This window comes from Myotis yumanensis, unplaced genomic scaffold (assembly GCF_028538775.1).
Source record: "Myotis yumanensis isolate MYYU_CA2020_CCGP unplaced genomic scaffold, mMyoYum1.0.hap1 SCAF_4, whole genome shotgun sequence".
Lineage (NCBI taxonomy): Eukaryota > Metazoa > Chordata > Mammalia > Chiroptera > Vespertilionidae > Myotis > Myotis yumanensis.
The window spans coordinates 49,866,994-49,928,574 of NW_027223755.1; the positions used below are offsets into that span (position 1 = coordinate 49,866,994).

General features: G+C 39.9%; 1 protein-coding gene and 1 pseudogene across 1 annotated transcript; both read right to left on the reverse strand.

Annotated features, from left to right (window-relative positions):
* Window positions 1–12,374: 12,374 nt before the first annotated feature.
* CETN3 (centrin 3) lies at window positions 12,375–40,301 on the reverse strand. The gene is made up of 5 exons (XM_070412316.1): window positions 40,168–40,301; window positions 38,150–38,282; window positions 27,185–27,299; window positions 23,471–23,662; window positions 12,375–12,788 (listed from the first exon to the last, which is right to left on the reverse strand). Exons 1-5 carry the CDS (start codon window positions 40,182–40,184, stop codon window positions 12,745–12,747), a joined length of 501 nt encoding a protein of 166 aa, XP_070268417.1. The 5' UTR covers window positions 40,185–40,301; the 3' UTR covers window positions 12,375–12,744.
* Window positions 40,302–53,473: 13,172 nt separating this feature from the next.
* On the reverse strand, window positions 53,474–53,578 carry LOC139009711 (U5 spliceosomal RNA; annotated as a pseudogene).
* Window positions 53,579–61,581: the final 8,003 nt, after the last annotated feature.

Sequence of the window (61,581 nt, forward strand, 5' to 3'; positions counted from 1 at the left end):
AACTTCATGTTCATAATACTAAAGCATGCTCCATTCTTATATTGTCACTTATCCTGGAGATGTGCCTGCAACCAAGGTACATGCCCTTGACCAGAATCGAACCTGGGACCCTTCAGTCCGCAGGCCAGCACTCTATCCACTGCGTCAAACCGGTTAGGGCTTGGAAGTCATTTTTTATTCACCATTTCAAACATATCTATTTATAGCCTTCAAGATTCCAGTGTGTTGTTAAGAAGTCATTCTGGCCCTAGCCAGTTTGGCTCGGTGGATAGAGCGTCGGCCTTCGGACTGAAGGGTCCCAGGTCCGATTCCAGTCAAGGGCACATGCACAGGTTGTGGGCTCAATCCCCAGTGGCAGGCGTGCAGAAAGCAGCCAATCAATGATTCTCTCTCATCATTGATGTTTCTCTCTCTCTCTCCCTCTTCCTTCCTCTCTGAAATCAATAAGAATATATTTTAAAAAATAAAAATTTAAAAAATGTAAAAAAAAAAGAAGTCATTCTGAGCCCTCGCCACTGTGGCTCAGGTGGTTGGAGCGTTGTGCATGCACTGGAAGGTCGCAGGTTCGATTCCCTGTCATCGCATATACCTAGGTTGTGGGTTCAATCCCCGGTTGGGGTGCCTATGGATGACAGCGAATAGATGTCTCTCTTGCCCCCTTCTCTCCCTCTCTAAAATCAATTTTTAAAATCCATTCAAAATAAAGTCATTCTGATTCTAATTCTTTGTTATGTGACCTATCTATTCTCTCTGGAAGCTTATAGAATCTTCTTCCCCCATCTCTTCCAGCCCCCAGTATTCTGAAATTTTGCTATGAGGTGCCCTATATTCATAATTGGGTCAAACACTCAACCTGGAAACTCATATCCTTAAGTTCTGAGAAATGTTATTGAATTATTTTGCTGATGATTGCTTTCCTATTATTCTTTCCTATGACACCCATTTTCTGTTCTCTTTCTGAACTTCTTTTATTCAGATGTCAGATATTTAGACTAACCTTCAAACCAACTTTTCTTTCCTCTTTTTGCTCTATTTTCTGAGATTTCCTCGACTTTCCCTTCCAACTTCTCTATTGAATTTTTCATTTGTTATTATTTTTAGTTTCCAGAAGCTCTTTTATGTTTTTTCAGTGTTTCTTCTATGATATTTTGCTTTTATATAATGAATGTAATATCTTCTATTTTTTTATCTGAGGTTATTAATCCTTTTCTTCCCACTTTTTTTTATTTACTTGTTTTCGATTTTGTTGTAGGAAGGGTTTCCTGACCAATACTTAGGGGCAAGTGGTTAACAATACCTTGAAGGGAGTGAGGGAGGCAGAACCTGGCTGACTGAAAAGCTAAACTACAATGTAGTTGTAACAGCCAATCCCACAGGAAGCTCTAGAGCTGAGATGGCTCTTTAGAATCGTTCTGTTCCCCTTAAGGTGAGTAAACCATTAGGCCTCCAACTCACACCCTACCTCTCAAGCAGACTGGATGTGATTCCTCCGGGAAGAGGATGTAACCTAAGGCAAAATAACACCTTTTGGTCACTCGCTGTGAGGCCTCAGTAGTCAATATTACCAGCAGCTAGAGGAAAGAATGTTCCAGTTCTTGAAGGGCAGATTTGAGCAGTGCAACACAGCATCCACTACAGTCTTTACCTTTCATGTTAAGAGCTTTCTTTAGTGATCTTTGGATTTTTCATATTTAAGAGTGAGGTACTTTGAAAAGTTGTTTTAAAGCTCTAAGTTTATGCTAGCACTTGTTAACTGTAAGCTTTATTGTAGGGTGTCCTGGCTAGTTATTTCATTTGGGTTCCCCAGATGTATTCTCTCTTTACTGCTAAGATTTCATAACGAAGTATCTCCAGCCTAGACTGGACTGTCAACTATCTGGGTGTCAAGTGGGAAAAGAGAGGTGAGGGAGAAGGTTTTGATATTCAGTATGCAAATTCTCAATCGCCCAATTTTCAGCAAGTTACTTGCCCCTTCCCCTCATCTTCCTGGTACATCTCAATCCAGAGACTGAGGGTGGGAGGTGGAGGGTTGCTTGTTTGTCCCTACTTCAGAGATTAAACCTGAACATTGAGAAAGGAAATTTGTCTGGCTGTACAATTGGGGATTTAACTGCTTCATATAGAAGCTTTCAACCAGTCCTCCTATTTTTAGCCCCACCTTCAATCTCATTTCCAGAGGTACCTGGAAAAACCAATTCTTGAATCTTTTGGATAGTCTACAATGTGAAAGCTTCTCAGCTTTTTCCACTGTCAGCAAAGAATTTAGCTTTTCTAGGTCTGCTAAGTCAGTACCATTCATTCATCTGCTTTCAAGCTTCCAAAAAACATTTGCTTTCTTCTCACCTTCTCTGTCCTGTGAGTGTATGCCTTTTTAAAAAATATCCTTTACTGTAATTTTAGGAAGCAAAGTATATGCAGGTAATCTTTTACTTTCTCTTTTTCTCACGTACATTTTTAAAATAGGTAGAATATTCTTATGGTTCTAAGAAAATAACTGTCTCTTACCCATTTCTCAGTTACCCAGTTGACTCTTTTACATACAATCCCAAACAGGTAATCACTTTTATTAGATCTTTGTATATATTTCAAGTTTTCAAGAATTTATTTATGTAAAAGGAAATATGAATATGTATCCTTATTCTTCCCTTTTTATATACTAGTAAAACATAGCTTCAGATATTCTGTGCCTTAACAGTTTTCATTTAATATTGCTAAAGCTCTTTGTATATCTGTATAGAACTGTCTCATTCTTTTTAACTACTGTATAGTATTCCATTTAATCAACCTAACAAGGGGCATTGCTATTTATCAATTGCCCTCTATGATGCGTGTACCAATTATTAATTCCAACAGTAGAAGAATATCTGCTTTATTTATCCCCCCACCTCCTAGAATTTAACAGTGTATTACAAAAATAATAAATAGGTGAAAGTGGTATCTCAGTGTACTTTAACTGTGCATTTCTCTTAGTACAAGTAAAACTTTTCATACATTTAATACACATTTTCATTTCATTTTGCTTGAGTTGCATTCCATTCTTCCTAATGCAAAGTTAAAACTTTTCTTTGGGGAGAAAAATTATGTGTGTGCATTGAAAAAATTCAAAGGCACCAATACAACATTGTTGAGCCAATGTATTAGGGAGTCTAAAAAATATCTCTTGTTACATCTAAAATACCATTTGTTGGTATTTCTTAGGGACAATAGAAGAACATACCTGGTTAGAAGGTATACTAATTCAAATTATGAGTTCACTATCTAGTTTGAGAAATTATATTTCTCTCCTCCCAAAGAATTATTGTAGTTTGAACAGTCAAATCAAGTACATTCTTCCTTGAAAAAAATGCATAGATGTAGGGAGCGGCTTATAGGGTTAAGCCTCGGGCTGACCTGTTGGCAAAGCCACAAACAAGTCCCAGCTTAGAGGGCACAGCCCTCTTAGCATAACTAGGCTTGACCTTATGACTCTCCCTAGATCTTTTTTTTTTTTTTTTTAATATATTTTATTGATTTTTTACAGAGAGGAAAGGAGATAGATAGAGAGAGTTAGAAACATCGATGAGAGAAACATCGATCCGCCGCCTCCTGCACATCTCCCACTGGAGATGTGCCCGCAGCCCAGGTACATGCCCTTGATCGGAATCGAACCCGGGACCCTTCAGTCCACAGGCTGACGCTCTATCCACTGAGCCAAACCGGTTTCGGCCTCTCCCTAGATCTTATCTGGGTAGCTAATGGAATGAGGGAGATGCAGCAAGTGCTGCCAAAACAAGTGAAACTCACAAGAACATTGTAACTATGCTGACCACTACCTTGTTTACCTCTGGCTATAAAATAAAGGCTCAGCTTGCTGTCTGGATCTCTCTCTGTGGCCTTAGCCAGGCACAGGAGATCCACCTAGACCCAGCTTATTCTCTTTTTTACATCCTTTGCCGTCCCTCCTCAGACTCGCCGAACCCTTGGCTGAGCTGACCCGGCACACATAGAGAAAGGTTTAAGAGAAGAATTGTCTGAGTAAAGGAGGTTAGAAGGCCTATGGATTGACTGTCATCTACTCTACATATAAATTTGTTCTTAATACATTCATAATTACAAGAATAAAACCTCTCCCCCTAAAAAGAACATCCTTCAAAAGATAAAGATTTAGTGAAGAGATTTAACAAACTGAATATGCATCATAGTGAAGCTTTAAAAAATTAGATTCATAGATTAAAAGAATCTAGCTAATGATTCCTCTCATTGGTCAGTATCTATTAATGCATCCAAGACAAATGGGTCCTTAGACATGAAAGCATAATTATTAGTCATTGAAAACTCACAAGAAAATGTCAAGTTGAAGTACGAAGAGATACACTTTCATTGTTAGGTTACATGAGCTGATAATCTAACAAATCCTATGTAATAATCCTATATAATAAAAGGGTAATATGTAAATCGACTGAATGGCAGAACAACCGGTCACTATGACATGCACTGACCACCAGGAGGCAGACACTCGACGCAGGAGCTGCCCCCTGGTGGTCAGTGCACTCCCACAGCGGTAGTGCTGCTCAACCACAAAGCCAGGCTGAGGGACCCCCCCCCCCACACACACACACACACACACACCGAGTGCACGAATGTCATGCACCAGGCCTCTAGTGATATATAATGGAAGAAGTAAGTGTGCCAACTTCTATGCATAAATAAAACACAAAGTTTTACCGTGAAATAAGAGCCAGGTGTTCCCATTTAATTCGTGGATGCCTACCCACAATTACCTTAAAAGTATGGAACTTAGATTTCATTCCATGCCCTTTTGAAAACTGAGGTCAAGCAGAGTCAGTTCCAGAGAAAAAAACTGAAATTTAGATGTCATTGTCTTTCCTTAGCTGTTCCCCACACCCTAGATATCCTGGGGATCCTAGAACATCCAAGATCATATTGTAAATCTATAAGTCACTGGAACACACAAGCAGTAACTACTCAGCAGTTGTTGTTTTTCCATCAGTGTCTCCCTGCAATTCATCATTTCCCTATAACTCCTGCCAGCTTCTCCCACACCACCTTTAAATCTCTGGCCTCCTTGAGGTTTAGGAACCCCTGAGTAGGTATTAATTACCTATTGGTTAGTGTATTCTTCAATAGTTATCAGAATTCTGAGCCATATTTTAAGGTACTGGGTCATACTTTATAGCAATCCTAATTTCCTTTAATTTCATGTTTCTAGACTTTCTTTAGAAAGTAGTATATGAGATATATTATCAGCAAAGAAGATGTGAATTTGCACTTCAAAAACCTCTATATCGATACTGTAAGTCATATTCTAAGTCAAATCCTTTTACCTCTCATCCCTCACTCATCTTTTACCTCAGTCTGGATTTCTGGAAGAAGATTCTTGATTATATAGGAAAAGGTGAACTAGTCTGTATAGTAACAACACTAAGGCATAACAGGGGTCTAACAGTTTCCCTTGATAGTTCTGAGAGTTAGAGCCAATGTGCTAGAGCAGTGGTTCTCAACCTTCCTAATGCAGCGACCCTTTAATACAGTTCTTCGTGTTGTGGTGACCCCCAACCATAAAATTATTTTCATTGCTACTTCATAACTGTAATTTTGCTACTGTTATGAATCGTAATGTAAATATCTGATATGCAGGATATATTTTCATTGTTACAAATTGAACATAATTAAAGCATAGTGATTAATCACAAAAACAATATGTAATTATATATGTAAACACATATATAATGATCTTAGGTGACCCCTGTGAAAGGGTCATTTGACCCCCAAAGGGGTCTCGACCCACAGGTTGAGAACCGCTGTGCTAGAGAATAAAGAGAGGCTACTGTAGGTTCTTACTCCCACTTCAACCAGAGGTGCTTCTCAGTTAACTCAGCACTTTTCTAATCGCAGGGAAACAAGGAGAAAAAGAAGACAGCAAAAGTGATAAAAAGGCAGAAATTTGTGATGAGAAGAGAAGTTTGTCCCAAGTCTCAGGTGTGTCTTAGCCACAGTTATTTAATAACTGAAGTTGCCTAATTTGTCTCTTCTTCCTTTCATTGGTTTGGGATCTATTGTTTCTAATTTAATAATCTTACTGTATTTGTGCTAGAGAAATTTGCTATAAATTCTTCTTTGGAAAAAAGACAAGATATAAATTATAAATGAAATAGAAACAAAAACTCTTTAAGAAAAAATATACCTTTTCTCTTTCAATATGAATTGCTCCCTTAGAAGTAAAGACCCTAATAGCTACTAAAGAATTAAGATTAGCTTTTTGAAAACAATTTTTAAAAAATATCTCTTGACCGTAAAAACTTATGTAAAACTGTTATAATCTTTAGGCTTATTTTGACCAAATGGAAATAATTAACAGCATTATTATTTCAACCAAATAAAAACAATATATGATATATTTTGGCCAGCTATTTCAGATGTAATTGAATATTTTTATCTTAATATAAAATGAACAAGGAAAATGTGGACCTTGCTTAAAGTATGCTTAAATCTACCTGCTTGACAGAGACTTATAATACATGAACTTTCAATACAAAATATCTATTTTCTAATGAAAATTGCTCCTTAGTAGGCCAGCCCCAAATCTTTAACCTGCTGTTAAATTTAAGAAGGTCCTCTATGGTAGAAAACATGCTTCAAAAATATTTTTATCACTTAGCATTTAACTGGTATGTGCTGAGTGTTTTTTATTCTAAAGAGCCATCAATCAGCAATAGATGTGCGTCATTAAGTCACCAGAATGTATGTTCTAGCAACAGTACACATTTCCTAGCTGTCAGGCTTACACAGACCTTTTGGAAGACCTTGAGGATAAACAGTCTATGGCAATGCCATAGAATGAAAATGATCACTTTTTTTCAGAAAACACAGTGGTGTGTTGGACAAATGTTACAAGCATATTAAAATTAGAAATGTTGGACTCCAGGGAGTCTATTAAGCATCCCTGATTTTTATTATGCAATAAAGAAAACCCATTTTAAAATATTTTAATTAAGTATAATGTGGGAGTAACCTGCTGATACTTGATTCTATAAAAGGTCAGTAATCTTCCTAAAATTATATAATAAAAAATATTTTAAATATTTTCAGAATAGCACAAGACACACAGATCTCCAGAGTTCTAAAGAAAAGGATAATCTGGATTTTTGTAGACAGGTATTGATAATTACACTTAATATTTGGAGAACACAGAGGTAACTCTAATGTAAATATATTCTCAGATAAACCAGATATTTGGTTTCAGCACTTTTAGATTTAACTTGGCAATCTTCCATAGGGTTTTTGGATGAAGTTTTCAATGAACACTTTAACTACACGATGACAGATGACTGGATTCAAAAATCGAGAAATGTAGACAAATTATCTATATCAATTGAATGAATGAGCCTAGCCCGTGGTCGGCAAACTGCGGCTCACGAGCCATATGAGGCTCTTTGGCCCCTTGAGTGTGGCTCTTCCTAAGCCTTAGGAGTACCCTAATTAAGTTAATAACAATGTACCTACCTATATAGTTTAAGTTTAAAAAGTTTGGCTCTCAAAAGAAATTTCAATCGTTGTACTGTTGATATTTGGCTCTGTTGTCTAATGAGTTTGCCGACCACTGGCTAGGGGCTGTTTAACCAAGACCCAACTAAGCTGTCATCCAGGCGACTATCGTATTTCATTCCAAGAATTCCTGCTTGCTACCCCTGAATAATTTGTTAATTCATCATTCTATTATTAAAATGATCCCTTCTCTGACAATGCACCTCCACTGAGATCTACCAAAAGCTTTGTTCAGACTTAGATCCAGGTCCATAAATCCTCCCCCTTTTCTCTTTGGCTTGATGTCTCAAAGACCCTTTCACATATCCTTTTACTAATCATATGCCTAAACCCAAGGTTCCTTCCATTTCCTACTAAGAATTTAAGAGTTCTTTCTTCATTCAAGCAATCCTCTAAAACAAAATCTTCTCCACAAAGGTTAATTGGGGGGATAAATGTTTTTTTAAATTTTACACTCAAAATGCAAACCTTTTATGAACCTTCACTACTCAATACATATTTCTTAGTATTTGCTTAATGTTGTCTTTGTAATTAATATATTTCTTTCCCTAACACCTAATTTTCCATTGTGTTGCCTTTGTGACTATAAAAATATAGACTATCTAGGATTATTAGCTTGCAGAGGCCTGGCACCAAACACTAACTCACATAAAATAACACAATACAATGAATGCCATGCTAGATTAAGCAAAAGTGTTTAATAAATGCTTGTGCTGCTGAGCTTCTCAATTCCAAATTCTACCTTTTAGTTTTGCAGTTTTAAAGGTCTGATACTTTACACTTTGAACTAGTCTACAAAAGCCATTGTAAGGAGACAGTAAAATCTAGTGGTTATGAATGGGCTCTGGAGTCAGAAAGCTTAGGGTCAAATTCCAATTCTTGTTACCTTGAACAAATTACTTAAGCTAAGCTCTGATTTTCTTGTGTGTAAAATAAAGACAATCTAACAGTATCTGACCAGGTTATTAAGATTAAAATATATAATGCACATAAATACTTATGTATGCCTGGAATAAGGTAGCACTTAATGTCACTAAATTTTTAAAAAGAGATTTCCTTTATGAAACTTAGCTGAAGAATGCATACAATATTCATGCAAAAATATTTTATTTCTATACTTTCATATAAGCACAAAGGAAACAGGTAAAAATAATCTCTAAAATAACAATGGTTACTATTCCCGGAGATCAGGTAACCATATCTCCTAGTTTTCCCAAGGTAATTCTGAATTACACCTGTTGTCCCAAAATAAGTAAGTCTCCTACAAGCCTCTTCACTCAAACAACCTGGAGTTCAAATGATAAATGTATGGTCAATTGTGCTGGTTATTAAGCTTTTTTTTTTTCTTTTTTCTTTTTTTTTGGCTCCAAACCACTATTTTATACTCAACTGTTTAATACTGGAATTGAAACTATGTAAACTACATTTCTTCTTTGCCAGCTGCATTTTTGTAAGGCTCCACTAATAGGACTAGAAGAGTGAAACAGAAAGGCAGGAGGCAGAAAGAATCTTTGCTTTTGTTCCTGGTTCCAGTCTCCAGCTTTTTCTCAGCATTTCCCAAACCAGCCTCCTCATCCCTCAATACTAGCACCACCTACCAGTGTCCGAGACTACTTGCTCTACAAGAATCTTCCAGTTTCTCTGTTCCCTCAGCTCTAAGGGTGGTAGTCATTTCCTGCAGTTAACTATCTCAGTATTCCCTTCCTGATTATTTGGTTCCCCGGTACCAATTTAAACTATTTCTTATATTACACTCTGTTAAAATATATAGTTATGTTATTCTTTTCTTTTGATTTGAAGCCTAACTGGCACTAATACTATTCAGAAAGGAATGGAAATGGAATTGAGGGCTATAAAAAATTGCCTTTACTTTATACAATGTCTTTATGTATTATTTGTGCAATTTAAATTTAATTACATATTTTTAAGGATTTTTGAAATTATTGTGTTTTCTTCACATTGGTATTCAGAACATTGTAAATAATCTTTTTAAAAGACATATCACTAGCTCGGCTGGCTTAGCTCAGTGGTTGAGCGTCAGCCTATGAACCAGGAGGTCAGAGGTTCAAGCCCCGGTCAGGGCACATGCCCAGGTTGCAGCCAGATCCTTAGTAGGGGGTGTGTAGGAGGCAGCCGGTCAATGATTCTCTCTCATCATTGATATTTCTATCTCTTTCTCCCTCTCCCTCTCTGAAATCAACAAAAATATATTTATTTAAAAATAAAAAAAGACACATCACTGGTAAACCAGAATTTACTGTCAGAGTCTATCACCAGATAGATGGCTAATGGAGTAGAGGCCATTTTAGTCACTCAATTGGAGTCTTCTCATCATGGCATTTGCTAATTGAAGGCCATTAACACTAGCACATCAACAAAATATGAAGTCTCCCATTAGAAGTGCTGCATGAACATCCGCAATACAGGATTAAATAAGCCTAGAACAGAATTTATGATATATTAAGTATGAAACAAATATGTATTTGTATTTTCCCTCCATCACAACTACCTACCTCCAGAGGCTAATCTAAGAGCTGCTGATAGTACATAGCTTCTTTAGAAAGTAGACTTCGTTGGCTTAAAACAAAGGTTAAGAGAAAAATTTTAGCTAACAAATCCCAAACTATCAAAGCTTACCAGGACATCAAACAGCGATGTACTAGGCAAGTTTAATAAGAAATAGGTATTTTCTTACATCATGAAATGCCACTGCATGACAAATACACCTACAACACATTTTGTGATCAAGACATAGAAGGTATTTCATCAGTAGACTATTTAAAAAAATTTTAATTTCTAAGTCTATTTGTTGCCTTGGATATTGTACTAATATAAACATTGATTTCATATTCAAAATTAACTTTTAGTATGATGAACAATTAACTTGCAATTAACATTTAACTTCTAGATAACTATTGAAATGTCACCACTGTTATATTACTTCCTACTAATATTTTTTTGTTAAATTTCTCACTGATAACTCTTTGTGGAATACTCTACAGTGGTAGGCAAACTGCGGCTCGGCAATCCGTGGCTCGCGAGCCACATGCGGCTTTTTGGCCCCTTCAGTGTGGCTCTTCCACAAAATACCAACTTCTGCACATGGGCCACGAAGTTTCAATCACACTGTATGTGCGCGCCCACACGTGGTATTTTGTGGAAGAGCCACACTGAAAGGGCCAAAGAGCCGCATGTGGCTCGAGAGCCACAATTTACCGACCACGACTCTAGGAGGTTCACAACATTTAAAGAGCCTCATATTATTACTGTACCTTACATTTAAAACAAGAAATCTAAGGAAAGATCACTGGAATAAACAACTCAACTTTCTTCCTGGAGAGCCCATACCAAAAGGAACTGGATTATTAGTGAAAGACCAGTATAGATATAATTTCTCTATTACCTATTTCCCATAACTATTTGTTTCCCCTTAACATAAACTACTACAGGCAGAAGAACCCACCAACACCTGCAGTATCTGTCTCTTCTATTTCCTGGCAAATCACAGAATGTTCCTTTAGACAGGTAAAACAGTCTTAAATGATTTCTGTGGCTTATAATTTTCTATTTGCATCACTGTTATGTTTAATTGAATGATAATTATCTTAACAGATCAAAATTCCAAAATTTAAATCTTTCACTTTGTCAAGAAGTTAGATGATTCAAACTATATTCAATTAGTTTAAGAAGGAAATATCCATATTTGACATAACTTACATTAAGACACCAAAAACGTTATAGAATACCCTAGAATAAATAGATCTATATGCATAACACTTTCTTTCTTCAAACTGACAGACATGACTCTTAAAAAAGGAATTATGCTTACACAGGATGTCCCCCAAAATGTACTAACACATTAACAGCTGATAGCTCAATTGATGTTTGTTTCTTTTCAGATTTAACCCATTATAATTAACTAGAGGCCCAGTACACAAAATTCCTCCAGGGGGGAGGGGGGTGTCCCCTCAGCCCAGCCTGCACCCTCTCTAATTGGGACCCCTCAGGGGATGTCCAACTGCCAGTTTAGGCCTGATCCTGCCTAAACTGGCAGTCGGATATCCCTCTCACAATCCGGGACCGCTGGCTCCTAACTGCTCACCTGCCTGCCTGCCTGGTCGCCCCTAACCACCTCTGCCTGCTGGCCTGGTTGCCCCCAATTGCCCCCCTGCCAGCCTGGTCGCCCCTAACTGCCCCCGTGCCAGTATGGTTGCCCCCAACAGCCTTCTGCCGGCCTGGTCACCCCTCACTTCCCCCCCCTCTGACCTGGTCACCTCCAACTGCCCCCTCCCCGCAGGCCTGATCACCCCTCACTGCTCCCCCCCCACCACGACCAACCTAGTCACCTCCAACTGCCCCCCCTCACCGGCCTAGTCACCCCTCACTGCCCCCCCTGCCGGCCTGGTCGCCACACACAGCCTGCTGTTCAGTCCTTTGGCCGTCCCTCATTAACCCCCCTGCCAACCTGGTTGCCCCACGCAGCCTGCTGTTCAGTCATTTGGTCATCCCTCACTAACCCCCCTGCCGACCTGGTCACCCCACTCAGCCTGTTCGGTCGTCCGTTCGGTTGCGATGGCCCCTGGCTCTTTATATATATAGATAATTATTCAAAGTGTATATACATTTTGGGGGGACACCTGTACTGACTCATCATCTTGTATGGAAACATGAAATGCTAAACTTGTAGTGGAAAAAAGTGCTATTCTATTGTTATTTGTATTTCAATTATGTTTCTGAAACCAGTAGTGTAAAGAGGAAAGATTTAAGAAAGATACTATTGGGGGCTAATAAGTATTTGAAATAAAAATGAAACAGAAAATTTACAAAAGTTTAAAATACTAATAAAATAAACATTTTATTAATGAAAGTCTGAAAAACATGTACACCAAAACAAAAGGGACTAATGCCAATTTAAAAACCTTCAAATAATTTGTACCACGATTCAATTTTTTAAACTTTATATATATAAAAAACTATATTATAATTACAATGCTATGAACTATTAGAGTGCTAACAATACTTTTTCATACAAAGAAACTTAACAGTAGTAAAATATGAATACATAAGATGCTTATTTTTGGTCCCTTTTGGAAAAAAACAAAAACTAAGTTGGGGTGTGTGTTTTTACATGCCTCCAAGCACAAAAATAGAATATAAGATGATAACTGCAACATTCTTAGTGTTTTTCCTTGTAATTCTTTAAATGTCACCAGTCATAATAGCAATGAACTCCTCTTGATTTACTGTGATAAAAAAGAAAACGTAAGTCAGAAATACAATTTTATCAGAGAACAATATTATTATTTTGTATTAAGTATCTTTAAATTTTATATTATACAAATTATTAATAAACCAAGACAGTATTTGCTTTTATTTCTTTGCTAAGAAGTTGAACGTTCATTAAACCGAATTTCATGAGTGCACAAATATATAAAATGTGATAGAAAAGGTAATATTATATGTTACAAAAAAGTCCATCATCATAATATTTGTATACATGTGCAAAGTTTTTAAAGCTTGAAATTTTTAATTTTTAGATGGTTAAAGCCTATAATCTTTATTCTACTAGTTCATTTAGCAAACCCTTCCTTCATAAATAAGTTAAATATATCAAGCATATAAATTAGAATTCTAAAAGATGAAAATATATAAGCATTAGAAAAACAGTCAAATTGGTTTATTTGGTATTGTGTTTTGTTTTTTTGAATTTTGATATGTTTAAAAGCCTATTTTAAAGAAAAACTAATTGAAACCAGGTCTCCATACAACAAAAATATCCAGAGAAAATTATAATTTTAAAATATACAGATTTAATCTTAACTACAAAGGTAATACCATAAAATATAGTTGTGAATGCAGGAAATGATCACTGATAAAGATTAATTATTAGCTTATCAAAATTATAAATAAAATCCAGTAAGAACCTCCAGTTTATAAAGCATAATGCATAAGAAAACAACCTAGAAATAATAGGTGATGATACATAATATTAATGTGATCTTATTAAATATAAGTTTTAAAAAACAAATATACATACATACACATAAATATTAATAGAAATCTTCAGAAAAGAATGCTTTCACTTTGTAAAACAGGTAAGTTCACAGATCCCAAGACTTAACATATACCTTAACAAGGCACAAGTTAGGAATGATAATTTTGATAATGATAAGAACATAGCTCTGACACAGAACTGTTCTGCATCTGAAAATACTGTTCTACATAGATAATCTTTTAGGCTGTTCCTAAATCTTAAATACCATAGATGATAATATATGAAAATACACCATATAATTAAACATTTTAAAGTGACTAGTGAATGCCAACACCATACTAGAAGTTATGTACTTTATCAAAATAAACACCAGGGTTCCTATTATAGAATATCTTAAAATTTAATTAAGGAAAATATTAAGTGATATAAAATTGTTAATTTTCTTCTGATAACAATGATATCATAGTTAGGAAAGATAATATCATTAGTAGTAGAGGCATGCTAAAATATTAGAGGGGGTCAAGTTTATGATATATTTTCAAATGATTCAGAAAAACATATATGTATACACTATATAGTTAAAGCAAAACAATATATTGTTAATTACTGAATCTAGGTAGAAGGCATAAAGGTGTTCACTGTACTAGTCTAATAGTTTTTCCTCTGTGTAAGAAGAATTAGAAAATTAACCAATTAAAAAAGTTGAGTAGACAAGATATGTACATCAGAAATAAAAAATTAGCCCTAACCGGTTTGGCTCAGTGGATAGAGCATCAGCCTGCGGACTGAAAGGTCCCAGGTTCGATTCCGGTCAAGGGCATGTACCTTGGTTGCGGGCACATCCCCAGTAGGGGATGTGCAGGAGGCAGCTGATCGATGTTTCTCTCTCATCGATATTTCTAACTCTCTATCCCTCTCCCTTCCTCTCTGTAAAAAAATCAATAAATTTTTAAAAACCACACCAATAAAAAAAAAAAAAAAAGAAAGAAAGTTATACTGGTACCAGAAACCATATATAAAACCAATTTCAATCATCATGTTAGTCACATTTTATACCTGAAACAGAGAATAAATGCTGTATAATACAAAGCATGATTATTAAAATAAAACTACATTATTAGTGTTGAAAAAAATCTATTATTATGGGAAAAATCATTACTGATGAGAAAAATGTGGGTAAAAATAAATCTTGACTTGGGCTCCAAAATAAAAATATAAGATTTAGTTTGACAGGTGGAAAAAAAGCTAAGGTAGTAGCACACCATCAGAAACAGCTGAAGATAGAAAGTAGTGCAAAATTAGGCTATAAGGAATGAAGAATGAGCTCTCCAAAAGGTGAATAAGAACCATGAATCCATGTATTCAATATTACACATTTACAAGACACTATGACAGGTATAGAACAGAACAAAAAAAACCTCTATTACTCAAAATACTTTCATTACCTTACAAATTATAGTTCATTAACCTTTGCAGCTAAATTAACACATTTCAATATTTGATAAAAGCTGTGATCCCTTTCTCACCAGTTGATATCTATCTTATCCTCCTATATAATAAAAGGCTAATATTCAAATTGACCGAATGGCAGAACAATATTCAAATCGACCTAATGGCAGAACAACCAGTCTCTATGACATGCACTGACACCAGGGGGCAGACGCTCAATGCAGGAGCTGCCCCCCGGTGATGAGTGCATTTCCACAGGGGGAGCACCGCTCAGCCAGAAGCCCTGAGCTGGGCTCATGGCTGGCAAGAGCAGCAGCAGTGGTGGGAGCCTCTCCCGCTTCTGTGGCAGCGCTAAGGATGTTTGACTGGTGACTTAGGCCCACTCTCCGCGGGGAGGAGACCTAAGCCATCACTCAGACATCCCCCAAGGGCTCCTGGACTGCGAGAGGGTGCAGGCCAGGCTGAGAGAGCCCCCCCCCACCAAGTGCACAAATTTCATGCACCAGGTCTCTAGTGTGTGTGTGTGTGTGTGTGTGTGTGTGTGTGTAAATTTTAAACGATTTCATTGTTATGCACCTTCATTTTAGAATCCTGATTTAGTCAATCTGACTGAAGCATGTAAACCAAAACAGGAAATAAGAGGATGTTTTCTCGCCCTCGCCGGTTTGGCTCAGTGGATAGAGCATCAGCCTGTGGACTGAAGAGTCCCAGGTTCGATTCCAGTCAAGGGCACATGCCTGAGTTGCGGGCTAGGTCCCTGATAGGGGACATGCAGGAGGCAGCTGATCGATGACTCTCATCATTGATGTTTCTATCTCTCTCACTTCCTCTCCCTTCCTCTCTGAAAGCAATAAAAATTTTTTTTTTTTTTAAAGAGGATGTTTTCTCAGGAAAAACAACAAAATGAAAGCAGTCTTAGAATGATTTGATTATAAATCATTTTAACAGTATAACAGAGCCATGATTAAAATATTCAAAGAGTACTTATGTTTTGTTAAAGACCTAGACATTTTCTCTAAAATGTAAAATTTTAACACTCAAATATCAAATTAAACTTCATATCATTCTAAAACCACAAACACTTAATTTTTATACTATTTATATATAAACACCTTAAAGTATTAGAGCATTTCAAAAGTATTTTAAACTATTCCATAATTTCATACCTCAAAACAGAATACTTAAAAACAAAAAAGTGGAAAACTAAAGGGAAGTAGTTAAGAAATTAAACTACTTCCTTTATTACCAGTAAACCATTCAGACAACTAAGAGAATCGGTGATGCCTTTGTACATTTGGTTTTATGATCTACTCTATCAACAATATCTTATATCAGGTTACTATATCTAATAAATCTAGCATAATACCCACCTTAAAATAGGCATTTAATAAAACATTTACTGAATCAAACGATATGATACTTTATTTTCTTTTACACTGCCTTTTAAAGAAAATGTTCATAAATCAATCATTTCATAGGGTAAATCACATTACATGTTATTAAAATAAAGAAATTTGAGAAATTATGTAGATTAAGTACCTTAAGACCATCTGTCTTTGGAGGGAAAAGAACGTATTTTAGCATCTGAAGTGCCAATTGAATATTTTTACTAATCAATTTCTCCCTATAATATACATTTTGTAAAATTCTATGAACATAGATACCTAACTAATATTTAACTTCATAACAAAAGAGGCAATACAGTGTTGTAATAGAAAGTATGTTGTCATTATGGCAATCTGAGTTTGAGTTCTAGCTCTGCCATGTATTAGCTTTATGATAATGTTGAAAAAGTTATTATTAATCTCTCATAGCTTTAGTTTCCTTATCTATACCTGCATCTATCCTAAGCATAAACAGGTTTAACATTGCATTTACTTCACAAAACCTATTATGACAATTAAGTGACATAATTTACCATGTAACATACTATGCACAGAATCTAACATATATTAACTGGTTAATATATGTTAACACTCATCAGAATTATTTACAAAACTAGAGGCCCAGTGCATGGGATTCATGCACTGGTGGGGGACATGGCCTGCAGGGATCGGCCCACTGCAGGAGCAGGTGCTCATCCTGGTCAGCCAAGGGGCGCACTGTGGGAGCGCACTGGCCACCAGGGGGAAGCTCCTGCGTTGAGCGTCTGCCCCCTGGTGGTCAGTGCGTGTCATAGCAACTGGTCAACCGGTCATTCTGCCGTTTGGTTGCTCTACTTTCATTATATAGGATGGTCCACTTTGGCTTTTTAAATGTTGCTTCCATTATCCGAAAAAAATTTACTGTGTTTTACTTTATATACGTTGGGAGAGATGGTAGAGAAGGGATTCTTTCAATATCATTGCCACAGCTTTATTTATATTTCATACTAGAGGCCCACTGCACAAAGAGATTTGTGCAATAGGCCTTCCTTCCCCTGGCTGCCAGCACCGATTTTCCTCCGGCACCCAGGACCCAGGCCTTCGCTCCAGCCACAGCGGAGAAGGCAAGTCTCTTCAGTCCTCAGTCGTCTTCAGTCTTCAGTCGTCTTCAGTCTTCTCAGTCTTCACTCTGCACCTGCATATGCAAATTAACCACCATCTTTGTTGGGTTAATTTGCATACTCATCCTGAATGGATGGTGGGCATAGTGGAGTGACACCAATTTGCATGTTTCTCTTTTATTGGTGTAGATTATAGCTTCTTTTCCTTTAACTCCTCATTCCCCATATTTATGATTCTGATATACACAATAAAATATTTCATTTTTATAAAACATTTTCATTGCTCTTAAATACTGAAGTGTAAAAAATTGATAAAAGCAAAAGAATTACTAAGGTTCACAAAAAGAAGCAGCAAAGTATTATGAGCTTTACCAGTTTAACACATACATAGAAAGTAGGTTATATCTGCTTGGCTGATGTGGCTCATGGTTGAATGTCGACCTATAAACCAGGAGGTAACAGTCTGATTACCACTCAGGGCACATGGCCGGATTTCGGGCTTGATCCCCAGTAGGGGGCATGCAGGAGGCAGCCAATCAATGATTCTTTCTTATCATTAATGTTTCTATCTCTCCCTCTTCCTTCCTCTCTAAAATTCAATAAAATATATTGAAATTTAAAGATAAATAATAAATATCAGGCAAAAAAAAAGATTTTATCTAAACAAAATTGTTTACAAAGAATCCAAATTAAGTGATCAGATTAACAAGTTATTATAAAAATACTAGAGGCCTGGTGCACAAATTCGTGCACCAGTGGGGTCCCTCAGCCTGGCCTGCAAGATTGAACTAAAACCGGCTCTCTGACACCCCCGAGAAGTCCCGGATTGCAAGAGGGCACAGGCCAGGCCGAGGGACCTCACTGGTGCACAAGGTTGGCCAGCTGGTAAAGGACCGCAGGAGAGCTCCAGGGTGTGTCTGGTCCGTCTTGCTCAGTCCCGATTGGCTGGACCCCAGCAGCAAACTACCTACTGGTCAGAGCATCTGCCCCCTGGTGGACAGTGCACGTCATAGCAAGTGGTTGAGTAGCCTTAGCATATCATTAGCATATTATGCTTTGATTGGCTGAACGGCCGACTGAATGACCAAACACTCAGCACATTAGGCTTTTATTATATAGGACTAGAGGCCCGGTGCACAAAATTGTGTACTCAGGGGGGTCCCGCAGCCCGGCCTATGCCCTCTTGCAGTGTGGGACCCCTCGGAGGATGTCCACCTGCTGGCTTAGGCCCGCTCCCTGGGGGATCAGGCCCAAGCTGGCAGTCAGACATCCCTCTGGCAGCCCGAAAGCCCTCGGGGGATGTCCACTTACCAGCAGGGAGCAGACATAAGCTGCAGTGGGACATTCTTAGTGCTGCTGAGGAGGCAGGAGAGGCTCCCACCACCACCTCTGTGCTGGCGGCCATCAGCCTGGCTTGTGGCTGAGCAGAGCTCCCACTGTGGGAGCTCACTGACCATAAGGGGACAGCTCCTGCATTGAGCATCTGCCCCCTGGTGGTCAGTGTGTGTCATAGTGACCAGTCATTCCCAGTCGTTCTGCTGTTAGGGTCAATTTGCATATTACCCTTTTATTATATAGGATAGAGGCCTGGTGCACAGGTGGGGGCCAGCTGGTTTGCCCTGAAGGGTGTCCCGGATCAGGGTGGGGGTTCCGCTGGGGTGCCTGGCCAGCCTGGGTGAGGGGCTGATGGCTGTTTGCAGGCTGGTCAAGCACCCCCCCAGTGGGGACCCTCACCCCATGGAGGTTTGACCAGCCTGGGTGAGGGGCTGATGGCTGTTTTCAGGCTGGCCACATCCCCTTTAGGGTGGGGGGTCCCCATTGGGGTGCCTGGCCAGTCTGGGTGAGGGGCTGAGGGCCATTTTCAGGCTGGCCAACCCCCCTGGCGACCTAAGCTCCCAGCCTCTCCTTTTTTCTTTTTTTTTTATTCTGGGATTTATTTACCTTCTATAATTGAAACTTTGTAGCCTTGAGTGGAGCTCAGAACCGGCCGCGGCAGGCAGGAAGCTTGGCTTCCTCCATCACTGGAGCAACCAAGCCTCCTGCTTGCTCCAGCTCCGTGGCTGCCAGCCGCCATCTTGGTTGGGTTAATTTGCATATAGTCACTCTGATTGGCTGGTGGGCATGGCTTAAGGCATAGTGAAGGTACAGTCAGTTTGCATGTTTGTCTTTTATTAGTGTAGATAACTTCCAACTTATTCAAAAATGGGCAATTTTTCATATAGCTGCAGAGACCCATATAAATTAAGGCAGTGTCCCAAAGCCAGACTAAACAGCTTAGAGTTGTAGCTCTCATGGTTTCTGCATATGAACATGCCTTTCAACAATAATTTTCTGAACTTGCCACAATAACTACTACAGGGTGGGGCAAAAGTAGGTTTACAGTTTTATGTACACAAAACAGTTTATTCTTTTTTAAATTTTATTTCAGAGAGGGAGGGAGAGACAGAAACATCCTATATAATAAAAGCCTAATATGCAAATCGACCAATCAGGGGAATGACCAGTCGCTATGACGAGCACTGACCACCAGGGGCAGACGCTCAATGCAGGAGCTGCCCCCTGGTGGTCATTGCGCTCCCACAGAGGGGGAGCCACTCAGCCAGATACAGGCTCATGGCTGATGAGCATAGCAGCGGTGGTGAGAGCTTCTCCCACCTCTGTGGCAGTGCTAAGGAGCAGAGAGCTGTGCAGTAAGGGAGGAGAGGGCAGATGAGCAGTAAGGAGTGAGGGGGGTCCTGGACTGTGAGGGGGCGCAGGTCAGGCTAAGAGACCGCCTCTTCCCCCCCCACCCCACCCCCCGCCACTCCAGTGCATGAATTTCATGCATCGGACCTCTAGGCAATGATGAAAGAGAATCATTGATTAGCTGCCTCCTGAATGCCCCCAACTGGGGACTGAGCAGGCTGACGCTCTATCCACTGAGTCAAACCAGCTAGGACCAGAGTTTATTCTTGTATTATTATTTATTAATTGTTGTATTATTTTTCTTACAAACAACTGGAAACCAACTTTTTCAACCTGTATACTTAGTATGTGTTGTTTGAAAAATGTCAAATAGCTACTATGAATTCTGCAATAGTATTTACAAATGAAAAATAGCAGTATACGCATGCACATGCAATACAATTATTCGTATGATCTATAGACAATGATGTATATATGAATTCCCAGACCCATACAATACCTAGGAAGACCCCCCGACCCACTGAGACCCACACCCACATCCCACATTGGAAACTACTGGATTAGACTATTTTAATATGATAATACCACATTCTCCTCCAGAAACAAGACAAATCTTAATAAAAGACTATGCATCAGCTATATTTTATATGTAATTAAATACTTGGAAAAAACGTTATTTGCCTGTTAAATCATTTGAATAAATGACAGTAGGATATCCAAGCAACACATGTATAGTGACAAAGCGGAGTAAAACAAGCAGAGAGGACTGAAGAAATGTTTTCAGGATGCACTAAAATAAGTCTTCAAGCAAGGAAGTATAGATGTGAACTGGGCGATTCAAAAGCAGCAGCCAGAGCAATATCACAAGGGATGAAGAAATGGACACATTTTCTAAAGCAAAGTTTCACATCAAGTTTCAATTTAAGAGGCAGCTTCCTAATTGATATTTTCTCCTAATGTCAAATGCAGCTAATAACTGAAATCTGATTGCATGGGCCTAGTCCAGTAAAAAAGAAAATTATAACTGATCTTTTGATATATTATTAAAGATTTAAGAAATAGACATACCAAGAATCTCTATGTCACTGAAGATAGTACCTTTACAGAACAGAGTTCCTTTAAAGTTAATTTAGGGAGTAAATTTTAAGTCCAAATATTAGAGTGACAGCTTAAGAAATCATTTAAATTTCCTCGAGTTTTAATCATCTTTGCTTCAAAATATAAGTAACTATACCAATGTCCTTAAAAAATCTATTATTTAAAAATAGAAAAGTTTTATAATTTTCACATAAATATGAGAAAGTAAAATAATGTATACATTTAAAAAACAATCTATAAACCTGAACTGATAGCTAGTTGCTACTGTCTCACCTCCTTATTAAAGCATGCCAGTATTACCAAGGTAATATATATGTATGTATTTATGAATGTATATATAGTGGGTGCTATATCAACATGTATCTACTGTAACACACACTCCAGCTCAGGGCTTTAAGTCAACAAATATAAGAGCACTCATTATGTTCAAGAAAATGCAGGGGAACAAAGATGAGTAAAGACAAAAAAGAAAGGAAAACAAGCTTACACTTAATGCTAGGCACCATCAACTATCTTCACTTAATATTCACAACAACGCTTTAAGGTATTACCATTCTCATGTCTATAAATGGGAAAACTGAGATTCAGACAATGTTGAAAACCTGCACAAAATTACAAAACAACTAAATAAAGGGTATAGATTCAATTCAAATGCAGGTCTGCATGATTCAAAACCTCACTCTATATGATTCCATACTGTTCTTAAGGGGCTTAGAACATAAGTGGAGATATTACACATGTATATAACTAACAGAAAGCAGTGTATAAAGTGTCAAAATAGTTTGTTCCTCTAAATCAGGGGTCCTCAAACTTTTTAAACAGGGGGCCAGTTCACTGTCCCTCAGACCGTTGGAGGGCCGGACTATAGTTTAAAAAAAAAACTATGAACAAATTCCTATGCACACTGCACATATCTTATTTTGAAGTAAAAAAACAAAAGGGGAACAAATACAATATTTGTATTTGCATGTGGCCCGCGGGCCGTAGTTTGAGGACCCCTGATCTAAATGCTATGGGCCCCCAATGAAAGTATCCTAACTTTATACAGAGCCCACTGGGAGAGGATTTTGAGAAAAAGGATAGAATTTAAAATGTTCCTGAGAAAACAACTAACATTTTAACAGACAGAAATTAGCAATTAAAATATTCTAGGATTAGGAATGGAACAATTAAAGGCACCGCATAAATAGTATTTTCAAGACAGAATGTATTTTGTCAAAGTGTATGTATGGGAGGTGAGGGCTAATCATTTGTATGCCATAAGCGTCTATAGACACAAGCATCAGACCTTTTTTAATTAAATTCAAAATATCATGGCAGTTAACTGGTGAAAGTAGAAAAGTGGAAGACTACAGTGGGAAATAAAACTAGATACTTAAGGTAAGACAGATCATAGAAGCTTTGAACTTTACTCTGTAGGCACCAAGGAATCACTCTAAGTGTTTGAACAAGGAAATTACATTATCAAACCTGTACTTTAGAAAAACAATGGTATCAATAGATTGAATTAGGAAGAGGATAGAGATTTATAGGCATGTAGGGCAATTAGGAGGCTACAATAGTCAACAAAGTCAGTGAGGGCAGGGACTACCATCTGCCATTTTCATTGTGTAGCACCAATCAGCACATACAACCCTGTACCCAGCAGGCATCCAAGAAAATAACAAGGCTATGATAACATTCCTACAAAAAAATTAGGGCTGAAGTAGGACACCAGCAGTAAACAAAGATATAAAACAGAGCCAAAATATTTGAAGGATAGAATCAATAGAATAGTAAAGTTTAGAAGTGTATGGAGGTTGAGGAAGAAGGCATTAAAGGCTGAAATTTTACTAATTTTGTTCCTCTAAATGCTATAGGCCCCCAATGAAAGTATCATAACTTTATACAGAGCCCACTGGGAGAGGATTTTGAGAAAAAGGATAGAATTTAAAATGTTCCTGAGAAAACAACTAACATTTTGATATTTCATCCACAAAGAAAAGTAAATACCTTTTTTAAGTGTGGAACCTCATATTACAATCTATATAGTTGGTTTCAAAGGTCTGCTTCATTCTAAATTGAATTTGTAAAGTATTTATATAGACAAGCCCATTAGACGATGAACAAAAATTACAATAGTTTGCAAAGGGTCTTGAAAATCATTTGGTTTTAGAAAAACTTACTAAATGTATAGATCAGGACTACTTGGAATGTGTTTTACTCAAACTTACTTTCTCCATCACCATCTTTATCAAATTCTTCTATCATAGCCCGAAGTTCTTCATCACTCATGTTTTCACCCAATTCTCTGGCAACACGTCGCAAATTCCTCAAGCTTATTTTACCTGAATCATCATCATCAAATAGTTTAAATGCCTTCAATATTTCTTCATGTGGATCTCTTTCCAATATCCAGTCTGTCACTAAAGTTAAAAAAAAAGAAGATAAAAAATAAACCTTCATCATCACAAAGGTATTCATTTGTGATATCAACTAAGTACCAAATGAGAAATAAATCCGTCAACATTTAGCTTGAAAATAAAATGCCATATCAGTATATATTTATGTATGTATATATAGTGGATACTGTATCAACCAAAAAGCCAAAGAGATAAACCTGAAATTAGAAAAATCAAAACTGTATTTTTAAATGTAAGCTTTATAATATCAATAATTCATCCTATTATAAAAGTAAGCAAAATTATTTACATTGCACAGACGCAAAATAAAAGAATTATATTTATACCATATTTACCTAAGGTTTACTATTATCAAGAACTGTTGTATGCTCCACTGACATCGAGCACATTAGTCTAGCAGTTAGTAACCTAGCTGGAGCGATGTTATACCAACAAACAATTGAAACTAACTAAATAGCCTGGCCGGTGTGGCTCAATGATTGAGCTTAGATCCATGAACCAGGAAGTCACAGTTCGATTCCCAGTCAGGGCACATGCCCGGGTTGTGGACTCAATCCCCAGTAGGGGGCATGCAGGAGGCAGCCGATGGATGATTCTCATCATTGATGTTTCTCTCTCTCCCTCTCCCTTCCTCTCTCTGAAATCAATAAAAACATATTTTAAATAATCTAACTAGATAAAAGATGTTTGCTGGCAAACTTAATAACACGAATTGCACCTCAAATTTAACCCAAATTAAAAACAAAAAACTGACAAATAAAATGCACTACCATCATTGATATAGACACAATCTCAGACAGTAGATGAAAATCTCACTGATACCTTCATGATTACAAGAATCTCTTCGTTTTCCAAAATATGAGAAGTAGTTATTAAAAGAATTAAATCTGATTGCAATAACACAACCAGGAAAAAAATAAAAGGTCTGGAAAAGATATCTCATGCATTTTGTTTAGCAAAATAATAACTTCAGACAAGTAAGTAAAATTAAGGGAATAATTTCAGACCTTGATAGCTGAGAGTATCAATGTATTTTAATATACTAAATGTAATAATGTATAATAATATAGTTTACTCAACATTTTCAATATTACCAGTCTTATTAGCCACAATAAAAAAAAAGCTGTAGCATATACGTATAAATCTGAAAATATCTAAGTAAATATCTCTAAAGTAATTCTGCAAGCTAGTCTAGCACTACAACAAAAGGTATTTATGACTCTCACTGTGCCATTAAAAATAAATCAATCCTGCCCAGCTGGTGTGGCTCAGCAGTTGAGTGTTGACCCAGGAACCAAGAGCCAAGAGATCGCCGGTTCAATTCCCGGTCAGGGCACATGCTCAGGTTGTGGGCTCAATCCCCTGTGGGGTGTGTGCAGGAAACAGCCAATCAATGATGTGCCTCTCTCTCATCGATGTTTCTATCTCTCTATCCCTCTCCCTTCTTCTCTCTAAAAATCATTAAAAACATTTTAAAATAAATAAAACTTACTGAAGTTTATGAAAGCATTAAAAAGTTGCAAATGCTTATAGAGAGAAAGTATAGGAATGTTTAATGTACCCAAAAGGAAAAATACAATTTAAGTCCCAAATATTTTATTATTGTTTTGCAGCTATTTCATCGTATTAACATTCAAGATGTTAAATCTTCTACACATATATTCAAGTTTTCTTTTTCTCCTACCCATTAATTTTATCCACAGTCTTCCAAGTAACTAATTGAAGTATATTATTATAAGTATGCAAATCATCAAAGCTCATAAATATTCAGTCAAAAAGGAGTTGGCATATATACAGCCATAACACCAAAATAAAATACCACACTTAACTCTATGGCTCATACTCAACTTATTTTGAATTTAGTCCCAACAAAAAAGCAGGACAAGGGAAAAAAAAGTGTTAAGAAATTTTCTTCACCAATTAAATAATTTTACATGACAGGTGAACCAAAAAAGCAGCTTGCCGAAAGTATTAATGTACTTAAAGAAGCAACAGGGTGATCTGGGGAACAGATGGGGCTCCAAGATATATAAATTCTTATCCCACTGGTGCTTTAATTGTGTTAGTTACTTCAGACTTATGTGTATATATAATCTTTTATCAATACACTGCCTTAGAACGCAACTTTTCTTGGAAACTATAAATATCCATCATTCTGAATAGCTAAAACATTAAACTTTATGGTGACTCTCCTCCATGCCTTCATGTTCTATTCCTGTCCTACAAAGTAGAATTTAATTATAAGAAAGACATTGTCTTTGAATGAAAATAAGTCAACTGACATGCAGGCAGTTAATGAAAGCATTAAAAACTTGCAAATTAGAACAAAGAGAAAAAAGGCAGTTAATGAAAGGTCTGTCCAAATAACTCTTGTTTCAAATTATTTAATTATACTATTAGAAATGTACTTCCTCAAAATATTTAGACCTTACACTTTATAAAAATCACTTGTGAATACAGTAAATTAAAAGACACTAAAAGTTTATCAAAAATCATTAAAGGTAATACTAGAAATATAGCTTCAACTATATATCTCACTGACTTTTGGAAGGCTCTATCCAAAAATACCAGTTACTATTAACTCAACTTTTTGGAGTCCAAACTCCTCCCACTATCACCAAGGTAGCTGTCAATGCCCCACTCCAAAAAGGATGAGAGAATTATTAATAGTTTCCCATATTTGAAAAGACTGAACATTTTCAATCCCATAAACCCAATCAGTGATCAGATCCTATAGTTCTGAGGATGCTACCTTTTTTACTCTTAAATGTATCCCTTTTTATTCTTACCACCTTCAACATAAAACATATATCATTTTCTGCCTGCAATCTCTCTTCCCTCCAATCCATCTTTAATATGCTAGACAGAGTTATCTTTCTAAAACATATCTACTCTTCCTTAAAAATTGACAATGGGCCCTAACCGGTTTGGCTCAGTGGATAGAGCGTCAGCCTGCGGACTGAAAGGTCCCAGGTTCGATTCCGGTCAAGGGCATGTACCTTGGTTGCAGGCACATCCCCAGTAGGAGGTGTACAGGAAGCAGCTGATGGATGTTTCTAACTCTCTATCCCTCTCCCTTCCTCTCTGTGAAAAATCAATAAAATATTTTTTTTTTAAATAAGTTAATGTTTAAAAAAAAAAATCACATACTTAAACGGTTTTGGGAAATATTTTCCAAACAAAATGCTACCAAATTTTCTATTTTACTGTGAGAAAATTTTTGATCACCCTTTTAGTTTTGATCACATTACTTGGAAAGATATTTTTCCATAAAATAACTACATAAAATCTTGATTAGAATCTTTACAACAAAACAAAAGACAAAATGATAAATCCCACAGCAAAGCTATAAATCTTTTTTCTTTGAAAATCAACATAAAGAGTACCCCAAAAAACCCTGTAAGATTCACATATATAGCAATGTTTATTAACAAAATTCTATAGCCCTGAGAATTAAAAAAATACTGATATTAACCAGATAATTTCCTAACAACTACTAAATATAAAGACTATGAAAATACACACCAACTTCATTAAAATCTTCAAAGGTGATTTTCCCTGTGGCTTCTCTGTCATAATCTTTAAGAATCTTCAGTACATCAGCTTTTTTTACATCAAACCCCAAGGCTCTCATTGCCACCTTTTGGAATAAGAGGGAAAAGCAAATTATAAAGCATTCTTTAAAAAAAAGAAGTGATTTCTTAAATAAATTTTTACAACTTAAGGGATGATGACACATTAATAAAACATGTAATTCTTTTGCATGTTTTATGACTCTAAAATAGCAAAGAGATAGTTTTTCTTCACTATGAAATTAAATAGCAATTTGTTAACTTTATATATCATTTTTTATATAACAAACCAATCAATGAGTGTTTATGGAATATACTATACAATGTACTGACATAGTGCACAGATATAACAAGTTCTATGTTCTCAAAGGATTAACAACTAAAAAACAAAAAGGGGCATAGCATAAATATTAAAAAGATATATACTAAAAAAAAAAGTTATACACTATGAGATTAAAACACACTAAAATAAGAATTATCATCAGACCCTACATCATTAGTTACTAGATAGTGCATGACTCCAAATTTAGGGAAAGAAGATCTTATTACTATACTAGAGGCCCAGTGCACAAATTCATGCACCGGTGGGGTCCGGCCAGCCAAGCCCCAATCAGCGGATCAGGGCTGGGCCTGTCAGGAGGAGACAGCAGGAGGTTGGTCGGCCAGCCCGTCCTGATTGGGGCATAATCAGGACCGGGCCGGCTGTGGGGAAGGGAGCGAGTGATTGCCCTGTGGGCCCCGCCCCCAATTGGGATGGGGCAGGGCCAGCTGTGGGGAAGGGCTGTGGGCCAACCAGCCCCACACCCAAATGGGGTCAGAGGGCCGATCAGGGGTCAGCGGCCAGGGAAGGGGCCATGGGAGGTTGGCTGGCTGCCACCCTCAATGGGGTGGAAGAGGCCAATCAGGGGTGGGGCAGGCCAGGGGAGAGGCTGCAGACCGATTGGGGTGGTGGTGGTCTACTGGAGGCGGGGCCAGCCGGGGGAAGGGGTAGAAGAAGGTTGGCCAGCCAGCCCCACGCCCAATTGGGGTAGGAGGGGCAATCAGGAGCAGGGCCGGCTAGGGGTAGGGGCTGCGGGCCAATGGGGGAGGTGGGGGCCCATCGGGGGTGGAGCCAGCCAGGGGGAGGGGCTGCAGGAGGTTGGCTGGCTGGCTCTGGCCCCTATTGGGGTTGGGGGGGGCGATCAGGGGTGGGGCCAGCCGGGGGGAGGGGCCGCGGGGGGTTGGCCAGCCGGCCCCACCCCCGGATCAGGCCGGTTCACTGGCCACAGTGGGCATCACAGCGACCGGTCATTCTGGCATTACAGTCACTGGCTTTTTATACAGACTAGAGGCTCGGTGCACGGAGTCATGTAAAAGTGGGGTCTCTCAACCTGGCCTGCACCCTCTCACAATCTGGATCCCCCTCGGGGGATGTTGGAGAGCTGGTTTCAGCCCGATCAGCCAGGCGAGGGACCCCACAGGTGCACGAATCCGTGCACCAGGCCTCTAGTATGCATATAAGATCTTTGGTGGCCCTAGCTGATTTGGCTCAGTGGATAGAGCATCAGCCTGCGGACTGAAGGGTCCCAGGTTCGATTCTGGTCAAGGGCACATGCCTGGGTTGCAGGCTTGTTCCCCAATAGGAGGTGTACTGAAGGCAGCCAATCAATGATTCTCTCTCATCATTGATGTTTCTATCTCTCTCTCCTTCCTTCCTGTCTGAAATCAATAAAAATGTGTTAAAAAAAAAAAAAAAAGATATTTGGTTAATCTCTTCCTGCCCTCCCCTCTCCCCCCTTCTGAGATTCATCAGTGTGTTCCATGTTTCCATGCCTATGGTTTCCGCTCCTGTGTTGAGCGTCTGCCCCCTGGTGGTCAGTGCACATCATAGCTACCAGATGGTCAGCCGTTCAGCTGGTCGCTTAGGCATATATATATATATATATATATATGTATATATATATATATATACACACACACATATATATATACACACACACACACACACATATAAAGGAAGCAGAGACATGTTACCAGTTAAAACTTGGAGGGATTCAAGTTGTTCCTTGATATATGGATTAGTGAAACAGAAGGATATTTAGAAAAGGATTACTGGTATTAAGACACCAAAATAGAACTAGGAAGAAAATGGCGGAGGTATAGACGGACGTGTCCCGTGCCTTGTCCCGGAGCAGATAAGGGTGAGCAGCTGAAACGGGTAACATACAGCCCGAATAAGCAGAAGATATTCAGCTGGGAGACATTTTGCAGCTGGGAAAGACAGAGGACTCCCAGAGAAAGGGCACGGTTGGAGACTGCGGCTGAAATCTCTCCCGGAGCGCCAGAGACCACGCCATCTTGAGTGACTGTTACTGGAAGTGTATTCATCCAAAGACCCGGCATCCACGGCATCCAGAGATCGGCTACTAACTCGAAAACAACGGATCTCAAGCAGTGCAACTATGTGGACTTAGAGGAACCCTGCTTCTCCTCACGGAAAGGTCAGATTTCCCCTAAAGGTGCGGTTTGCAATTCAGGTTGGAGAGGAACGCGCACTGGGGAAATCTGCGCCCCACAAAGTCCGCGGCCGTTGGGGCCAGTGTGATCCGCGAGTGTGGAAGGGCTCCCGCAGGGCTGCTGGCAGAAGGGAACGCTAAAAATAAGCCCATAGCTGGACTGGATGCAAAAAAGCAGCCTCAGATTTTGCCAGTGTGCCAGCTGCTTAGTGCCAGAGGAGAGAGGACGCGCAGAAGAGACTGCGCACAGAGCTGGAAGGTGGAGGGTTGCGAATTCGCGCAACTTCTCAAGCTCTTGTTTTTTTTCTTCCCCTTAAATCTTTGCGTTTGATTATTAAACCCAGTGCATGGGATTGCCCACTTGGGGTCACTCGCAGAGACTGCAGGAGAAAATTGTTTTTGTGGAACCTGGGAAACAGAGCGGGGAGTAACGATTAAAGAACAGGCTCTAGCCGAAACCGGTTTGGCTCAGTGGATAGAGCGTCGGCCTGCGGACTGAGGGGTCCCGGGTTCGATTCCGGTCAAGGGCATGTCCCTGGGTTGCGGGCACATCCCCGGTGGGAGATGTGCAGGAGGCAGCTGATCGATGTTTCTCTCTCATTGATGTTTCTAACTCTCTCTCTCTCTCCCTTCCTCTCTGTAAAAAATCAATAAAATATATTTTTTAAATAAATAAATAAATAAATAAAGAACAGGCTCTAGGGCAGTCGACTCTCACAAACCAGTCTTAAGTGCGATAGGGAAAATAAACCCTAACTGCTGGACAGAGAGGACTTATAGCCTCGGAAGTCAATCCAGAAACAATGCCACCCAGGGGCTGACCCACGAACTGACTCTTCTGTAAACACAAATAAAGGCAGTCTGGGAAACAAATACGGGCTGCCTTAAAATCAGGACTGTGGTTTACAACACAGAGGAACAGTGTATCGCAGGGAAATTCAACACTCTACTGAACACCTGGCAGAACTAAGGCATGCCAAAAAGAAGAATAGAGGAACTGAAGCACCTTCACTACTGCACATTTTTATTTTTTTTTAATTCTTTTTTCACCTTTTAATTAAGAAACTATTTTTTTTATTTTTTTTTCATCACCTGATTTTACCTTTTTAATTACTACATTTTTATTTTTAACCAGTATTATTACTACTACCATTTTACCATTTTTTAAAGTGTCATTTTACTTTATTTTGGAATTAGTGTTCTACATTCTATTTTCATCGTTCCTTTAGCATCATTTTTCTCTACCTCAACTTGACCTTTATGCCAAAACTCTCTTCCTCACTTTTCCCCTTTTGTTGTCCTGTTTCTCTTACCCTATTCCTGCTTTAGATTTTCCCTATTCCCTCTTTTTACCCCCTGTCTAAATTTCACCCTACTTATATATCTAATTTCCAATCCCCTGCTCTAAATCCATATACATCTCTCTCTTATCGTTTTTCACTATCCAAATTTTTTTTTCTCTGTTGTTTTGCTATTGTTTGCTTGATTGTTGAGTATATTGGGTTTTTTTATGCTTGTTTGTGAGATTGTTTTGCTTTTGCTTTTGCTTTTTATTTTTTTGCTGGTTTTTTTTTCCTCTGGTTATTTTTGTGCTTCTGTTTTCCCTCGCCTCACTTGATATTAGTGGTTGTTTTTAGTTTGCATTCATCTCCAGGGATCTGTTGCTGGAATTGGTTGGGATTAGTGGCGGTTCTATTGGAGTTTTCTCTCCATATAAATAGTCTCTTCACCTCTTCTATTTCATTCTCTCTCTTTTCTCTCTTACTTTTTTTTTTCTCCCTTTTCCCAATTTTATTTTTGCACTCCTATTTTTTCTTTTTGTCTTTTATCTTTTTCTCTTCTTTCTTCTTTATCCCCTAATTCTCTTTGCTCGGGTGGTCACCTTTATTTGGGGTTATTAATATCGTGAATACATTTACGTTCAGTGCCTTGTACGTTGTGCCTTGTTGTGTTGTATTTTGTGCCTTTAAATCAACGCAGCGGAGAGAGAACTAAATAACCAAACACCTGGAGTAGAGAGATCATGCCAAGACAAAGAGACAGCTCACATATGAAAGAAAAACAGGCATCACCAGAAAAAAAAGTAAATGAAATGGAGGCAATGGAGGCAAGCAACCTGTCAGAGAAAGAATTCAGAGAAATGGCCATAAGGTGGATGAAAAGAATGGAAGACAAATTCAACAATATGCATAAGAACCAAGAGGAAATGAAGAAAAACCAAGAAGAAATGAAAAATGACATCACTGCTATAAAGAACGCAATAGAAAGCATCAACAGTAGACTAGAAGAAGCAGAGGACCGCATCAGTGAGCTAGAAGAGAAAGTAGGAAAAAATACCCAAGCAGAGCAGCTTCTAGAAAAAGAAATTAAAAAGCAGGAGGAGAGCCTAAGAGAACTCTGGGACAACACGAAACGAAACAACATCCGAATAATAGGGGTGCCAGAAGGAGAGGAAACTGAGCAAGGAATAGAAAACCTGTTTGAAAATATAATGACAGAAAACTTCCCTGATATAGGGAAGAAAAAACTCACACAAATCCAAGAAGCTGACAGAGTCCCAAACAAAATGAACCCCAAAAGACCGACGCCAAGGCACATTATAATTAAATTGGCAAACACCAACGACAAAGCAAAAATCTTAAAAGCAGCCAGAGAGAGACAGAAAGTTACCTACAAAGAATCCCTAATCAGACTAGTGACTGATTTCTCAACAGAAACACATCAGGCAAGAAGGGAATGGAATGAAATATACAAAGTCATGCAAAGGAAGGGTCTGAATCCAAGAATACTGTACCCAACAAGGCTATCAATCAAAATTGAGGGTGAAATCAGGAGCTTCACAGACAAAAAAGGCCTACAGGAGTTTATTACCACCAAACCAGCAATGCAAGAAATGCTAAAGGGTCTTCTGTAAAAAGAAAAAATAGGAAACAAAGAAGGAACACAGGGGTAAAGAATAAAAATGACGACTAACAAGTATCTATCAATAATAACTTTAAATGTAAATGGATTAAATGCCCCAATCAAAAGACATAGGGTAACTGAGTGGATAAGAAAACATGACCCATATATCTGCTGTCTACAGAAAACACACCTCAGAAAAAAAGACGCACGCAGACTGATGGTGAAGGGATGGAAAAAGGTTTTTCAGGCGAATGGAAGCGGAAAAAAAGCCGGGGTAGCAATACTTATATCTGACAAATTAGATCTCAAAGTGAAGGACATAAAAAGAGATAAGGAAGGCCACTTCATAATATTAAAGGGAGCAATCCAACAAGAAAAAATAACTCTGGTAAACATATACACACCCAATATAGGAGCACCCAAATACATAAGAAATCTTCTGGAGGAGATCAAGGGAGAGATTGACAGCAATACAATCATAGTAGGGGACTTTAACACCCCATTATCACCATTGGACAAATCCTCTAAACAAAAAATCATCAAAGAAACATCAATCCTAAATGACTCACTAGATCAGATGGAATTAATTGACCTCTTCAGAACATTTCACCCCAAATCCACAGAATATACATTCTTCTCAAGTGCTCATGGGTCATTTTCAAAGATAGACCATATATTGGGTCACAGGCAAGGTCTCTTCAAAATCAAGAAGATGGAAATCATATCAAGCATCTTCTCAGATCACAATGGCAAAAAACTGGAAATCAACTACAATAAAAACAATCCAAAAAAATCAAACACATGGAGACTAAATAGCACACTATTAAACAATGACTGGGTTTACCAGAGAGATCAAAGAAGAAATAAAAAACATCATGGCAACAAACGACAATGAAAACACAACAATCCAAAACCTATGGGACACAGCGAAAGCAGTCTTGAGAGGAAAGTTCATAGCTCTACAAGTCTACTGCAAGAAACAAGAAACAATGAGAATAAATTACCTAACCCTACAACTCAAAGAGTTAGAAAGAGAGCAACAAGAAAAGCCCAGTGTAAGCAGAAGGAAGGAAATAATAAAGATCAGAGCGGAGATAAACGACATAGAGACCCAAAAAATTACAAAAAAATCAATGAAACCAAGACCTGGTTCTCTGAAAGGATAAACAAGATTGATGAACCTCTAGCCAGGCTCACCAAAAAACAAAGAGAGAGGACCCAAATAAACAAAATCAGAAATGAAAGAGGAGAAATAACAACAGACCCCACAGAAATACAAAGGATTGTTAGAAAATACTATGGACAACTCTACTCCAACAAACTAGACAACCTGGAGGAAATGGACATATTCCTAGAAAAATACAACCTTCCAAAACTTAATCAGGAAGAATCTAAAAATCTCAATAGGCCAATAACTATGGAGGAAATTGAAGCAGTAATCAAAAAGCTTCCAGCAAACAAAAGCCCAGGGCCAGTCGGCTTCACAGGGGAGTTTTACCAAACATTCAAGGAAGAACTAAAACCTATCCTCCTCAGACTATTCCAACAAATTCAAGAGGAAGGAACACTTCCCAGCTCATTCTATGAAGCCAGCATCACCCTAATACCAAAACCAGATAAAGACAACACAATGAAAGAGAATTACAGGCCAATATCCCTCATGAACATAGATGCCAAAATCCTCAACAAAATCCTAGCAAATAGGATCCAGCAGTACATCAGAAAGATCATACACCATGACCAAGTAGGATTTATCCCAGGGATGCAAGGATGGTACAATATCCACAAATCAATAAACGTAATACATCACATAAACAAAGTGAGAGAAAAAAACCACATAGTCATATCAATTGATGCGGAAAAAGCATTTGACAAAATCCAACACCCTTTCTTGATAAAAACTCTCAGCAAGATAAGAAGTGAAACTGTCCTTCTTTGCAGATGACATGATACTGTACATAGAGAACCCTAAAGACTCCATCAAAAAATTATTAGACTTAATAAATGAATTCGGCAATGTAGCAGGATACAAAATTAATGCCAACAAATCCATGGCATTTCTTTACACCAATAGTGAACTTACAGAAAGTGAGACTAAAAAAGCAATCCTATTTACCATCGCACCAAAAAAATCAAGATACCTAGGAATAAACTTAACTAAGGAGGTAAAAAACTTATATGGGAAAAACTACAGGACACTGAAAAAAGAGACAGAGGAAGACATAAACAGGTGGAAGAACATACCGTGTTCATGGATTGGTAGAATCAACATCATCAAAATGTCCATACTACCCAAAGCAATCTATAGATTCAATGCAATCCCCATTAAATTACCAACGGCATATTTCACAGATCTAGAACGAACGTTCCAAAAATTCATCTGGAATAAAAAAAGACCTCGAATAGCTGCAGCAATCCTGAGAAAGAAGAACAAAGTAGGTGGGATGGATCTCAATACCAGATATCAAACTGTATTACAAAGCCACTGTTCTTAAAACAGCTTGGTACTGGCACAAGAACAGACATATAGATCAATGGAATAGAATAGAGAACCCAGAAATCAATCCAAACCACTATGCCCAATTAATATTTGACAAAGGAGGCAAGAGTATACAATGGAGTCAAGACGGTCTCTTCAATAAATGGTGTTGGGAAAATTGGATACATGCAAAAAGATGAAACTAGACCACCAACTCACACCATACACAAAAATAAACTCAAAATGGATAAAAGACTTAAACGTAAGACGGGAAACCATAAAAATACTAGAGGAAACCACAGGCAGCGAAATCACAAACATATGCCAAAGGAATTTCTTCTCTGATAATGCTCCTAGGGCAATGGAAACTAAAGAGAAAATAAACAAATGGGACTACATCAAAATAAAAAGCTTTTGCACAGCGAAGGAAACCATCAACAAAACAACAAGAAGACCCACTACATGGGAGAACATATTCTCCCATGATATCACCAATAAGGATTTAATCTCCAACATTTACAGGGAACTCATGAAACTTAACAATAGGAAGATAAACAATCCAATAAAAAAATGGGCAACAGACCTAGATAGACACTTTTCGAAAGAGGACATACAGAAGGCCGAAAGACATATGAAAACATGCTCAAAGTCACTAATTATACGAGAGATGCAAATCAAAACGACAATGCGGTATATCATCTCACACCTGTCAGAATGGCTATCATCAACAAATCAACAAACAACAAGTGTTGGAGAGGATGTGGAGAAAAAGGAACCCTTCTGCACTGCTGGTGGGAATGCAGACTGGTGCAGCCACTGTGGAGAACAGTATGGAGCTTCCTCAAAAAAAACTATAAATGGAACTCCCATTTGACCCAGTGATCCCACTTCTAGGAATATATCCCAAGAAACCAGAAACACCAATCAGAAAGGATATATGCACCCCTATGTTCATAGCAGCACAATTCACCATTGCTAAGATTTGGAAACAGCCTAAGTGCCCATCAGCAGATGAGTGGATTAAAAAAAACTGTGGTACATCTACACAATGGAATACTAAGCTGCGGTAAAAAAGAAGGAACTCTTGCCTTTTGCAACAGCATGGATGGAACTGGAGAGCATTATGCTAAGTGAAATAAGCCAGTCAGAGAAAGATAAATATCACATGATCTCACTCATTTGTGGATTATAGAGAACAACATAGAGTGATGAACAGGGACAGATCCAAAGACAGAGAAACAGCGATCAGACTATAAATCCCCAGAGGGAAAGTAGGGGAGGGAGGGGGTAAAGGGAAGAGATCAATCAAAGGACTTGTATGCACGCATATAAGCCAAACCAATGGACATGGACAACAGGGGGATGAGAGCGTGAGTGGGGGAGGTGGGGGGGGGGGGGAGGATGGGGGTTAATGGGGGGGATGAGGACACATTTGTAATACCTTAACTAATAAAGATTTTTTAAAAAAAAAGACACCAAAATAAAGAATAAGCTTAAGAACAGTGAACAGAGCAGCTTACCTTATCTGAATGGGAAGTGCTCAGGTAGAAAAAGGAGTTAGCAAATGAGAAACGTAGGTGGTAGTAAAAGTGTGGAGAACTGCCGAAACCGGTTTGGCTCAGTGGATAGAGCGTCGGCCTGCTGACTGAAAGGTCCCAGGTTCGATTCCGGTCAAGGGCATGTACCTGGGTTGCGGGCAAATCCCCAGTAGGAGATGTGCAGGAGACAGCTGATTGGTGTTTCTCTCTCATCGATGGTTCTGACTCTCTGTCTCTCTCCCTTCCTCTCTGTAAAAAATCAATAAAATATATTTTTTTTTAAAAAGTGTGGAGAACATTCAATAAAAATCAAAGGAATCTGAAGTTTATACAGTGTATAATAAGGAGCCACCAAAGGTTCATAAGCATTGAACAATATGGGGAAAGGATTTGAGAAAGATGAATGTACAGGGTAAACTAGAAATGAAGAAACCATTTAGAAAATTCCAGATATGAAATAAGATTCTCCAACCAAGATAATAACAATGGCAACAAATAAAGAGACATTATAAAGGAAAAACAGATAAAAGCTAGGTAACTAAAACAAACAACAGCAACAAAAGATAAATGTGGAAAAGAGAGCCAAAGAGCTGCAAAAAAGCCACCTTTCTCATTGTGTTGAGTGTCAGACCCATACTATCCTAACAGCAATCTCCCCTTGTGTCATTATAAATAACTAGAGGCATGATGCACAAAATTCGTGCATGAGGCGGGGAGTTCCCTCAGCCCAGCCTGCACCCTCTCCAATCGGGGACCCCTCGGGCGATATCCGACTGCTGGTTTAAGCCCTAAATCGGCAGTCGGACATCCCTCTCACAATCTGGGACCACTGGCTCCTAACTGCTCACCTGCCTGATCACCCCTAACTGCCTGCCACCCCTGCCGGCCTGGTTGTGTCCCGTCCCCCCCCCTCCCCGCCCCCCGCCAACCTGGTTACCCCCAACTGCCCCCCCACCCCTGCTGGCTTGGTTGCCCCATGCAGCCTGCTGTTTGGTCATTACTGTTACTGTTACAGCATCCCAGACAACTTGCACATTCCTTTATTATTAGTATAGATTCCAAGCCTTAAAGTTGACATTTTCCCCCATTAGTGTGTCAATATCACACATCAATTATGTTGTTTGCACCAGAGACTGTTTATGAACATACTCAAATTAAAAGACAAATAACATCCCCCCAAGTGAAAAAAGAATGAGTGGTCAAAAAATATAAATCCTGTAGTTAAAAAAATTTTAATTATGTAAATAAAAAATAAGCCGCTCCATAGGAATGTATTTTTACATTTAAAATACTATTCATTTTATGTGAAAAAGGAGTTTCTAAAAAGATGTTAGTACTATTCAATTTTATTGTAGCACTGAACTGAAGTGTTTAAAATAGTTTCATATTTCTAAAACTAGTTTAGTTAAAATACTTATTTAGAAATGTATTTTTAGCCAACTGTCAAAAATGCAAATCATTTTAACAGAAAAAATATACTATGTTTTAAAGTCTATCATTACCTTTAATTCATGATAATCTATTGCTTCATCTTTGTCCGTGTCAAATAGTTCAAAAGCATCTTTAATTTCTTGTTTCTGTTCTTCAGAGAGTTCTCTTCTTTTTTTCCTCTTTGTTTTGTCTACAAGTTCACTTCTATAAAATGAAAACAGTCTATTTAGTCCACTTAATTCCTATTCTCCTATGCCTCTACAGTCTAGATGATTAAAATAAGATTTCAAAAGTGCAACCATAAATCTTAGCCAGTGAATAACTTTCTAAATTTCTTAAAAGGGTATATTTTGAGAAAAAAAATTTCCTTATATGAGTAAAGGCCCTACTTATTGCAGAGCTGAAGCGGCTATAAATTTGCACTTCCCAAAACTGAGAAATGTTACAGGTTATTTAAAAAAAAAAAAAAAAAATGAGGACCTAGCTTTGTATTTATTCCCACTAATATTACTGTGGAAGAACTGTGAATAAAAAACATTGCTTCATATCAGAAACCCCAACAAAAAACAAAGCATCCATACTTATTATTCACATCAATCTACAAAACATTTTTTAAAAGAAAATTAAATTTGTAATTGACTCTCACTATGTATCTGATTTACTTTTGACAGTGTTTTATAAATAAGATATCAAAATTATTACCAAAAAGACATAATTTTTCAATTAACTTACAAAGTACGATGGCATTGTAGATTAGAAATGTTTTCAGATTACATATTTCCAACAGGGTGGCACTTCATAATTTCTTTGGTCGGTATTAACAAATCAGCCAAAATACTGAGTCCAAACAGATCACGATTATCAAACGCCTAAAAAGTATCTATTTGTGCCAATTCTATATAATGTGAAGTCAATGGTCTTATAAATCTCAACATTTAAATTTACATTTAATTTCTCACAAACTCTGGGGAAAAAACATGTTTAAGGAAATTTATTTTAAAGGCTAGAAATGTCTTCCTTAAGAGATGTTGACCCAAATGTTCCAAATGGGACTTCAACACTTGTATAAATGTTGGAACAGAAAATTGTATAAAACCTTAAAATGTAAAACCCAGCTGATTTTACTACAACAGGCTACCTATTTGCATTTGAAGTTTTGTCCTCTAAAAATCTACCCCCAAAAAAAGACGGGGGGACGTGGGGGGGGGGGGGGGGCAGGCGGTAAGAGACGCTAGAAGGTGACCGGGTGAAGCTGCCACCGTGCGTTCACCAGAGGCTGCGCCCAAGCCTGTCCACCCCGCGGTCAGTCCTTCCCTTCCCACGGCTCCAATGGCCCGGTCCAGAACCGACCCAACGGACCCCATCCAAGGCAGCACATTACCCGTGAGCAGAACACAGCACCTCTTCCAAAGTGGGGTGACTACATCGTTATTTTTAAAGTAACATATCTAGATGAGGCTGGGGGAGCGGGCAGCACCTCTCCCAAAGTGGGGTGACTACATCGTTATTTTTAAAGTAACATCCAGATGAGGCTGGGGGACAGGGCACCCGAGGATTAGAGGTGGAACTCAATGTGGGGTCAAGAAACTAAGAAATTTAGGTGATGCGGGTCTCCAGGCACACGGTCCGGCAGGACCCCGGGTGAGCGGCAAGGGGGAGTTTTGTGCTATTTCCAAAATTTACAGTAGCTACGTCATGAGCAGCGCGGCGGCGGTCGGGGCCGGAAACCGGGAAGGAGGAACTGAATCCAGGGATGCTCCACGGCCTGATTTCCCGCGGAAACAACGCGGGAGAAACCTCGCGCGACTTCACCGCCTCCGTGCAAAGAATACGGCCCACCCTTTCGGCGGCTCCAAGCCCCAGGCGTGGACAGGTGTGACTACCTCCGCAGAAATGCACGGGACGCGGCACCTGCGGCCCCCGGGAGCCCCCGGGGTGAGGGGTCCGGCCCGGAGGAGGGGCCGAGGTTCCTTTTCCTCGACCCAAAGGCATCCCTTCCTCGCCTCGGCCCCCGACGGCCTCCCCTCCACACCCGCCCTGGGGCCCGCTGCCGGGGTGTGGAGAGCATCGCCGCCGCCTCGTTACCGACCTCAGAGCTAAACTCATTTTCTCTCCGGACACAGACGTCCCTCTCAAGAACGACTTTAACCCCTACTCAAGGTAGCACGACTCCCACCAGTCGCTCAACAGACACCCACAATCTCAGCGGCCTCGGGAACCGCCCTCGAGACGGCCACTTCTGCGCTGAGATTGGTTGACATCGCGACTGCCCCGCCGCTGTGGCGGAAGCGTCTCCAGGCTTCTTCTCTCATTGGGCGTACTTCGCGTCAATCAAAGCAACCTCTCTGCCGGTACATTGGCCCGCAGTGTTTCCCCGAATCCTTTGCGGAGCAGGAATCTGCGTCCTCGCGTGGCGATGGCGCGGGGGGCGGACCTCGCCTCGCGGGAGGAAGCTCGGGCCTGTGGGCGAGTGTGGGGAGGCCGGGCCCAGGCTCAGGGCGAAGGGGAGGGAGGGAGGCCGACCTCCGGATGGCAGGGGAGGGCGACTGAGGAAACAGCCTGCGGAATTTACTTCCACCTGCCAGCCCGGCCCAGTGGCTCTGAGGCGGGTGCTGGGGGCTGTATGTATTTGGATAATCACTGGTTGCATTAGTAGCCCATTAGTGAAGCTGGACGCAGCCCGCCCTTCTCGCCTCTCCTCCTCGGAAGGGATTTGTTCGCTCTGGTCCTCTGTGTTCCAGTGCTGTCAGCTGCTTGTCCGCATGATGTACCGGGGGCCTCGCCCTCCATCCGTCTTCCAGGCCTCCACTACCCAGCCAAGTTTTGTGGAGCTCCCTTGGTACTTAATGTGTCTACTTGTTTATCTCGCCTACTAGACAATAAGGCTGGAGCCCTAACCCAACAGGACTGGCATCCTTAAAAGCAGAGGTAAAGACTGACAGATTTTACCGTATGAAAATGAGACATTTCTGTATGGCAAAGACTATATTAAGCGAAGTAAACAAGCACACAAATTAAAAGCATGGGATTGGAGATAACTGTGTTAAATGATGAGAGGATCTTCTATTTGTGATGGATAACTATCTTCACATACTTACAAACAACACCACACAAATGACTTTCTGGTCCCAAGAGAGAAAATGTAACTTTACCAGTATAATCTGATGGTATAAATTAGCGTTGCTAGTTAGGGAATTGCCAGAGATTATCTGTCTGCTGATGTAATTCAGTATGAAGTACACAACCTACATCATTTAACCAAGAATGTGTAACTTGAACTTAATTAAACAATAGTACCTAATTTGCCTTTTATAGGAAATGTAGGAGATAAAGAAAACACTTAAAAAAAAAAAAAAAAAACCACCACAAGGAAACAATCACACAAATCCAGAAAGTAACCCATTCCAAAGGAGATAATTGTCCATTCTCTACAATAAGTCAGTGCATGAATAAAGAGACTAGACTAGATTAAAAAGGACTTAAAAGATGGTACAGCCAGATAGATGCCTATGACTTAGGAGATAAAGAAACCACTTAAAAACAAAACAAACAAAAACACCACAAGGCCCCCATGTCCATTCCTGGGCCCAGACCTCAAACCCAGAATCCAATCATCTATTGAGGTCCCAAACCTGCTTCCAAGGCCCAGAAATCCCTGTGCGGTCCAGACCGCCATCCCAGGACCCAGACCAACATCCAGGTCCCAGAATTTCATGACAAGGCCCAGATATCCATTCTGGAGCCCAAGCCTCAAACCCAGAATCCAGTCCTCTATCGGGGGCCTAGACCTCCATCCATGGTCCAGACCTCCATTCCATGACCAAGAGATGCAGCCTATGACCCAGATGTCCAGCCTGCGACCCAGACCTCCACCCAGGACCCAGATGTCCATGTCACGACCCAACACACCATCCGGGACTCAGCCTTCCATCCCTGGCCCAGACCTCCATCTCTGGCCCAGATCTCCATCCAGAGCTTAGACCTTCATGCCAGGGGCCAAAACTCGATCCAGGGACCCTAACCGAAAACCCAAAATCCAGTCCTGTATCGTACGCCCAGATCTACATCCAGGGCCCATACCTCCTTCATAGGCTCAGGCCTACATCTGGGTCTGAGACTTTCAGGCCAAGCCCAGAAGTCCATCCTGGAGTTCAGACCACCAACTCAGAATCCAGTCTTGTATCAGAGGCCCAGACCAACATTCGGGTCCCAGACATTCATGCCAAGGCCCATCTGTCCATTCTGAGGCCAAGAATTCAAACGGAGAATCCAGTCCTGTATTCGGGGCCCAGACCTCCATCCATGGCCCAGACCTCCATTCAATGACTCATAGGCCCAGCATACGAACCAGACCTCCACCTGGGGCCCAGATGTCCAACCCACAACCGAGCCCTCTCTCTGAGACATAACCTTCCATTCAAGGCACAGACATGCATGCCAGGACCCAGACCTCCATTAGGGGCCTAGGCCCTCATGCCAGGGCCCAGAACTCGATCCAGGGACCCTATCCTCGAACCCAGAATACAATCCTGTATCGGGTGCCCAGACTTCCATCCAGGGCTCTGACCTACATCCGGGTCCCACACATTCATGCCAAAACCCAGATGTCCATGCAGGGGGCCCAGGCCTCTAACCCACAAACCAGTCCTATATCAGCGGCCCAGACCTCCATCCGGAGTTCTGACCTACAACCGGGTCCCAGACATTCATGCCAAAACCCAGATGTCCATTCAGGGGGCCCAGGCCTCTAACCCACAAACCAGTCCTGTATCAGGGGCCCAGACCTCCATCCGGGGTTCTGACCTACATCCGGGTCCCAGACATTCATGCCAAGGCCCAGATGTCCATTCTGGATCCCAGATTTCAAACCCATAATCCAGTCCTATATCTGGTGCCTAAACTTCCATCCGGGACCCATTCCTCCATCAGTGTCTCAGGCCAACAACCAGGTTCCAGACCTTAAGGCTGGTCCAGAACTCCATACCGGGGTTCAGCCCTCAAACCCAAATGCAGTCCTGTATCAGGGGTCCCACACCTCCATCCGGGGCCCATTCCTCCATCAGGTGCTCTGACCTACATCCTGGTCCCAGACATTAATGCCAAAGGCCCAGATTTCCATTCCAGGGCCGAAATATCGAACACAGAATCCACTTCTGTATCATGGGCCAGCCCTCCATCCATAACCCAGACTTCCATTCCATGACCCAGAGGTCCAGCCTATGACCCTGATGTTCAGTCTATGACCCAGAAGTCCACCCAGGGTCCAGATGTCCACCCCACGACCCAACCCTCCCTCTAGGACACAACCTTCCATCGCCGGCCCAGGCTTCCATCCCAGGGCCCAGAACTCCATCCAGGACCTAGACCTTCAGCCAGTGCCCAGAACTCGATATGGGTACCCTGTCCTCGAACCCAGAATCCAGTCCTGTATCGGGTGCCCCTCAGGCCTACATCTGGGTCCCAGACATTCAGAACGGGCCAAGAAGTACATCCCGAGCCTCAGACATGGAACCCAGAATCCAGTCATGTATCAGGGGCCCGTACCTCCATCAGGTACAGGTCCCAGACTTTCAGCAAGTCACCAGAAGTCATTCCCGCAGCTCAGACCTCGAAGCCAGAATCCAGTCCTGTATCAGGTACCCAGACCTCTATCCCGGGTCCATACCTCCAACCGGGGCTCTGACCTACATCCGGGTCCCAGACCTTCAGGCTGGGCAAAGAAGTACATCCCAGGGCTGAGACCTTGGGCAAACAGAAGGCAGGAGAGTATTCAAACTGCAATCTAGTTCTGATACCTGGGAAGGGAGAGCAGGAAGGAAAGAGGACTGGGTAGGAAAAGCTCAGAGTGGAATGCAATTGTGAGAAAATCTTAGACCAAGGAGGATCCCCAGAATAAAAATTGCCCTGTAGAGGAGTCCTATCCTGGGCAGGAATAGCCAAGCTCTAGCATCTAAACTGTACTTGGTCATTGGCTGGGTGCAACCCAAGGTAAGTGTGACCTTAGCATGAGCGGGTTTGAAGGTGTGGCAGCTGGAAGGTGTTAGTTATGCTCCTCACAGTTGTTTCTCTTAAAGCAGCAGTTCTCAACCTGTGGGTCACAACCCCTTTGGCGGTCAAACGACCCTTTCACAGGGGTCGCCTAAGACCATCCTGCATGACAGATATTTACATTACGATTCATAACAGTAGCAACATTACAGTTATGAAGTAGCAACGAAAATAATTTTATGGTTGGGTCACAACATGAACTGTATTTAAAGGGCCAGAAGGTTGAGAACCACTGTGACTCAAAGGGTATCTGACCAGTATGCCCTCATCACTGTTGTGCAAGCCTTGCAAAGGTCTGAATGGAGAGCATATCAAAAAGAGAAAGTGGTGCCCTTGCCAGTGTGGCTCAGTTGGTAGGAGCATTGTCCTATACACCTAAAGCTTTCAGATTCCATCCCAGGACCCAGTTGGGGTGCATTTAGGAGGCAGCCCATCCATGTCTTCTTTCTCACATCAGTGATATTTTCATTCTCTCTCTCTCTCTCTCTCTCTCTCTCTCTCTCTCTCTCTCTCTCTCCTCCACTCTCTAACCATGTCCTCAGCTGAGGATTAAAAAAAAAAGGAGGAATTGGCAAAGGCCCTAAGATAGTAACAAAGTTGGTATATTTGAGGAAAGAAAAGAATCCAATCATTTGAAGCATATAAAGGATGGCAAAGTGGTACAAGAAGTCAGATTGATAAGCAGAGTCCTAATCATATAAAGCCTAATAGACCATGATGAAGGGATGAGTTTTATTTCAAGTGTAATGGAAATCCATCAGCAGGTTTTAAGCTGTGAATTATTATGATCTGATTTAGGTTTTAGAGCCAAACTTCCTGAAACAATCTATATTTACAGCATCCCTTTCCGAATATCTTATTTTCTCCCAACCCACAGCAAATCTGACTTACATCCTTACCCCTCTACTGGAAGTGCTTTTATTAAGTCACCAAAGACTTCTTAATTGCTAAGTTCAATTGTATCTTGGCAATTACCATCCTAGTTGTCTCCTGGGTCACATCTGCATGTTGACTATTCATTTCTTAAAACTGCTCATGGCTGCTTTTTACTACTCCTTCCTAGTTTCCTATGCTGGCTTTTCTTCATCCACTCCCTAAGTGTGTGTTTGTTTACTTATTTGTTTGTTTGTTTGTTTTTAATTATGTCCTTAATACTTTCATACTATCCCTAGGCCTTTTCATCTTCAAACGTCTAAATTTTTTTCCTCTACTTTCAGTGTTCAAACCTAGATTTCCATCTTAATAGAAACTAATATACCAAAATAAAATTATCTTCTTCTGAAAGACTCCTTATGCATAGAGATATCTTAGATAATGGCATCACCAGTTATATAACTTCTTGGAATAACATTTAACTCCTCACTACTGTCAAAGTATAGTTTTCAAATTTAAAGATGTGACTGTTATAAAAATATAGAATAGCCCTAACCAGTTTGGCTCAGTGGATAGAGCATAGGCCTGCGGACTCAAGGGTCCCAGGTTTGATTCCGGTCAAGGGCATGTACCTTGGTTGCGGGCACATCCCCAGTGGGGAGTGTGCAGGAGGCAGCTGATCAATGTTTCTCTCTCATCGATGTTTCTAACTCTCTATCCCTCTCCCTTCCTCTCGGTAAAAAATCAATAAAATATATTTTTTTTAAAAAATATATAGAATAAATGTGTTTCCAAGATCTATATAACTCTTTAGTGAGGAAACCAGCAAGATGATAAAGCTGGTTCACAGAAAAATTAGAGAAACTGAGAATCCATAGCCAGTCACAAAAGGCAAGCTAAAGTAAATTTTCTAAGTTACAATGTCCTATAGGTGAATGTCCTATAGGTCAAAATAAACTATAGCCTTTGGAGTTAAATTCTCCACCAGACATTGCATCTATACGGCCAAAATCTACAAGTTAATATTGTATACAGTCTTAGCCCTAATCAATAACAAATCAAACAAATGTAAGCCTGCTAGTGAATTAAATAAGCATTGGGTAGATCTATTAAGCCGTGTTCCATAATGACATACAGCTACCCTTTGGTGTTATTTCCAAGTTTGGCATATTTTTTCCTACACTTTTCCTTGATCCCACATCACCATCAAGTGGTGATAGAGCTATATTCTAAAGACAAATCTGCCTGACTCCAATGCCTATGTTTTTCCCCATGAAAAATGTGTTTGGCAAATTCAAGTAGTGCACAAAAGATGAGTAGGAATAAGTATTGAGAAAAGGCTTCTGGTTTTTAAAATTAGTAAATAACAATAATGAAAAGAATATGGCTTTGGAAAATCAATAGAGTAGACCTACTCATAAAGTCAATTAATTCACTAGTATAATTCAATAGGAAATAGAGAGTTTTTTCTATATTTACTGCTTCATAATAGCCTTCATTTCAAAATTTTTATGTCAAAGAGGCATATTTTGAGGTAGCATATTCTGCTACCATTCAGGTGGTAATATCTCTTTAGGGCCCTGAGATTCCACACCTCCTATGGAATACAGCTACAGAAGGATCAGAGTTGGTTCCAAAGCATGGGGTCCAGAACTAAGGGCAATATATAGCTAGTCACATTTAGGCCTAGCATTATCCACACTTCCAGGTTCCAGCAGTGAACACAGTAGACTCTAATGCTATTGACTAGAAAGAGCAAAGGACTGAAGACCAAAATATGCTGAAGAATATAATGAAAATGAAGTCGAAGCTATAAATCCATACTAAAAGGCTGCTTTCCACTTAAAAAGTAAGCCATCAAGCCTTCAGAGTTACTTTGATGGATTGAAAATTTCCCTGTGAAGCATTTCATGACACTGAAAAATTATTGATTAATCTCAGATCTCCTCCTCAAATCAGAATGTTTAGAAGCCAGCAGTGGTATGATAGCCAGCTTTTGTGAGTTTCGGCTAAAAAAGAAGAAATTTCTTTTTATAACCTTTTTGTTTGTCTTTATATTTTTTTAAACCAAAACAGTTTTATTAAGATATTCATGTTTGTAGATTCATAGCATGTCTTTAAACCCAAATGGAGTTCCTAGCAGAACAGTCAGAAACAAAGGATTTTGCTTTTTTTTTTTTAATGAATTCTCATCAGTAATGAGGCACTAAACATGCTACTGAATATATTATAGAGAAGATTAATAGGGTATTTTTAGCTACCACCTACATACTATAGGCAGACAACATCAAGAGCATGAGGGAAATAATGGTTCTTTTAGTTTAATAAATCATAATGTTCCTGAACAATTATTCTTTTTTCTTCCAAAATTGGGGCATCTAATTATATGAAGTGATTACTGTAGCAGCAGCTTTAATATGAAGAAAGAGAGAGAGAGAGAGAGAGAGAGAGAGAGAAAGAAGAAGAAGAAGAAGGAGGAGGAGAAGAAGAAGAAGAAGAAGAAGAAGAAGAAGAAGAAGAAGAAGAAGAAGAAGAAGGAGAAGAAGAAGAAGAAGAAGAAGAAGAAGAAGAAGAAGAAGGAGGAGGAGGAGGAGGAGGAGGAGGAGGAGGAGGAGGAGGAGGAGGAAGAAGAAGAAGAGGAGGAGGAGGAGAAAGGAGAGGGAAGGGAAATTAGGCTATTAAACAAAAATCATAATAATTTTTAAAGTATTTTGACTAAAGAGTAAAATGTGGGAATTGGTAACTAGAAGAAAAAGGAAACACTAAAAAATTATATTTTGGACTTATACCAGTTAATATCTGAATATTAAAGGAAAGGAAAACTTTATGAATATAAATTTTTAAAAAGCAAGGAACCAGGCCAGTGTGACTCAGTGGCTGAGCATCGACCCATCAACCAAGAGGTCACTGGTTCGATTCCAGTCAGGTGAAACTCCTTTATTCAAAAAACTAATTCAGGATTGAATAGAATCACAGAAATGTTAAAAGTAGAAATAAACTTATGTCTCATCTATACCTTAAACCCTTCTTTTAATAGATAGATGATAACCAAGATTTTGAGAAGTTAGATGATTTGCTTAATGTCACACAACTAATTGGTGAAGAAATTGAAGTTAGATCTTCTTTCTAATGTTATTCCTTTATATTTCTCTTCAATGTGGGTTATTTACATTATAGACAAAAAAGAGAAAATATGAACTGCTGTTGGGTTCTTGATGTATTATTTTTAATGACCAGGAACTAAACCATGAAAGTTCTAGGGAAATCTGACAAGCAGAGCAAAGAGTGAAGAGTAGTAGATGTAGCATACCACTTTCTGCCATTATCTCATTACATTTGATCACATTCAGAAGTGACCAGCTCAGCTTCTAAACCAGGGGTGGGCAAACTTTTTGACTTGAGGGCCACAATGGGTTCTTAAACTGGACCGGAGGGCCGGAACAAAAGCATGGATGGAGTGTTTGTGTGAACTAATATAAATTCAAAGTAAACATCATTACATAAAAGGGTACGATCTTTTTTTTTTTAGTTTTATTCATTTCAAACGGGCCGGATCCGGCCCACAGGCCGTAGTTTGCCCACGGCTGTAACTGCCATCTCAGTAGGGGAAGAAACTGTATGATGACATTTCAACCCTCTAAAGTGGATATAAATAAAGAGAGAAAACATGTCTGGCATGCAAGTCTCAGGCTCTGCCTTTGTTATAATAAGGAGCGAATCTGAAAATAGTAGTCAGTCTCGATGTTGCGTAAGAGAGACTGACAGACTGCCTCGGGCTTTTATTCCACAGTAATGCCTGGTTTTCGTCTTGGAATTTGAGACTGGCAATATAGCATTGTGTTAAGATCACAAGCTTTGGATTTGAATCCAGGCTCTAGCATTCGCCAGCTAAGTGATATGGACAATTTATTTAACCTCCACAAGCATCAGTTTGCACATATATAAAATGGTGACAGGAATAGTTCCTACCATCTTCATTGGGTTGTTGTGAGAATTGAGTACCTTAGTTTGGATTTCCCACTCTAAGACATAGATTTGGGTTCAAATAATTTATTTGGGGAAAGAGCCCAGGAAACGTGGTGAGGGTGTACTGAAGTGAGACAGGGAAGGGGATGCTGCTGGGGATCCTCCATGAAAGGCTAGGAAGCTAGGAAGGGTAGTTTTCCCCTATCTCCATTCCTCATTGGTTGGGGGTTGCTCCAGGGGGATTGACTCTCAGACACTCTGGCTTACCTTGGGCACAGGTCAAGCACACTCCAGGATCAGAGAAAGCCCTTACCCAGAAAGGTTCAGGCTTGAGATTGGAAGCTTTGGATTTTCCCAGGAATTTCCACCAAGGCTACAGGTGATCTCTGAAGGGAGCTGAGCAGTTAAGGGCAGGGCATTGACAGCATCTTCCATAGTTTATCATAGTAACATCTGGAACATAGTTAACACTAACAAACAATATAGCTAATTAAAGTGAAAAATATTAAGCACTGAGAAAGCAAAGGGAAAGTCTTCCCAATTAAAAAGAGGAAATGCTATTACCAAGGAAATTAGATTAAATGCACTCAAATCAGAAATCTGGAAGTCATCCTTCACATCTTCTTCCTCCTATCCCACCAATTTTATCACCCTTTTCCACGTCCCATCAACTTAATCACATTAACACTTCTCCCTTCTCTCTTCTCAACTCTTTAAAGCAGAAATTTCACTTTTTTTTTTTTTTTTTGCTTGAATTATTATAACCTCCTAACGGGTCTTCCTGCCATTCTCACTTTCTTGTCTCACCCTGACCGCCATTCATCCCATTCATTAAATACTGTCAGAATGCTTTTTCTAAAACCCAGCTCTGATAGAGAATCCTCTACTTCACAACTTCAGATACTTCAGTGATTCACCATTTATTTCTGGGTGAAATTAAAACTCTTTGGCTTAGGATACAAGGATTTAGTCCTGCTTATTTCTCCAGTTTTTCCTTGTGCCTCACTCTCAACTCCTAAATTTCAGTATAAGAAATCTTCTTTGGCACTTCATATAGGCCACGCTTTTTCATCATTCAATGCCATTTTCCATGTTTTCCCCCACATTTTTTTCATTTAGAAAACTACTGGGTTTTATTCAAGAATTCAATTTGGTATCATCTTTTATGAAAAATTATTCCTGATATTTAACCTTCCTTCCTGGTATGGATCAGTGATTAAACGGCATTTCTGTATATCTCTTAAAACTTAGCACTTTTATTATACAAGTCTGTTACTTTCAGTCTTACTAATTAGATGAGTATTCTTCATAATCAGATACTGAGTGTCTGCATTCTTAACAAGTACCCAAGGTGATTTTTATTCCTACTGAAAAACCATTTTATATTATAAGTGCTTCCTAAGGAGAAAACCTTTTTCTCTCTGTAATTCTAGTACCTAACATAGCACCTAGCATGTAGTTGATACTCAATAAGTAATTCTTGTCCACGGCGGCAGTCTCCGGTGTTTACCTATGCCGCCATCTTCGATTCTCTCACAATAAGTAATTCTTGAATTAATATAAACATCTGTTTGAGTTTTCAGTATTTTCACTCTTTCCTCTATCAGGTTGCCACTTGTATCAATAAAATTCATTAAAGAATTATTTTTAGCCCAGCCAATGTGGCTCAGTGATTGAGCATAGACCTTTGAGCCAGGAGATCATGGTTCGATTACCGGTCAGGGAACATGCCCAGGTTGCAGGCTTGTTCCCCAGGGGGGCAAGCTGATCAATGATTCTCTCTCATCATTGATGTTTCTCTCTCTCTCCCTCTCTGAAATCAATAAAAACATATATTTTTAAAAAGGATTTTCATCCAGTGATCCCACTTCTAGGAATATATCCTAAGAAGCCCAAAACACCAATCAGAAAGAATGTATGCACCCCTATGTTCATAGCAGCGCAATTTACAATAGCTAAGATCTGGAAACAGCACACGTGCCCATCAGTAGGTGAGTGGATATAAAAAGCTGTGGTACATTTATACCAGAAACTACTATGCAACAGTAAAAATAGTAGGATCTCTTACCCTTTGAGACAGCATGTCAAACTCACGGCCTGCAGGCCGCATACAGCCCACAATGAATATTTTTGCGGCCCAGCCTATATAATGGTATGTAAGAAACGTTTTAATAAAAATTTCATAAATTAATTTTACAATATCATGTTATACATAATTATTAATAACGAACTAAAACATTCATTAATGACTGATTACTGTAATTGTGTTGCATTCATTTCCCTTACGTGCCTTACGCACAGGCACACCATTTCTCTCCACTAATACTAGCAGCAAATATTTTAGCAGCCGATAGCCATGTCATTAGTCTTGTACTGACTTGTTTGGTCTGCACAACAGGAAATATTTCGCTTTCAGAGAACAAAAAAAAAATAGGTTTATTTGTGTTATGCTTATTAATTTGTATAGTTATTCAGTGCCTGGTAAGTTAATGTTTAAGAAAAATACTAATTTTTATTAAAATATTCTATTATTTTACATTAATTCATTACTCATTTATTTCAGCCCTTTGTATTCAGCATGTCTCTGTCGAAATAAACCTACATTTCTATGAAAATTGAAGCTTTTGTTTTTTTGCGACCCACATAAACTTAAACCTTGTTTATTTGCCCTGTGTTAGCCTTTGAGTTTGACATGCTTGAATGAAATAAGCCAGTCAGAGAAAGATAAGTATCGCATAATCTCACTCATATATGTGGAATCTAATGAACAAAATTAACTGATGAACCAAGTAGATCCAGAGACATAAAAGCATGGAACAGACTGTCAAATCTCAGAGGGAAGTCAGGGGAGGGTGGATGGGTGGGAAGAGATCAACCAAAGAACTTGTATGCCTATATGCATAACCCATGGACACAGACAATAGGAAGTCTGTGGTGAAGGCTTGCGGGGAGGTGGGAAAGCTAGACAGGGTCAATGGCGGGGGGGAGGGGGAACATATGTAAAACTTCCATCAGTAAATATTTAATTTCAAAAAATAAAGAATTATTCCCTGTACAAATGGTATTGTAAATTCAGAATCTCATTGGTGATTTGCCACTCTTCCAGCTACGTGGCTATTAATTTTGACCTGTTGTTCCACTTTTTCACCATTGATCACCATTAAACCTTTTCCATGAAGAGTATTTAGTCTCATTAGTTTTGTTAATAAAATCTAGAATGGTTCTCAAACACATAAATCAGAGAGGCCTGGAAAGATTATTAAAAATAGAGATGGCTGAGCCTCAATCTTATAGATTCTAATTCAGTATTTGAGAGAGGGCTCTGTACTCAGTCTTGAAGAAGTAATTATCCCTTATAATAAATAGATCTATGTATTATATAAATAGAGTAAAGATTGACATTTCTACACACTGGTAGACATTTATGTTTTACTTCCTCTAGACAAATACCTGTTTCAAGAGGTTATCAACACACTTTACAAATAGCTCTTGACGGTTAGCATTACTATTTTATTTTTCATTGAGTGACTTGCCTACTAACTTAAAGTACCTATAGAGAATCCATTGTCTAATTTTTTTCCTTTACTCTTAGTAGATGTAGAGGTAGATTGTATACTTATCAATCTACTAGGATTCTTTGCTTTTATTAAATGATTTCATTATAGCAAAATTGGGAATGTAGTGAAAGAATTTGGTTATGGCCATCCAACTTTGGCTTATGTGTACTCACATGGCTTCCCTCCTGTATGCAGCTTTCTTACTAGATGATAAGATAAAACCTTACACCATCTCCAAACTTTGAATTTGTGCTTATTTTCCACAACTATAGCAGGATCTGTGTTACCTAAAGCATGACAACAGTTGGGGATGTGGGGACAGATGTAGGTGAGGATGAGTATATACAGCAATACTTTTTTCTTCTTACCTCTAGAACACTATGCAGGGGTAGCATCGCAATTTGTGCCTCGAACCTTTTTCAGTGTAGAAGGTTTCATTGTTTTACACGGGGCTCATAAATTGAGCCTGTTGGTCCCTCCGTCTAGTTTCTGCATCTCACATCTAGACTTTTATGTCTACCTTACAAGATGGCATGAAAAGACATTTTTAAATCTTGTTTGGCCGAGGCTGGATGGATTCCACCATGGCACTTTCCTGACCAAGGATGAAAAAGAAACTCCAGTCTGTTAGATTCGTTATAAGCAGTATGGTCCCCAACGTGTAAAACTTGCTTTAAAAGCGAAATCAGAAACTAGGCAGGGGGGTGGCGGGTAGTTTCCTTTAGGTGATACTTGGGTTCATGATGATTTGAAAATCCAAGGGGAACCTGGAAAAATCCCTACAATGGCCAGATGGAGTAAGAATATTTGGGGGAACTATGGTTTCTCATATTGTTATTAGAAATGAAATAGTTCTGAAGTAAAACAGAGTGATTCTTTTTTACATAGGACTACGAAAATGTATACCAATGCAGAAAAAATGATAATGTTCGGGTTTTCTGTTTATCTGTAAATAAAATTAGGCTGTATCTATAAATGTAATTTTTTTTATTGTTCCTCTCCACGGAAATCTTTAGTAAAAGGTGAAAGATTTATACGATCTGAAAAGAAACCAGGGTATATTATAATTTTTATAAGTTTAAATGTCAAAGTTTTTTTTGTGTTGGAGAGTCTCATAAAACTTTGTTTATTTTATAATCAAAACTATATTTTACATACTTCCTTTTTAAACTTTAATATGAAGTATTAATTTGATTTTGTTATTTGGTTTAGGTAGTTTAACCTCTGACAATCTCTTCAGTGAAACATTGTCTTTTTAAAATATATTATTATTGATTTCAGAGAGGAAAGGAGAGGGAGAGAGAGAGAAACATCAATGATAAGAGAAAATCATTGATCGGCTGTCTCCTGCATGCCCCTTTCTGGGGATCGAGCCTGAAACCCTGGGCATGTGCCCTGACTGAGAATCGAACCTTGACCTCCCGGTTCATAGGTTGATGCTCAACCACTGAGTAACACCGACAGGGCAAACATTGTCTTTTATTAATATTTTCTTCAATTATAAAACTATCTTTGCCTGCTCTAAATTATATCCTACATATTTAATAGTTATGGAATATAACCTGAAAATACAGAGAAGAGTGGCAAAATCTGAAACCTTAATTGAATATTAATAATTGCTTTCTAAAACCAAATGTCTTTTTAGAACCACATAAAGAAAATATTAATGTGAAACTTCATGAGAAAAAAAAATTGTTTTACTGAATTTCTTCAATGAAACCACTAGATGGCAATATCTTTGTATATTTGTGAATACACTAGACAAATGGCTCTTGAAGAAAACACCATATCTTTTTTAACTTTCATCTCAGTTTCCAAATGGTTATTCCTCAATTCTAAAGAAATGAAACACAAGTTAAAGAGTGCTCTATTATTGTGTTTGGGTTGCAGTAAATTAAAGTCCTTCTTTGACAGCCAGAGAAGTCACAGGGTCACTGAGATGGAAAATGGCTTCACGTTGGAGCACACAGATGTCCAAGATTTAGGCCTGAAAATAGACTTTATAGAAAGATGTAATTGAAACAGTGCTCTTGAATCAGTCTTCATTTCTTTCCTCTGATTTTTTTCTTGCTCACCTAATTTTTTTAAATATATCTAAAATTTATTTTTCTCTTTTGTGGATTAAAAACAAAGCAAATAAATAACAACAACAACAACAAAAACAGCCAAGGAGTAATAGAAAGATTTTGAGGGCAGACTGAACCTTGTGGAGAAGATTCCTTTACAGTCAGAATATACCCAAAATATTCTCTCTATCTCACTAATTTTTCTGTAATTTGGGTTTACATATTTAGTAACCTGTCTGAGTTTTTTAATTGGAACTAAACACCAGACATTTAACTGCTAAAGTATGATGTTCTAAAAGAAAAAAAAATATTTTTTTACTCTCACATAGGTATAAAATGAACACATGCGAAAGATTTTCAACTCACCCTGCTAGTTTGATTCCCAGCCAGGGCACATGCCTGGGTTTTGGGCTTAATCCCCAGTAGGGGGTGTGCAGAAGGAAGTCAATCAATGATTCTCTCTCATCATTGATGTTTCTATCTCTTTCTCTCCCTCCCTTTTCCTCTCTCTGAAGTCAATTAAAAAGAAAACATTCTTTTAAAAGAAAGATTTTCAACTCATTAATAATTGAGGGAGTTAGTTCAAAGGAAAATTTCAGAAACATACACACATAACAAGGAATTCTGAAAAGAATGTGCTGATAGATACAAAAGTGATTAATTTAAGTACGAATTTAAATGTTTGTGGTCATCTTTTCTAGAAGGCAGAAATCAATTTTATATCTACGAGACAAAAATAATTTGCATTGTTATGTATAAGAATTATTTGCATTACTACTACTTTTGTATAAACTAATTTCTATGGTATTGAGATGTAAAAGAGCCTGCTCAATAGAGAGTTGATCATAGATACACAACCTGCCCTGGCCAGATGGCTCCGTGGATTAGAGTGTGGTCACAAACCAAACAAGGTTCAATACCTGGTCTAGGCCCATATGGGAGACAAATAAGTGATGTTTCTCTCTCACATTGATGTTTCTCTCTCTCTCTCTCTCTCTCTCTCTCTCTCTCTCTCTCCCACTCCCCCTTCCCTTCATCTCTCTCTAAAAATCAATGAAAACATATTCTCTGGTGAGGATTTTTTAAAAAAGAAAGATACACAACCTTATATAATCAAACAATCTGCTAAACTCAGTAATCTCTTTTGCCCATTTCCAAGTAGTGGACAATTTTCTCCAACATTACTATTTTTAAAAATAATTATGTTGGTGGGATAAGCAATATAATTGCAGAAAGAGCCTTATTCTATGTGCTGCAATATTAGGACAAACCACAAGGAGGCATTTTTTTGCACTAGATTTTCTACACAGATGGTAACCAGGACCAATGATTAAGTCAGGGTCACTGTTACTAAGTTTTGGAATAAATTGATCTGACAATGAATTTTCTTAACTCTAGAAGTAGATGCCAGAGGAGGTGAGCAAAGTATTTTTCCTAAATTAAAAGAGAATAGATATTACTTGTTGGCTCACTATTTTGAGTGTGACATATTGCCACAAAATATTCTCAAATCTGGAGATGTGCCCCAATTTCTCCAGATAATTAAATTTGGAAAAAAATAAGAGAGCACAGTACAGCCGAAACCGGTTTGGCTCAGTGGATAGAGCGTCGGCCTGCGGACTGAAAGGTCCCAGGTTCGATTCCGGTCAAGGGCATGTACCTGGGTTGCGGGCACATCCCCAGTGGGAGATGTGCAGGAAGCAGCTGATCGATGTTTCTCTCTCATCGATGTTTCTGACTCTCTATCTCTCTCTCTTCCTCTCTGTAAAAAATCAATAAAATATATTAAAAAAAAAAAAAAGAGAGAGCACAGAACATCTCATGAACTAAGAAAGATCAAGTTTGAGAAAACAAATGCTTACAAGGGCAAGGCAGATATGTAGAATAAAGTAGGCTGGGTATAATACAGCACACAGTAGGAGAACTGTGACAAATTTGGAAGCTCATGCCCCATCTAAAGAGAAAGACTACTGTTTAGGTCCAACTAAATGAAAATAGAGACCCCAAAATGCCATATTCTAGGATTTTTTTTTCAAGAGAAGAAAACCAAATTGTTCTATGGATTCTCCTATTTGTTTTTTTCTGGATGCTGGCCACTTAACAACAAAAATTAAACATGATCTGTCTTCCCTTCCTCCCCCAAAAAAAATTTGCTAAGAGAAATTTCTAGACTCCCTGTCCCATTTGAAGCCTGTTGAAGGGGCAAGTTCTGAGAAAGGTGTGATTGTAGAAGCAGTGGCTAGAATTGAACAGTAGAGATGAACAGATAAATGATAAGAATTTGTAGACTACATACCTATGAGCTCATTGGGAATCACCAGAAATGGATGCTTTGGGAGGAAGGTGAACTTTCCATAACAGAAAAAACTGTGAACATCAAAGACCAGTTTTATCATTTATTGTTCTCTTCATCCCCCACCTTAATGTGTCCAGTGCTGAGTATACTGAAGGAAATCAATGAATATTTGCTCATTGAGTTGTCATTTAGATAACAAGTCAAGTGGAAGGATCAATATAATAACTTCAATTTCAATTTTGTAACTGTGTGAGTGTGTGTGTGTGTGTGTGTGTGTGTAGTCTTAATTTCTTTAAATTAGTGGGGAAGGAATGATGTAAATTAATCCTATCTAATAAAAGAGAAACATGGTAATTAGCATACGACCGCTACCCTTCCCATTGGCTAATCAGGGCGATATGCAAATTAACTGCCAGCCAAGATGGTGGTTAACCGCCACAAAGATGGCGGCTAATTTGCATATGTAGGCACAGTGCTGGGAGGTGAAAGGGAAAGGACGGAAGAAGCCCCCTGCCACTGACGGTGATCAGAAACCCAGGGGGGAGCTAAGAGCTGGGGGCAAGGCCCCCAGTTGTGATCAGAGAACCGGGAGCCTTTGCCGCCCCGGCCAGTGATAGCGGGAAGCAGGGGTGGAGCCAGCAATGGGAGCTGGGCAGGGACGGAGCCGGCAGTCCGGGGAACTAGGGATCCCTTGCCCAGGCCTAAAGCCTTGGCCAAAGACATTAGGCCTGGGCAGGGGTGAAGCCTGCAATCGTGGGGAGCTGGGGGGTCTCTACACAGACCTAACGCCTTGGCCAGAGGCGTTAGGCCTGGGCAGGGGAGAACCAGCCATCGCAGGGAGCAGGGGGGGAATCAGTGATCCTGGGCAGCTGGGGGTCCCCCTGCCCAGGCCTAATGCCTTGGCCAGAGGCGTTAGGCCTGGGCAGGGGCGGAGCCTGCAATTGCCTAGAGTTGGGGGTCCCCTGCCCAGGCCTAGCCTTGCCCAGAGGCGTTAGGTCTAGGCAGGGGCGGAGCCTGCAACCACAGGGAGCTGGGGTCCCCTGCCCAGGCCTAAGGCCTCGGCCAGAGGCATTAGGGATGGGCAGGGGCGGAGTCAGCAATCGTGAGCAGCTGGGGGTCCCCTGCCCAGGACTAATGCCTCCACCAGAGCCCTTAGGTCTTGGCAGGGGCGGTGCCAGAGATCGTGGGTAGCAGGGGCGGAGCCGGGAATGGTGGGAGCTGGGGTCCCCTGCCCAGGCCTGACACCTCTGCCGGAGGCCTCAGGCCTGGGCAAGGGGCCAATCCGGTGATCAGTGATCAGAGGGTGATGAGGGTCAACTCCTCTGGCTGAGGCATCAGGCCTGGGCGGGGGGCGGAGCCAGCAATCAGAGGGGGCTGGGAGTCCCCTGCCCAGGCCTGATGCCTGGGCCAGAGGCATCAGGCCTGGGTGGGGGGCGGAGCCGGTGATTGGGGGGATATGAGGGTCCCCTTGCCCAGGCCTGAAGCCTGGGTCAGAGGCGTCAGTCTTGGGCGGGGGGTGGAGCAAGCGATCAGAGGGAGATGGGGGTCCCCTGCCCAGGCATGATTCCTGGGCCAGAGGCATCAGGCCTGGGCGGGGGTCAGAGCCAGTGATTGGGGGGAGATGGGGGTCCCCTGTCCAAGCCTGACACCTCTGGCAGAGGTGTCAGGCCTGGGCAAGGGCGGAGCTGGTGATCGGGGGGAGAGGGGGGTCCCCTGCCCAGGCCTGAATCCTGGGCCAGAGGCATCAGGCCTCGGCCAGGGGCGGAGCCAGCAATCGGAGGGGTCTGGGGGTCCCCTGCCCAGGTCTGACACCTCTGGCAGAGGCATCAGGCCTGGGCAAGGAGCCGATCCTGCGATTGGAGGGTGATGGGGGTCAACGCCTGAGGGCTCCCAGTATGTGAGAGGGGGCAGGCTGGGCTGAGGGACACTCCCCCCCCCCACCCCAGTGCACGAATTTCGTGCACTGGGCCCCTAGTTAACAATAAGATTCCAGAATGAAACTGGGAATATATTATCACCACAGACTGCTTTATTCCTTTAAAGATTTCACAAATCTATAGATGTATGTTTTTTTGTTTTGGGTTTTTTTTTTTTATTGATTTCAGAGAGGAAGAGAGAAGGGAGCGAGAGATAGAAACATCAATGATGAGAGAGAATCATTGATCAGCTGCCTCCTGCATGCCCCACACTAGAGATTGAGCCCACAACCCAGGCATGTGCCCTTGACCAGAATCAAACCCAGGATCCCTCAGTCTGCAGTCCGATGCTTTATCCACTGAGCCAAACCAGCTAGGGCTGTTTATTGTTTTTTTATTTGTTTTGTTTTGTTTTTGTTTGTTGTCTTTTTGCACCTACCATAACATACCTTTGGAATGTCAGGGTAACCTTTTTTTTGCCCAGACCCCTCAGGGCACAACCACTGCACCAGAGCAGAGTCCATAGAACCCTTCATAGTTATCTTGTTTTCCCATATACTCTCTCTATATGATGTAAAATTCTTAACTGTTACCCACAAACATAAAAGATGTCTATTCCTGCCGAACCGGTTTGGCTCAGTGGATAGAGCGTTGGCCTGCGGACTCAAGGGTCCCAGGTTCGATTCCGGTCAAGGGCATGTGCCTTGGTTGCGGGCACATCCCCAGTGGGGGGCGTGCAGGAGGCAGCTGATTGATCTCTCTCATCAATGTTTCTAACTCTCTGTCCCTCTTCCTTCTTCTCTGTAAAAATCAATAAAATATATTTAAAAAAAAAAAAAAAAGATGTCTATTCCTTTTACTTTTCATCCAATCTCAGAGATTTCCCCACTTTGCTTTCTCCCACCTTCCTAATCTGTCACCAGTGGATTCATGTAAGCCCCTTACATCTTCTCCTTTGATACTGGTGTATAAAATAACTGGTAAAGCTTCCATTACCTGGAGCATTTTCTCAATCCATTGAGATTTTGTTTCCTGGCAATTCCCATGTTTGGCTCAAAAAAACTAATAAAAATTCTCTACAGGTTTAAACATTTCTTTCATTGACATATGGTAAGAATATGTTTAATTTTTTAAGAACCTGCCAACTATCTTCTAAAGTGGCTGTACCATTTTGTATTACCAGCACTAGCTAAGATTTCTTATTGCTGCACATCCTTGACAGCATTTGGTGTTATTAGTGTCCTGGGTTTTGGTCATTCTAAAATGTATGTAGTGTTAGCTCATTGTTTTAATTTGTATTTTCCTGATGACGTATGATGTGGAGTAGCTTCTCATATGCTTATTTGCCAGCTGTATATCTTTTCTGAGGAAGACTACTATAGATTTTTAATGTTAATTTTATATCCTGCTACTTTGTTAGATTATCTTACCACTTTAAGTGTTTTTTCTCATTTATTTCCATTTATTATTTTGTGTGTGTGGTGTTTTTTTCCCAGAAGATGCTGCATTTGGTGTATACACAGGGTAAGGTGAAAATAGTTTTACAGTTGTATGTGAAAGTTTATTCTTGTATTATTATTTATTAATTACTGTATTATTTTTCCATAAGAACAACTGTAAACCTACCTTTGTCCCACCCTGTATTTAAACTTAAGAATGGGAGATTTTAGAGTTTCCTGTGTGAGAGTGGCAAGGAAGGGAGGTTCAGTAATTGTAGGGTGATCTGATTGGACCCTTTCCTGGGGACTCCAGATTCAGTATCATCCAGTCTTGTCGTTTGGGAGTCAAATTTCTAAGAAAAGGCTTTTTAAGTCTCCTGCCCAAAGATATATATAATCCTAGCTGCCAGCATTCTTTGAGCTAGGTTGGAGAAATCTGGGAGTGTGAACATTAAGGGTACAGTCTTCCACTGTACATAAACCTTTGCTTAATCCCTCTTTTTTCCATATAGGACCCACGCTTAACAAAGCTTAGTTTCCTCTGAGTAGAGATCCTGTTTTACCCTCCCCATATAACACTCCTCTAGTCAGGAGCAGATCCCAATTTTGTGGGACCTGAAATTTATGCAATTTGGGGGCTTTAAGAGAAAGAATAAAAAGTACATTTGTTTTACGAATTAACATGACCATTAAAACACATTTCTTGGGCCCCCTCCCAGGGCTTTGGAAGGGGCTCCAGCAAATGCCAGGCCCTGAAGTTAAAGATTACTTCATTGCCTGGTAAATCTAAATAACCTCCAATCTTCTCCAATATGGGGACAGAAAATTGCTTAGCAGTGTAGAATTGGGGAGGGGTTTGTTAGTCTAAATCATAAACATGATTTGAATCAAAAAGACTTTCACCCCAACTTTCTCGAGGTACCTTGTGCTATCAATTTCTAAGCCTTTTAGGGGAACTCCCTCCCTGGCTGGCCAACCTCCCCCATCCCTCCCCGGCCCTGATTGTGCACCGGTGGGGTCCCTTGGCCTGGCCTATGCCCTCTTGCAATCTGGAACCCCTTGGGGGATGTCAGAGAGCTGTTTTCAGCCTGATCCTGCATACCAGGCCGAGGGACCCCACTGGTGCATGAATTTGTGCACTGGGCCTCTAGTCCTAATATAATAAACTAGAGGCCCAATGCATAAATTAGTGCAAGAGTAGGCCTTCCTTCCCCTGGCTGCCGGCACCGGCTTCCCTCTGGCACCCGGCACCCAGGCTTCCCTCAGGCCGCCAGCAGGCACCTGGGACCCTGGCTTCCCTTAGGCCGCCAGCAGGCACCCAGGACCCGGGCTTCCCTTGCAG

Bases quoted from the DNA above. Each gene is read 5' to 3' on its own strand.
- CETN3 (XM_070412316.1), bottom strand. The intron at 23,663-27,184 runs GTGTGTATTTTC...TTTTAACTTTAG, and splicing joins TGAAGATTTTAATGAAGTTG to TGACAGACTGGATATTGGAA. The intron at 12,789-23,470 runs GTAAGTTTGAGT...TTTTTATCACAG, and splicing joins TAAAGATGGTGATGGAGAAA to TAAATCAAGAGGAGTTCATT.